Genomic DNA, 72,089 nt, shown 5'->3' with positions numbered 1-72,089 from the left:
ATCAAGAGGATCTTTAGTTCCTCTTCACTTTCTGCCATAAGGGTGGTATCATCTGCATATCTGAGGTTATTGATATTTCTCCCGGCAATCTTGATTCCAGCTTGTGTTTCTTCCAGTCCAGCGTTTCTCATGATGTACTCTGCATAGAAGTTAAATAAGCAGGGTGACAATATACAGCCTTGACGGACTCCTTTTCCTATTTGGAACCAGTCTGTTGTTCCATGTCCAGTTCTAACTGTTGCTTCCTGACCCACATATCTATATGGGTCTATAAATGTATATATGTATGTACATATATATACACAAATACATCTATATCTATACACCATGCTTAGCATGATCCCTGATATACAGTGTATATCAAATAAACATTCTTTCCTATTAATAAAATGGCTCTTATAGCAGTAATATTAATGTGTGAATATTATTCTATTTTAAAAAAGAGGAATATCAATGGGTAAACACTTGAATCACCGAAAAACAATTATAAAAAGTCTTATGGATGGCTAGAATTACCATGACATTAAAAGATGACATTAACTTGTTTGGTGAGTAGTCAAGTTAGATTTTGGACTCAAGATTCTGAGTTCCAAGAATTTATAGGCCAGGAAAATACTGTTAGTGCTCCTACTAATCAGGTGTTATGCAGAATCACTTCATCCTCCAGTTCTTTTCAAGCCATGCGACTGTATTTTTGGGATGGAACCTTTTGCAGAAGCTGAGAATGAATGACCTGCTCTAAGAGTACATCACTTCAAAATGAAGACTTGCCCTTTATCTCATGTAACACCTCCTCTCCCGAGACAAGAAAACAGAAAGCCTAGCCAAGTGTATTCTTCTTTTATCTCTACATTTGTTTTTTCAGGAAAATTTAAGAGATTGGTTCTGAATCATTTACATTTCATTTTCCCTTCTTCTACACACTATCTATCATCCTAGAAGACATCTGAGCTTCTGCAAAAATTCTCTGGTTCTCAGGAACTCCAAGCTTCACTTGTGCTTAATCATTGTGCTGAAAGCGTATCCACAGACTTGTTATTTGGAAAACCCATTGAGTTCTTCCTGTCGTTGTCGCACTGGTAGATGTCTCTCTTTGCATGACTATGGCTTGTCTATTATCACAAGGAAAGTCCACTCTTTTCCTTGGGAAATGCAAAAAGTCTCAGTCAAACAGAAAGGCAGGAAAGTAATTTTGAAGGCAGAGTAGATATCTGAATATATACATTTAGTTTTGTTTTACAGTTGCCTTGCATTTTGCTAATTTTCCAAATGAAATTCTGTGAGTCAATTTCTGAATCAAGCATGCCAAAAGTAGGCATGCAAGAAGTCGTAACTCTAAAAACAGACCTATACAGTCATTTCTGAACATTCAACCTCCCTCCCGCCCTGCCTCCACCTCCTCCTTCCTTTCCATCATCAGTGACCTTAAGAAGAGCTTTTGTGATCTGCATTTATGTGAGAGCTTTGCATAATTTTTAACTACTCTTGGAAATACCTCTAGACTCTTCCTCTATACCACAGGATATACAAATGGCATAAATAAAAATAAACAGCTAGCCAGAAAAGTAAAAAATCTATTTGACACCAATATGGTAAAAATAATACCCTTAAAGTATAAAAATAAGTGCTATCTAATAAACCTAAGTAAAATTCAATGAGATAAACAATAAGATACAAATAGGAAAAGATAGGCAAAGTGTGTAACATGATTCACAGAAGTACAGTTGTCTAATAAACATATAAAACATACAATGAATATAAGAGCATTAATCTCTGTGATAATAAACGACACGCAATTTGAAACATGATGAAATTCCTGACCAGACTGTTTTAGATAATACCCACTGCTGGATGGTGAAATAGCACTTGTATAAACTTAGAATAAACAGTGAATGGCTGCTAGATTTCTGGAGAACCTTTCACAGGTATCTACAATGAGCTTCTAATATTCATTCTTTTAACTCACAAATTTTATCTATTCTAAGGAATGAATCATTCCTTAGAATAGATAAATAAGAATAAAGAACTGGGAACACACCATGTAAACCTAGGGAAATGACTAAAATTACGATACAGCTCTATGATGATAGTATATTCTAGGAAAATTTAAATTTAATTGGTGGAGAATCTTATTTAAAGATGAGACTATTCTGATAGAGTCATGAGTGACAAACATTCAAAATGAGTGAAAATTAAAGGTCAAGAAGTCAAAGTGCCTGATTTCCAACTCTAGACTTGCCTCCTTCATGGGTACCTAAATAGAGCATGTTATATAAAAACAGAACCTTATCCCTGCCTCCTCTTCAACTTACTCTCTCTCTTGTGTTCTCCATCTTCATTAAGTCACCATCAATCTACCCACAGACCTAAGACACAATTCTGTACGCCATCTTCAATATCTTAATGTCTATCATCTCGCAGGTCAACTTGGTCACTGATGGCTATCTCCAAAACAGCTGGCTAATTTGTCACCATTACCATTCTAACACCGGAATTCTGGTTTACATCTAAAAATTTCCTAACCTAAATACTTGAAATAGTCCTCAAACCTCAAACCGTCTCTCTGACTCCAGTTTTATCTCAGTGAAATCTGTTCTATAAATTTGACCAGAATGTTCTCTCTAAAATGGAAATCTTGATTATGGCACTTTCCTGCTTAAGGCTTTTTAAAAGTTTTCTGTCACTTAAAAGATTAAGTTCAGAATGTGTATAACTTGGTAACTAAGGCTTTTGATATTTTGTCACTTATCTACTACTTCAGCCTCATCCCTAAATGCCAATCATTTTTCTCTATTTTCTACAATTTATATGATTAATTTATATTGTTAGATTTATTACTTTAAGAGGAAAGAAGAAATATATATCCTTATGAAATCCTTCCTGCCCTCTTCCCAGGAAGGGTTAAAAAATCTTGCTCCCTTTCCCTCTGGGTCTTTTAAATGGTAGACTGTGATCTTTTAGAGGGTCATAAAATCAATTTATTGGTTCATAGCATGAATTTTAAGTATAAGAGCAACAGAGATAGAACAGAAAATTTCATTCATTGCATGGAGCTAGGGTAAATATTTCTTTTTTCAACTTTTGCTTCAATTATATGTGGGTCACAGGCAATGAAAGTTTGAAAGTCACTGCACTATTCTGAGTTTCTCAGTATTTTATAAGTAATTTTATTATAGCATATAGATCATTGTGTCTGTTGTTTATCTCTTTCACCTACTGACTGTGTGGCCTAAAAAGCAAAAAAGTATCTCCTACTCCTTTTTATATCTCTGAATATGAATCTATCGGAAAATATGCTAAACACAGAAAGCCACTCAGCGCACGTTAGATGAAAAGTGTGTGAGCAGGCTGCATGGGGATCTGTTGGTTTGGGTGTTAGTGAGTCAATACTAGATCCTCACCCACAGGCCTGTGGTTCTGGAAGGGTCTAAAACATAGCATTATTTGTCTCCCCTAAAACCTGACCTCAAAGTGTGGACAGGGGAGACAGCTTTACTACTGCAGGGCTTTAGAATAAATTCTCATTTGTTTCTCAACTCCATCCTCAGATTCTTCCTGCAGAGTTCTACAGGTATAATTCTGCAAAGTTTAAACATTTTGTTTGGAAACGTCCCATAACAGGAAAATAAATAGTAAGCAGGAGACCAGAGAATGAGCTGGCTAGGGCAGAACAGAGACGAGAAACAAGAAATGGCAGCCTGGGGAGAGCAGACCCTGAAGCCAGAGCAAAGGGAAGTGAGGGTCTGCCGATCCCGACCCAGGTTGCACCTTAATGTGGGTCTGAAGCCCCGTCAGTGATGGGACAGAGTGTGAAGTCAGCTGTATCATCACAGCAAGGACAGGGCTGGAGTACAAATGCACTGAGGACCTAAGGCAGGCAGAGGAGGCCCAGCTCATTGGTCGTGCTCTTCCATGCTGCTTAAGCTCCTGCTCTGCAATTTGAACCACTCTGATCTTGAATTTATACCCTGTGCTCAGTGAAATAATCATACTTGGCTGCCCAAAGACTTTATCTTTCAATACAGTGCATTACTTAGTCAGGTTTCATTTCAGCATAACAAGATTCTACCCTTAGATCCTGAAATATCATTCTCTCTACAATGCTACACACCGCCTCCTTGGTTACCTGCCCCTTAAGCAAATTCAAATTGTTAAAAACAAAACTTTCTCATTTACTGTAGTTTCAAAGTTCTGCCTTCAAGAAGTAATTTATGCACTTCCTGGGTAGTACAGTGGCTGAGAATCTGCCTGCTAATGCAGGGGACACAGGTTCGATCTCTGTTTTGGGAAGATTTCACGTGCCACGGAGCAACTATGTCCATGAGCCACAACTACTGAGCCCGCTTGCTGCAATTACTGAAGCCCATGCACTCTAGAGTCTGTGCTGTGCAACAGGAGAGGCCGCTGCTCTGCGAAGCTTGTACACCACAACGAGAGAACAGCCCCTGCTCACTGCAACTAGAAAAAGTCCGTGTGCAGCAATGAAGACCCAGCTCACCAAAAATAAATAATTTATAATTTCACAGTGATATCATCGCAGTTCAAACATGATCTTATTTTCTTGTCTTAATGAAGCCCTTTAACGTGAATTCAGCAACACTAATTATTCCACTTAAAAATAATGAGTGCCCCCCCTTTCCTCCTTGTTTAATTAATACCTTGTATTTGAGATGCTAGCAAAGGTTACAATGCCAAGTTGTTCTTCATGATTTTAAACTGATCTAAATATGTTCCCTAATAACAGGTATATAAGTTTGAACAGCCCTGGTATGTCTGAAAAGCACTGATATTATTTTATCCAAGCTGAAAGAGACTCAAGGAGAAATCTTCCATTTTTTCTCTGCAGCAGACTCCCAATGATACAACAGCTAGGCAAGAAAGAACAAGCAGAAACATTTCATACACTGCATGTGAGAAGCTACATGTATCACAGACTCACACAACTTTAGATCTAGAATGGATCTGATAAACTGCTTCCGTTTCACTATTTCAACATTTTCATTTTATAGGGAAAGAAACCAAGGCCCAAGGAAAGTCTGCAGAATTCCTAAATTTGTTTAAGATATTCTATGAAACAGATGTAAAACCTATGATTATAAGCCAGTTTTCTTCTACTGACTTCAAGCGTCCATCTACAATAACTATTGTTGGCTGGAAATTGTAAAATGTGGAATAGAGGGAATTGTGTTTTTAGTGGGTTCTTACAATCGAGCAGTTTTTTATTTGCTAATTACTTATGTGCTGGTTACTGTGAGATACAATTTAAAGATACATTTTTCCCAGGAGGAGCTAGTAGTAAAGAACCCGTTTGCCAATGCAGGAGACATGAGATGCAGGTTCAGTCCCTGGGTTGGGAAGATCCCCTGGAGGAGAGCATGGCAACCCACTCCAGTATTCTTGCCTGGAGAATCCCATGGACAGAGGAGCCTGGTGGGCTCCATTTGGTCCATAGGGTTGCAAAGAGCTGGACATCACTGAAGTGACAGCATGCACACACAATTTAAACAGGCCACTTGGTTAAATTAACAAGATGATATAATAGGAACTGTCAAACATGAAATATAATTAATTCCATCAGTTGAGTTCAGTTGATCAGTCATGTCTGACTCTTTGTGACCCCATGGACTGTAGCAAGCTGCATTTCCCTGTCCATCACCAACTCCCAGAGCTTGCTCAAACTCATATCATTGAGTCAATGATGCCATCCAAACCATCTCATCATTTTTCATCCCCTTCTCCTGCCTTCAATCTTTCCTACCATTAGGGTCTTTTGTAAGGAGTCAATTTTTCACATCAGGTGGCCAAAGTATTCTGGTTTCAGCATCAGTCCCTCCAATGAATATTCAGGACTGATTTCCTTTAGGATTGACTGGTTTGATCTCCTTGCAGTCCAAGGGACTCTCAAGCATCTTCTCCAACACTTCAGATCAAAAGCATCAATTCTACGGTGCTCAACTTTCTTTAGAGCACAGCAAAAAGGAACTTTATATTCTCCTACAAATTTGATAGATGGTTTCTGAACAACACTTCATTTATCTCAGAGTAGAAACTTTATTCATAGAGGACTTCATATCATCACAAAATTCAAGGCCCTCAAGAAGGTCTCAAGCCCAAGGTTACCAGACAGAGATTCAGCTCCTTGGAGTGAGCTCCAAGATGAAGGAGCAGATTTCTAAGCGGTTTCAGACTTTTATACACATTTCCATTCCCCTTCTTCAAGGTTAGTCAAGAAGTCTAAAAGGAGATGAGAGTTCCCAAGGAGACTCATTTTGCTGTGCTCTTCAAAATGTTGGTCTCGGCCTATCTCCCCAACCTATACCCAATTTCCTTTTTTATTTGAACAGAAGCAGTCTAAGGGTGTGCTATTGCCAAACATGGTACAGATCCCCTGCATGGATTTCATAGCCAACTGCAGTCCACAGATCTAGGATGGAGATGCTGTTATTATTCACATTTCATGGAAAGGAATGGTGAAGTCTGTCCTCTGTCTGGGGTTGTGGCTCAGAACCACATCTGACTCGTGTCCTGAAACGTTGCTCCTCACTACAGCATGTTCCTTCTGAGATTCTAACAGTACCCAAGCCTACACCACCCCATCTGCCACACTCACCCCCAAACACACACGCAGAGAAGGCCTCTGGCCATGAAAGAGCTCAAAGCTAAAGAGACTCTCAAGTATTTGGGTCTCACAAGAATGCACAGAAGCCCCAGATCTAAAGTGAACTCTGCCACTGGCAAGTGAATCCAAAGGCCATTATTGCTAAGAATGGCTTCCCTGGTGGCTTAGATAGTAAAGAATCTGCTTGTAATGCAGGAGACCCGGGTTCAATCCCTGGGTTGGGAAGATCCCCTGAAGAAGGAAATGACAACCCACTCCAGTACTCTTGCCTGGGAAATCCTATGGACAGAGGAGCCCAGCGGGCTACAATCTATGGGGTGGTGAAGAGTCGGACATGACTGAGAGACTAACACTGCTAACTGTTGCTAATAATAATTAGAGCTGAAAACAGTCATAGCAAACATGACAGCAGAGAGGAGCGTGAACAACAGAACGTTCAGTTCATTAAACAGTGCCTACTATGAACTGTTTCAATGGGCAAAAGTCCCCAGATTAAACAAAACATTACTAAGACCACACAGATAATAAGCTGCCGAGCCAGGGTTTAAAACCAGATCTTGTAGATGACAAAGCTTCAGCTCTATCTATAAGACTTTGATTACTCATTAGGAAATGGGCATTTGTTCAAAACACTATTGAAAAAAAAATCTATGAATAAGAAACATTTAATAGAAACATCACATTCTCCTGGCACCCAAGAGAGGCTTGCTACACAGTATGTGAGGACAATAGTGAGACCACGTGATGCCTGCAGCAACATTATTCCCTTTTATGACTCCAAACGAACTGCTTTGTGTGTATGCATTTTAGCTTTGCTACAAGAGTATGTACACAGACACCGGTGATAGGAAGCAAAATTCAGTATTCTCCTTGAAGAAGGAATAACTATTATGTAAAGAAAGACCATCTTATAACATTACTAAAGTAGTACACATATTATAAACCGTCCCCTACACTCTTTTTTCTTTTCATATGGTCATCCGTTGAGTTAGATTTCTATGTTTTATGGCGTTCTCAATTTCCGACCAAATTTAGGTAACTATTTCCAAGGAGATAATTATGAACACAAATACATTCACCTTCCTCAGTGAGCATGAATAGCGTATGGATACCCTTCTGAATTCATCTGGCGACCTTAATCTATTTCTTGTTTGACGTTTATTACGATATTTTGTGAAACTTGCTTCACAAAGTGTCTATATGAAACTCAATAGACTCTATGAAAATCTCCAGGTGCCAGGATTTTTGCGATAAAGCTGTGTGGAATTCCAGGTAACTCGGAAAAGAAAAGGACATGGCCACGTTGTTTGTGCTTTGTTCTATTTTTTAGCACTTTGTTTCTGCAGTTTCTACAAGAAAAAGCATGGGATTGGCAGAGATTCCTCTCTTACTATTATTTAAAGGAAGGTGAATATTACTATTACTAAATTATTGCTATCATGTAAAGGAGGGGAAATGCTTGAGTCAGGCTTCAGTGGCTTAAGGTAAAGGGTAACAATATCTAAATGGGAGCTGTTAAATTACCACTGTTGCTCTGGCTTTTTCAAGAGCTTGCTTAACCGAGAATGAACAAAACAGTAATGTGGCAGTTCATGGTCATTCCTGGAGATTCACAGGAAAAATAACTTTAAGGGCAGGTTAACCTGTAGACGCTCCAAAAATCTCAGATCACAAGCTGATGTGGAGTTTTCTTGTCACTAAGAAAAGACAAACGAGGCATTTCTCTAAGTGATCCATTAAAGTTCTGAATGCTCAGGATAGTAATTTTAGCTGGTTCCTCTCTTCTGGAAATAAAACATAATTTTAACTGCACAGGAACTATTCATCAGCAGCTAATTTAATTTCACATTTAGACCAATTAGAGAAAGGGGGAAAAAAAACCTGAAGTTAAGCACTTGTTTATAAAATGTTCTTAACTAAAATTGCTCAAAGAGCTTTGCAATAACAGCTCTTTTCTCAGAAGGACGTTATGCCTGAAGACAGAGGCTGTGTGTGTACATGGTCAGCTGCGTCCGAGTCTTGGCGACCCCATGGGCTGTAGCCCACTAGGTTCCTTTGTCCATGAGTTTTTCCAGGCAAGAATACTGGAGTGGGTTGCCATTTCCTCCTCTAGGGGATCTGTCCAACCTAGGGATTGAACCCGAGTCTCTTGTGTTTCCTCCATTGGTGAATTTTCACCACTGGGAAGCCTAAAGACAGAAGTTATCTTCTGCTAATGATACTTGCAGAGGAGAACTGGAGGCAGGCTAGGCAGGGCCAGATACGGTCTTAACCATCAGTATACGCCAGGCATTGCTTTGACGGCTTTACATAGACTTCACATTCACCCTACTATTCTATCTTCCTCTCCTCAGCTTTTACACATTTGCACCTTTGTATGTAGCTTTGCTTACTAACTCATTTACTCTAATAAATATTAACTGAGCCTGTATCTGAGACATGTGCTGACTACTAAAGGGAACAGCTAGATATAGAATTCATGGAGATGGTACCTAGACTGGTAACCACAGTAGATAAACACTAAACCATTGCTAAGGAAGTCGGTGAATGAACAAATGAAAGGAGTGGAGGGGGGTCCCCAGCCTCCAGGATCTAATGCTTGATGACCTGAGGCATAGCTGATGCAACAATAATAGAAATAAAATGCACAATAAAGGTAAAGCACTTGTCATCCTGAAACCATCTCCCCCACCCCAGTCTGTGGAGATATTGTCTTCCACGAAACTGGTCCCTGATGGCCAGAGGCTGGGGACTGCTGGAGTAAAAGATGAGAAAGGGAAAGCTCCTTTGGGGAACAATCACATCAGACAAAAACACAGAGGTCATCAAAACTGTTGGGAATGTCACAGGAATGAAAGTATTTTAGTTTGTTTCGAGTACAGAGTATCCCCTAGGGTAAAAGTGCTGACAGCATGCACACACACACACACACACGCACACACACGCACACACACACGCACACGCACACACACACAGAGTCAGAAATTCAAGCCCATCCTTCGTACTCTTGACTGTACAACAGAAATCTTGGGAGACGAAGGAATCAAGGCCTCCTTCCTTCTCCACTGGGATTTTAGAGAATTTGCCTATGTTGGGGCAGCTCAACATTCTTGATGAGTCAGATTGGTTTCAGTTTTCGTATTTAATGCCAGAACGTGACTTTCTACCTTTTAAAATTAGAATTTTATGACGTATCATTGCATAGAATGCTCTTCCAATTGAGAATCAGAATGTTCCTTCTGAGTGAATGATAAATCTGGGATAAGGCAGTAGATGGCAACTTGCAATCCAGAGTTATTTTATGTAAAGCACCTTATGGTAATTTACAAGTTCCATCCAAGTCATCTTCCTAGAGATGAAGAAAAAGAAACTCAAGAGGAAGAATGACTAGCCCAAGGTCATAACTAACAGCTTAACAGGCTCTAGGATCTATGTCTTCTGGACTAAAATACAGTGCAATTTCCATACTAATAGCCATCAAAGACGGAGAAGGCAATGGCACCCCACTCCAGTACTCTTGCCTGGAAAATCCCATGGATGGAGGAGCCTGGTAGGCTGCAGTCCATGGGGTCGCTAAGTCAGACGTGACTGAGCGACTTCACTTTCACCTTTTGCTTTCATGCATAGGAGAAAGAAATGACAACCCACTCCAGTGTTCTTGCCTGGAGAATCCCAGGGACGGCGGAGCCTGGTGGGTGGGGTTGCACAGAGTCGGACACGACTGAAGTGACTTAGCAATAGCAATAGCCACCAAAGAACAGAGACACTTCAACTTTTCTGGAAAATTCTATAGCACTAACAGCCTTTACCATCTCTCTTATGGATTTAATACCTAATAGTCACCCTTACCGGAGAAGGCAATGGCACCCCACTCCAGTACTCTTGCCTGGAAAATCCCATGGACGGAGGAGCCTGGTGGGCTGCAGTCCATGGGGTCGCTAAGGGTTGGACACGACTGAGCTACTTCACTTTCACTTTTCACTTTCATACATTGGAGAAGGAAATGGCAACCCACTCCAGTGTTCTTGCCTGGAGAATCCCAGGGACAGGAGCCAGGTGGGCTGCCGTCTATGGGGTTACATAGAGTCAGACACGACTGAAGTGACTTAGCAGCAGCAGTAGCAGTCACCCTTACAAAGTTTTCTGCGGGTTGGCTTTTGGCTCTGACCTGGTGTCCCCAGGAACACTTAAAGGTCACTCCTCAGAGTGTCTCAAATGCCTCATAAATCAACTTGGTTTAGCCACTGGATCCTTCTGCACTTCCCTAAATCGTTCAAAAAAGGCTGGGTTAGTAGATGTCTGACCACTCCAATTCCATTTAAAACTAAGAGACAAGACTGCTATGCACCAACTTCTCAAATTCACATTCTGAATCAGGCAGAGAATCCCGAATGAAGTTTCAGGTTTTCCACAGTTGATCCACTGCAAAATGTTACGGTTGTACTAAACACTTAGCAGCAAGCCACGCTTCGCTCTTACAGTCTTGTTCTGAGGAGTTATCTGAAATTTCATAATGCATGATAAAGATTAATTATATGATATGATTAGTAATGTCTCAAAAGAGCTAAACCAGGACTGGCATTTCATTATTTCCCTATATTATTAATAAAAAATTATGGAGCAGACTTGGTTTACTAATTCCTTTAACCTTGGACAGATTTTTAATGTGTGTGTTGTGGTTTGACATTTCTTAAATTCCAAATCTGCTTGTACTTTACTCCCTCTCTTGACTGGCTTTGATATCCAGGTTCTTCTCATAGTAAGGAGGATCACATTCCTTATGCCACTGACATGTAATTCTTAATTTATGGAAAGCTGACGGCTGTATAGAGCTAAAAATCTCGATTTTATTTTAATCAATGTCCTAACACGTACTTCTGTGCAAATTCAGTTCAGTTCAGTCGCTCAGTCAGATCTGACTCTTTGCGACCCCATGGATTGTAGCACACCAGGCCTCCCTGTCCATCACCAACTCCCAGAACTTACTCAAACTCATGTCCACTGAGTCAGTGATGCCATCCAACCATCTCATCCTCTGCCATCCCCTTCTCTTCCTGCCTTCAATCTTTCCCAGGATCAGGGTCTTTTCCAATGAGTCAGTTCTTTGCATCAGGTGGTCAAAGTATTGGAGCTTCAGTACCAGTCCTTCCAATGAATATTCAGGACTGATTTCCTTTAGGATTGACTGGTTTGATCTCCTTGCTTCTGTCCAAAGGCATCCACAAAGGGGATAAAGTAGAGCTAAAAGCCCCAACCTCTCCCTTCAGCCTTGTATCAGATTGTTAATTCCAGGGGTGCCATGACATTTAGACAATGACAGTGTCCCAAGTAACTGATAAATCAATATGGGATGGAAAAAGAAAAAGATTAAAACACATTAGTTTCCTGCTCTTACATTTCTTTCTCTCATACAAACCTGCCCACAGTCCACATAAAATGAGCATCTCAGGTAACAAGACACTTTATGTATTCATCATTTTAGACCACATCAAAGCTCTGGGTCTGAGTCAAGACTCCGGAGTTCAAGACAGCCTTAGGCTCTTCAATCAAGGCAACCAATTAAGGCTAGTTGAAAGATGATGTGGTGTTATTGTCATTTTTCTGTCCTGTGTTTGTTTACACTACAGGCAAACTATTTCCTTTTCTTGGTTTCAAAACAACAAGCTGAGCTGTTCTAATGCTGGCCCTTTACATATTCAGTTTCTCTCCTGTGTCTTGCCCCTATCATCAATAATGCCTGATTAAGGTGCAGGAATAGATACAGCATTTATATTTATTCAAGTAAACATGCCATAGGTGTCCAGTCCATTCTAAAAAGCCTTACATCCTAAATAGGATAGAAAATAAACTGAACATGATCTCTGTTCTTGAGGAGCTTCTGGGGGTTTAAAGGAAAGAGTTCAACAATTTTTAGCTTGTAATATGAAAAAGGAAGATAATCCCAACAATAAATACCTTCACTAGAAACCAAAAATCCATTTGAACATGGGTTCTCACTCTCCCTAAATTCTATCCCGTTAACTGTACAAGTTTCTAATGAATGATCCAAATTAGGAAATGTGATGTAAACACACGTGCCTCATCGATCCCAGGTGTTTGGTTCCTAATTGCAAAGCCTGTCACCCAACTGGGTAGAGAGAAAAGAATGTTTGAGGGAAAGCGTAACCAGGGTGTTAGCATCACATAACTTGTAAAAGCTAAGATTAGAGAAGGGAACTAATTGAGGGCATTATTCAGAGGATAAAATCCAATGTGGTGTGCTTCCTTAAAAAGCACACAATAAAAGAGTTGTGAAGCAAAGTCTAATTGTTGATATACATATCACAGGAGAAGTTCATAACTACGAAAGTAGTGCCCAAGCGCCCCACTGAGGAAGTCCACACCTCGCTGTCTATAGTCCTCTGTGTTTCCAAGCCAGGCTATTGTTGGTAAGACACAGTTGGAAAAAAAACAAAAAACAAAAAACAACCTGCTGATCTATAGGCTGTTTGTGAAAGCCCCCTCAAAAGTAGAATAGCACAGAAAATAGGATCCTTGAGACCCACATCACACATTCTCATATTTATTTTAGATGTCATACAATTGTTAGTTCACTGCAGCAGCTGACTTTTTGTGAAAGGTTATACTCAGCAGGGGGTGGGAAAGGGTAACTTGCAGGTTTTGAAAAAAGAAAAATTCTTGGCCCCAAAGCTGCCTGAATCCACCTTCTGATTCCTGGATTCCTGTATCTTCTCCCATGAATCTCTTCCTCTGGCTGGGTTTCCATTTTTTTAAATCTCTCTCTCTCTCTCTCTCTCTGTGAATAGGGAACCTCCACTGCTGCAGAGCTAGGTCACTGATTATAAGCCACAGGTGTACTGTCAACACAATCAAACTCAGTGTGCGAACAGAGGTTCCTACGTCCCTAACTCCATGATGGTGTCAAGTACAAGGTTTTAGGAAAATGGGCTGCATTTTCCATGCAAACACATTGTTTCCGATGGCTGTTTCTTCTTTTGTCATCTCAGCTCTTTGTCATTCCATCCTCTAAGTGATCCCAGCGCTGCCACGAACGATAGAAATTAAATGCAGTGCATGTTCAGCCGCCACACTGCTCTCCTGGTTCTGTATTGTCAAAGCACTTTGATGTCTACACCAAGGGATGAGAACTGGGGATAGGAAGGGGGTGGATGAAATAAGCATATTCATATTAATGTGCACCTGTATTCATAACTAAATCATGCAAATACACTCAGGTTAATAAATGCCCAAAAGTTCTGCTGCATGCAAACCTGTATATACATAAGTATACATTCAGGCTCACTACCTAAGAATTAACTATATGCAACACCATATAATTAGTCGCTAAACAATAGGTCTAAGCTCAGTGTGTAGTGACTGCTATCAACTCTGAAGGATATTCAGCCATCCCTCAGTGGACAGGGAGAGCCTTGAGAAATGGTGAATGCCATACATCTCTGTACTCTCCCAAAGAGACGCGGGACAAGGAAGAGGGGTCACTTAGAAAGCCATCTTCCCTGGCCTGCTGAACAATGTCTAGAATTTAAGAACGTCAAACAGCCAGCAACGGAAACCATTAGCAATTAAAGAGCACTCTTCTTCCTCAAAGCACTTAGCATCCATCAACCAACAACATTTCTCACTTAAAAGGAAAAAACAAATTAGAGTCCATTTTAAGAGATGTCCCAGGCTCCTCCTCAAAAACAGACTTCACAAAATAGATTTTTGGAGTATTTAATAAAAGCCACACAATGTAAGTCGCGCTTTTTGAAGACCTTTGACCTAGAGGCAGCAGCACTATCCTTACTTTGGCATTTTGCCAATTCTGCTCATTCATTCTTTCATTCATACAAGCAAATATGTACAAGCTACTTAGCACTGGGCCTTGTGCTAAACGCTGGGGACATAAGACATTAACAAGTTAAAAGGCCAGGTTCAAGACATGACAGATAAAAGGCATGTCAGATGAAATATCTCTAAGTCATCAAAGACATGGTCCTTCCAACACTGCCGATGTTTTCTCAAGGAACCGAGTGAGATGGCATTTAGGGAGAAGGTGGCCAACCATCTGATGAAGACTTCTGTTGGTAATGGAGTTCACATTTGAGGTAAAATGTTCCATTGACTTCTGAACTCCTCTTTCTAAAAAACTCTGGAGGACATTTTATATTCCATTATCTCTGTCTGATACTGCCGCTTCACACAGCAGTTTCTAAGAGAAAAATCCAACTATAGAACACTACTTAGAAAAACCTAAGCTGAAGAATAACAGCCCATTTGCAAAGCAAACAAAACAGAACTAAACAAGAACAGCAGAAGCAAGGATCACACCGAATCAGAAAGCGCTTGACATCCTTTCAGAGTTCTCATGCTTTTCGGAGAAGGAACGCTCTCCATTGGGATCCAAAGATTCATTCTAAATAGGGCAAAGACCTTCCATCTCAGTTTTCCATGCCAAGAAATTGCGTGAATTGCCTTTGTAACCTTAAGGGAAAGACTTGTCATTCTCAACCTCAATGACGACAAACCAACAGTCAGAAATACATTTAAAACTGGGTCTTGAACCAGATCCTTTGCACCAGGACAGTTTTGCAACCCATAGACTGTAGCCTGCCAGGTTCCTCTGTCCATGGGATTTTCCAGGCAAGAATACTGGAGTGGGTAGCCATTCCCTTTTCCAGGGGATCTTCCCAACCAAGGGATCGAGTCTAGGTCTCCTGAACTGGAGGCAGATTCTTTACCATCTGAGTCACCAAGAAAGTCCATCAACAATGACAACAATAATTAACTTGCATCTGAATGACAATGTTCACTTGTCTGGGCACTTTCCAAATACTATTTTGCCTGCCTTTCTTGTCCACCTTTCAATATGAGCAGAACTAACAGTGTCATCTTTTTGTAGGTTACAATGTCTGCAACACAATGTACAAGTCTGGGGAGGCATCTGGATTCTGAATCAGACTACAGCTTTTCTTCTACTCCAACTTCCAAAGAATCAACAGGTGGAAATAGTAGAGAAAGACCCTCCTCACTTTACAAGTGGTCTAATTCTTTTTAAATTTTTTTATTGGATTATAGTTGATTTACAATCTTGTGTTAGTTTCAGGTCAACAGCTAAGTGATTCAGTCATACGTATATCCATTCTCTTTCAAACTCTTTTACTTTATAGGTTGTTACAGAATATTGGGTGGAGAACAGTGTGGAGGGATGAATTAGGACTTTGGGGTTAGTTTTTTTTTTTCAATCGAAGTATGGCTGACTTACAACATTATATTTGTTTTAGATGTACAACACAGTGGTTAGATATTCTTCAGCAACCCAATCCACCACATCCGAAACAGTGGAAAGAAGTTATTTGCCAACACTGGCCAGAGGCCACATGTAAATCTCAGAGACTCTAATTAGATAATATAGCACTCTCTCAGTCTTCTTGTGAGGCACTGAAGTGCCACAGAACATTTCCTACAAAATGACACACGGAGAACGAAAGACAGACAGACTGAAACTGTCCCTTTTTCTCAGGGTGGAGAGCACAGAAGGACGGGCTTCAAGATCAAAAGGCAGTTTGTCTTCTTTCCCTCTATCCTTATGTCCCAATGGCCTCCAGCCCCCAAAACTATGACTAACCCACTCGAAAGGGAGCGTAATAAAACATGGGCCCTACAGTATAAAAGGCATGTCCACACAGAACAGAACAATAGGGACAAACAATTCAAGACACATAATTTTAGAAACAAAATAGGTTGCACCTCATGACTACTCCTTCAAGGTATATATTTTTATATACCATTTATATATGATACACAACATATTTATGGGATTCCCAGGTGGCTGAGTGGTAAAGACTTCGCCTGCCAATGCAGGAGATGAAGATCCAATCCCTGAGCTGGGAAGATCCCTGGAGGAAGAAATGGCAACCCATTCCAGTATTCTTGCCTAGAAAAATCCCACAGACAGAGGAACCTGGCAGGCAACAGTCCATGGAGCTGCAAAGAGTTGGACACGACTGAGGGACTGAGCATGCACGCACGTAGAACATATTTAAATAAAATATATTTATAATTATATATATATATTATGTACATATATTTTAAACTAGCCACAGGGGGTGCAGCATCATAAGTTGTCATAGATTCCTTTTCTCCGCCTCCAGTCAGGAGCAGATTAAACTCAACCTCAAAAAGCAGGGTCTTTCAGAGTAAAAACGGTCTGGGAACCGCAAAGTTGCCCGAACTGCCACAGCCCATTCACTTATTAGCAAGTTCACAGATGTCCACCATCTGGATGGTAACAACCTCTCCAAAGGAAAGGGAGGCAGGAACAAAGCCTGTCTGATCAACACCTCTGTGGCTCCGAGCAGCAGGGAGGGCCTCCTCACAGGGCTTAGGGCTTTAGAGCCCACATTACACTGTCACACACCGCTCTTCTGTGGACAGCCAACATCAGTTCTTTCCCTCAGTGCAAACTTCTCACCAGTTTGGATTCAGAGGGCCTCAGATTCGCCATAACTGAGCCACGGTCACTAGAGAGGGCTCCTGTGAGCCGGGAGAAGCAGCCAGACCTAGGCTCCGGATTTGCGAAGCCAGCCCAAGATTAAGCCAGCACCGTGGGTATGGAGCCAGGAAAAAAAGCAGATTGGCTCTGCTCAGAAGAGATGAGTGAAAAACAGGACCACACGGTGACAGGGATACAGGATATGCCTCCAGAGGGGATGAGATGAGAGATATCTCCCAGGTATCCTTCAAGAAGGAGAACCCATTACCTAATCATTAATAGCAATACGGTAATGAAAAGTTTAAGAGGTGGAAAAACCGCAAGTCAAATGCAGATTAATCACAGGTCAAAATCTCTCCCTTCTGCCCCCGCCCAGCCACAAATTATGGACACTACACAGGGTGTGATAATGTACAAAATGTAAGCCATGCAAAGGTTTGTAAGTAGCTCTATTCTAAGCAGAGCTGTTCAATGAAGTGATACCTTAAGTTCCACATTATTGCCTGAAACTGAGAGATCGAGAGCCCTGAAGAGCAGTCAGCACCACAGGCTAAATCAGGATTATTTCAGTAAATAATGCTTTACTACAACAAAGTCATACTCTTTGCTTATAATTCTGTACCCCTTCCACCCCTTTGTGTATGCTAGGAAGGGAAAAACCAAAATCTATGGGTAAAGAATGGGAAGGAAGATTTTAGATCAAGAGTAAAATAGAACTTTCCAGAATAGTTAACGATCTAAAGGTGAAGGAGAGGAATAATAAGCCAGGGCCCATGTCATTTGAGATACCAAGGAGAAAGCTGGAAAATATTTAAGAGGGATGTCATGTAAAGGGATTTTTTTTTTCCCCTTGGCCAGGATAAACTAGTTGACTTTAAAGTTCCCACTCAACTCTTACAAATCTTGAAACTGTGTTCACAATAGATCGTTAAATACTTTAAAAGCTATACAAGTATATATGAGATTATTCATTTACTTTTCATACATATATAAAATACCAAAATGCCTACAGTAAGTCTCTGAGTCATGCAATAATGAGTGATTTATATTTTGTCCCATTCATCTTTTTTAAAGCTTTATTCACTGAACACTGTTTCATTGGCAAAAGAGATAAAAATAATAAGTGTTTTTAAAAGCTATTATAGACATCACTGTGTGTAATGTAGCTTACTCTATGAACACCGCTAAGGTCACAAGATCAGTCAAGACTGTGTCCACAGAACAAAGGTAATTAAGTCGAAGGATGCATAGTATCAAAAAATTAACCAAAAACATAGCTGAGACTCAGCCCTCCAACTGGCCTCATCTGCTGTCAGAGCTGAAGCTCTCACTGACATCCATGCGCCAGCCGTTCAGGGAATACCAACATATGTGGGTGTCACAATTTCGAAGAGCCCAGTGATACTGCAAGGTCAGCATACAGGGAGCCATGCTGGGCAGTCTAGCTGGCAGGCTGGTAGGTACCAAGGTGACCCAGGGGCTGGTGAAGGTTCATCTGGATTTCCAAAGTGATTGGGGAAAAAGCTAATCCTAGTATCTTAGAAGCAAGACTTTCTGGGAATTGACTAGCCAATCAGAACAGAGGGGACAGGACGTTTTGGAAGGTCCTGGGCACTAAATATTTAGCAGTGGAAAAATATTCTAATTTTTAGAAATCTGAACACCCATATTGGTACCTGCTGGCTGAACACTAAATAATTTAAAGTGAAGTGAAGTATAAAGTGAAGTCGCTCAGTCATGTCCGACTCTTTGAGACCCCATGGACTGTAACCTATCAGGCTCCTCTGCCCATGGGATTTTCCAGGCAATAGCACTGGAGTGGATTGCCATTTCCTTCTCCAGTGGGTCTTCCCGACCCAGGGATCGAACCCAGGTCTCCCGCATTGTAGACAGACGCTTTACTGTCTGAACCACCAGGGAAGTTATTTAAATAATTTGTTTATTCCACTGGTAGAACCTTATCTTCCTTCTTTTGCCCCATGGCTTTCTTCAAGGGCTACCACATCCTTTGCTCTAGAATTTCCTTTGAATTGCATCTTTGGCTGCCAAATATTCCTGGTGATATATTATTCTGAGTCAAAGAAGACACCGCTTGAATGGTCAAGGGAGTTTTTGTATCTAAAAAAAAAAAGTGCAAAGAATCTTTCAAGGAAGGAAAATGTGCTGTATTCTTTATGAGCTGTGCCATCTAAGAGAAAGGAGAAATGAGGGACTCTGAAGGGTGCCCTTGTGAACCTGATTGCCACTTCTATGTTCTCATCTCAAAATATAGGAGGCCTAGAAATAGAAACAGAAGCAATCAATTACATAATTCCATTAATAAGTCTGAGCAGAACCTGGTCTGAATGCAGACTTTATGATGAGCTCTGAGTCTCCTATTGGACCGTAAACCAGCAAATGAAATCCCAGAGAAGCATCCAAAAAGGAACCTAGGCAAGTCAATTCTCCTTTTTAACACAGGGAGCTAAGCAGACAAAGAAAAGTTTGGTTAGATTCTATTTCTACTTCCCAACGTGGCCACACCAGGGATCACAAGGGAAGACTCAGCTTTTCTCCCACAAATTTTGAAAAAAATTATGAAATTCCATTTTCCTTTTAGGTTGTAATACTCTTAGGTTGCGGGGTCAACATGTACCCAAAACAGAAATTCAATCATAGATTGTTAGACGGTTAGAGGAAATAGGAAGACTGAGGACTAAAATTATGGTGAAGTTTAAATGTCCTCTCCCTCACCCCCATCTGAGGAATCTATGAAAGCTTACTCAGTGTAAATTGGAACCTTCTACCAGTGCCCTTAATACTATTTTTAACGAGATAACCAGCCAATGCTTTAAATGAGGGTGTACAGAGATATGATACGTGAGATCTTGGCACAAATTCAAGAAAGAAATTAACCATTGATCAAGGTCAATGACTTGCCAGCTCCTGGTAGGAGAGATGACCACCAAATGTGGATCCACAGAAATCGGAAGTGATTGGATAAATGGAGTTAACACAACTAATCACCATCATTCACCCATTCTCAGGAATGGCCAGGCTTTTACAAATAGGGTGACCATCCCTGGAAAAAGTTACTCAGAGGCTGGGTCTAATTGTCCCAGGTTTTGAGATGCCACTTGACCTTTCCATCCTGAAAGTGATTTGCTTCAGCCAGGAGAAGGCTTTCAAAATCAAAATGTCATACACAGCCAAGGGCATGTTTCTTCATTCAATCAAGAGTTTAATTACATTGTTCATGGAAAGAAAGCAATGCTGTCACAGAACAGTCACACCACACATCACAAGCTTAGAGGAATTCAAGGCCTGAAACTTCTAGAAGGTGGACAAGTCCATGAAAAATACCCCAAAATGCATTATTTATAGGAAGCTCAGCTTTGATTCATTAAAAAGAAAATTCAGTGCCTTCGAGTTTTACTCCTTGATATTCATCATCTTTACAGGGCAAGTCAGTGAGATGACAGAAGGGGAGATATAATTTCCCCTCCTCCCCAATATGTCCCCAACAAACCAGAGATCAAGTTTTGTTAACCTCATGTTGCCCATAGATTTCACTACAGGAAAAAGCTTCAAGACCACTTGAAAAGTAGATATCCAAGTGCCAACTGAAAACCACATTTCTCAAGCTGTGGATGATCTGTCCTTCAAAGTTACTGCATTTATAATGCCCCAGATAACATTTGTACTAATCTAATCCATTTAAATGCTGGATTAGTGATGGTAACTCAGTGAACGAAAAAGGAACAGGGGTTTGGATACACAGAATATGTTGTTGAAGTTCAATTTAATGAAGTAAGATTTCTTTCCAACATCTCTCAACCTACTTCTCATCATCTCTCACCATCAAGTTATTCAGATTGGATGTTTACAGTTTAATTCTGATTGGTCCCTGGAATGCTAATTTTCAACAAGACAAAGATGAGGCACCATGGAAGAGGCCAATGACTGCCTATGTGTTAAGAAATCTGATATTTGAAGATCGATTTGATACAAATTAGAGACACTGAAGATTTAATGGTACCAGGACCATGAGGAGAAATCAGAAGGAAACTAGCACTGCCTTTGCTTTCCTGCCTGCTGAGAGCTGACGGAATCTTCGGCATAATACAGTTTATTGTGACGTTATCACAGCAGAAAAGTCCAACCTCCCTTTACTTCCATGTACATTCCCAGGGCTTCCCAGGTGGCACCAGCGGTAAAGACATGCTTGCCAATGCAGGAAACATAAGAGAGGCAGGTTCAGCCCCGAGGTCGGGAAGATCCCTTGGAAGAGGGCATGGCAACCCACTCCAGTATTCTTGCCTGGAGAATCCCATAGACAGAGGAGCCTGGGGGACAGCAGTCCAAAGGGTTGCAAAGACTTGGACAGGAATGAAGCAACTTAGCGCGCACGCGCGCACACACACACACACACACGCACACACACACTCCCAGGGAAGAGCATCAGTCATTCATGCTTTCTTCACTATTACATCTTCATTATCATAATTAAGCACTAATTGAGAGAATACAGAAAAAAATATTCGTCTTTTTCCTTATGCAGCTAATGGTCTCACTGCAGAGAGCCGTTGTATACATTAGCAGACTAACACCAAGCTGCCCATGATTAGTAAAAAAAATGAAAAAAATAAACAGGGGAATAGGAAGCAAAATTCTTCAAGGCACTGTGGGCTTGAGTGCATTGGAACTTTAGAGGAGTAAGTGGGAAACTTGTGGGGTGACGTCAATGGAGAGGCTGGAATTAAGGCAGCCTTCGGACAGTTTTTCTGAACTTGACACTGATTAATGAGTACAACATTCAGTACCACTTTGTGCAGATTTGGAAGTCACGTGAAAGAGCCACAGTGGCGCTGGCTGTTTCTCGAACAACAATGCTAATTCATGGGCAATCACGGATCTTAGAGTATGGTAGCAATCTGAGTAGGGTAGATGCCAGAATTAGAACTTCTAGAACCCTGACTAGCACACATGTCACCAGGGGGGATTTTGTGAAAAGGTAGATTCCGAATCAGCACGTCTGGGATGAAGGCTGAGTTTCTGCATTTCTAACAAGCTCCTATGTGATGCCGATGCTGTGGGCCAACAGGCCACACTCTGAGAAGAAGGGTATTAGAGGATAGTTGGGCACTTCCGAGGCCTTGGAGGTCATTATTTTCCTCTGTGCAAGAAGAAGACAGCCACAACTGGTCAAGAGCTAAGGCTGTTGGAAGGTACTCTGTTTGTGGAGATCATTTTCATCTGGATCATGTCTTTCATTCTCTGAATGATAAAGTAAATGTTTGAGGGCTTGTTTCATTGTTGTTTTCAGATTTACCTACTTACCTATATTTCAACATTTTAACAGAGCTCAATATTTTAATGTGTGGCAAAAAGAAACATAACTTTCCTCAAGTTTCACAGTAATTGTGTGGCAGGTAGAAAAAGAAAACTAAAAGACCAAGCAAAATGAATGAACAGTGGTTTATTCCAAAAGAATGGAATTATGAGGAAGTTTCCTCTTTCTGACTCAAATATTCCCACAATAGCTGAATTTTCACAATAAGCATAGATGTCTTTTTAAGCAGAAATTATACTAAAGGTAAGGATATAAATACCCATAAAATTTTGCAAGGGCCAGGCTGTCATCTCTACACGGCTGTCAGCACTGTCATGCAATTAGCTATACTTTGTGTTGCTGTAACCTTACATGAGATAAATTAGGCAACTGTGTATATTATTCACCACTTGTAAGAAACAGAACAAAATCAATCAGTTTTAAATTTTAACTTTTAGGATTAGTTTATTTTCACTCTGCATTTCATAGATGAATCCACTTACCCATATCTAATCATGAGTGAAAATAATGCATTCTTCCTAGCAATTCCAAATGGATGCTTTTCTTCCTAGCCACAGCAAAATAATAAAATGGTTCAGAAACTGAACATTTGTATCCAATTTTGCTTTTGGCTTAGTTAAGCAAAATCATCATTCCCAAATAAAGACTTTCAGTGTTTTTCAAACAAGTTTCCTTGCTGACAAGGCTCTTTTTCATAACATCATATAATGGTCCCCGTTTTGTTTTTTTTAATGATGCACCATCTCTTTAACAGAAAATTGGGTTATTGATTAATTGATTATATGCTGCTCACAAATGCCAACTTAAGCACAAGTAAGGAGACACTATTGAATGTTCATAATTCAAAGGCTGCAAGACCACGCTCCATGGTTGCATTATTACCGTCTCCTATTTTAATGAAGACATAGCACAGCACTTTGTTGGCCTAATTTATACGATATATCAAAACTTTGTGAAATGCCCTTACACTACAATGGGAGAGAAATTGCAACACATGTGAAAATCAGAGCTTAGCCCAGTTGTTAAGGTAGGGCATTAGCATTCAAAAGCTGTACTTGGAATGTTAGTCTTTTATAAAGGTGGCAGTGGATTTCTTTTCAGAGAAAATTAAAGTGCATGAAGCTGTCTAATAACTTGTTAGTGAAAACTGTGACATTTGAAAACAATTAACAGAAAATTGAGTTTTTATTTAGATACTCAATAATCTAGAAGAGTCTAAATAATAAATGGCTCATAGGAAAATACCATCCATTTGGAGAGGAGAAATTAGTATTTTAAAAATAATAACAAAGTGATAATACCATCTACTATTTATCTGGGATTCCCAGGTGACTCAATGGTAAATAATCACGTGCCAGTGTAGGAGATGCAGGAGACACGGGTTCGATCCTAAGGTCTAGAAGAGCCCTTTGAGGAGGAAATGGCAGCCCACTTCAGTATTCTTGCCTAGGAAATCCCAGACAGAGGAGCCTGGTGGGCTGTAGTCTGTGGGGTTGTAAAGAGTCGGACATGACTGTGTGACTGAGTATGCAGGCACTATTTATCTAAGAATCACAGCGTGAATTCAAGAATGCGTGTTTCACAGCCAGGACTTTAATCATAGGTCTGCAATTTACTGCCATGGAGCCATAAGAAAACTAGCTAAGATCATGGCATTTCACTTTTTCCACCTGTAAAGGGGCATACTATTAGGTCCTCTCTCATTATTTTACTGCGAGAGTAAATAAGTTGATATAGGAATACACAACAGTTAGGATTGAATGTGGCTGCAAGGGATGGAAACCCCATTACAATGATTTCAAACCAAATAGATCCTACTGCATAGCACAGGGAACTATATTTAATATCCTATAATAAAGCATAATGGAAAAAGAATCTGAAAAAGAATATACACACATAAATATGATGTATATATGGCTCCCTTTCTCTCTCTCTCTCTCTCTCTCTCTCTCTCTCTCTATATATATATATATATATATATATATAATTGAATCACTTTGCTGTTTAGCAGAATTAAGACAATGGGTTTGATCCCTGGGTCAGGAAGATCCCATGGAGAAGGAAATGGAAACCTACTCCAGTATTCTTGCCTGGGAAATCCCATGGACATAGGAATCTGGTGGCCTACAGACCAGGGAATCACAGGAAGAGGTGGACATGACTGAGTGACTGAACAACAATAAATAAATGAAAAATATTTCAATAAATTAAAAAAAAAACAAGGAGCAGTACTTTTTCTTACATTAACAGGAAATCTTAAAAGGAGCAAGTCCCAAGAAGGCATTGCTGCTCAAGAAAGTCATCGTGAAATCAAATTTCTTCTCCTTTCCTTCTCATTGTCTGTAACAGGTGAAGTAATGCACAATGCCTATGACTCGAGGCCTCAATGCCACTTTCCAGAAAGAAAGGAGAAAGCAGCAAAGAGGAAGATGTTGGTTCTGAGGTCAGGAGAGCAAACTTTCTCTGAAATTCCAAGAAGTCTCTTCATTTTACATCAGTCCCCCAGAACTAAGTTACATATACATTCCTAGCTGCAAGGGAGTCGGAGCAACAGTATTTTAGCTGGCATACCACTGATCAGAATGAAAATTATCCCTTTAATAAATAAGCAAACAAGTGAGTAATAAATATTTCATGCACAACACCTGTCATATCACTTTAAACCACAGAGTCTCATAAAACCGGCAGTCATTATTATTCTACATTTTTGTACTTTATACATGCCTCAGCCTCATTGAGACTATCCATGGTATAATCATCTGAAAGTGCAGACATGTTTTTGGAGTAGCTCACTTATAGCAGAGATTTAAATACCACTCAAAGAAGTTCCACTGGTGTCCTGGAGACAGAAAGGCTAAACCTACAGGGAGATAAGACGTGGGACCTCTGTCCCCAAATCAGCCCTTCAACTCAACCTGAATCATATGTACAGAAAGTTACATTAGAAGAATTATTGTCTGGAATGGTTTTGTGAAACAAAAGATTCAAGCAGTTTGATCAAGTTTAACAGAGAACAGCAGACTATAGAGATACTCTGACACCACACATGACACTCAGAAAGGCTCTGGAGGTCGGAGGGCTTTACACACAGCACAGCAGCCACTGGAGAGAGGAGGCAGGATGCCCGGCAGGAGACGGAAAACACAGCAAGACACGGAGAAGTCCAGCAGGTGCACCAGACTGTCAGATGCACAGTGGTGCACAGCAGGCCGACTCACTGATGACTCTCCTCCCAGTGTACTTCTAAAAATACAGTGCATTAGGCAGAAGGCCTGTTTTACAGAGTGGTGAGCATACAATGAGGTATGATCTAGATTATGTATGCTTACTTAATCCAGACTCACATAATACTAGTATAGACTTGCTGCTGCTGCTGTGTCGTTTCATTCATGTCCGACTCTGTGCGACCCCATAGATGGTAGCCCACCAGGCTCCCCATCCCTGGGATTCTCCAGGCAAGAACACTGGAGTGGGTTGCCATTTCCTTCTCCAATGCATGAAAGTGAAAAGTGAAAGTGAAGCCACTCAGTCGTGTCCAACTCTTCGTGACCCCATGGACTGCAGCCTACCAGGCTCCTCTGTCCATGGGATCTTCCAGGCAAGAGTACTGGAGTGGGTTGCCATTGCCTTCTCCAACAGACTTGCTAGTAACCTTTTACTTAGTGGATGTCATGGAATATGGTGAATAATTTACATGCATTTTCTCAAATACTATCATAAACACTCTCCAAATTAGGTGGTATTCTCTGACTTTACAGTTGAGGAAACTAAAGCACAGGCAGGTGGGGTATCTTTTTCCATTTAGAAAGTTCTAGTACACCAGACTCAAAATCACACCCTGAGCCCAAAGTCTGGCTCAGTAAATAGAGAGCTACCATGGTTAATTTTTAAAGAGAAGGTACAGCAAAATACAGTAGCTTTCAAAGTTCTGTGTGCATTAGTATCACCTGGAATGTGTGATAAGAATGCTATTTTCCAGTCTCCCCTGTCTGTTCAGGACTCTAATTCAGATGGTGCCATGTAGAGCCTAGTGATTTGCATTTCAAAATACGCACAAAACTGTAGGGATAATAAGGGTTATAGAAGCATCACCTATAATCTCAGAATAACCACAGAAGAATGAAACTATCATCTCTGTTTCAGAGGAAGACATGAGTACTGGGATTAAGTACTCTGCTGGGTATTCCACTTTGACACAATAGGATTCTTTTTAAAGCAAATCTTAGAACTGCTTTAGATTTACAGAAAAATTGTGAAGATAGTACAGGAAGTTGCTACATATCCCATATCAAGCTTCCCTTATCAGAAGTAACATATTGAGTTAGCCAAAAAGTTCATTCAGGGTTTTCCGAACGATGTTACAGAAAAACTCAAATGAACTTTTTTGCCAACCCAGTATTATATGGCACATTTACGAAAATGAATGAATCACTACTGATGTATTATTATTAACCAGAGTTGAGACATCATTTAGATTTCTTCAGTTTTTACCTAAACTCCTTTTTCTGTTCCAAGATCCCACAAAGGACAGAATATTACATTTCATCATCAGGTCTCCATACCCTTGTCTTGGCCCCAACAGTTCCTCAGATTGTCCTTATTTTAATGATCCTGATAGTTTGAGGAGGACTGGTCAAGCATGCTGCGGAATGTTCCTCAACTGGGGTCTGTCTAACCGTGTTTATACTGGGTTTGGGAAAGCAAGCTCACGGAAGTGAAGAGTCTTTGTCATCACATCTTCCAGGGAAACACATTCTTACCATGGTTTGTCATTGGTGATGATGACCCTGATCACTGGTTAAGTCCCCCCTTTAAAGTTGCTTTCCCCTTCCCCCTTGCATCCTATGATCTTTGAAACGAAGTCACTGTGCACAGCTTATACTGCAAAGAACAGAGATTGCACAACGTTTCTCTGAGGGTTGGTTATCTATATATAAAGTATTCAGAACTCTTCTGCATAAGAGATTTGTCTCCTCTTGTCCATGTATTTACTTAGTAATTTATTTACAGTCATATAGACCCATGGATTGGAGAAGGAAATGGCAACCCATTCCAGTATTCTTGCCTAGAGAATCCCAGGGATGGGGAAGCCCGGTAGGTTGCCGTCTATGAGGTCGCACAGAGTCGGACACGACTGAAGCGACTTAGCAGCAGTAGCAGCAGACCCATGGATATGTACTTCACATTTTGACTTATAATTCAAAACTACTCAATTTATTGTGTTATTCAGATTGTTCCAGTGTTGGACATTGACCGCCTTTCATTAGCTCTTGTGTCCCTTTGACCTTCTCCATCAACAGACGTTTTTCATTTTCTTTTCTTTTTTTTAAAAAAGAACTTTCTGGCACTATAAAAAGCTCCAGGCTTATCTTACATATTTCCAGCCTAAGTCTTAGAATCAGTCATTTCTCCAAGGAACACTTATTTCTTTTGTTGGAAAACGCTATTAGAAACTCACGTTTGTACACTAGATGTCATTTTTTAAGTACGGGTACTTTTGGACAACAAAACCAGAGGGATGCCCTTGTGTTTTTGTTTCATTTTGTTAGTATTTGGCCCTTGCTTTCAAAAGGTGTCAGATATAACTACTGAGTAAATGGATTAAAAGTCAGAAACTGTGGATTTATTTTTTACAGAACGAGTAAGGACTAAATGATCTTAAACAAGTAATGGACCACCAATCTTCATATAACCTCATTCATAAAACATGGAAGAAGGATTAGCTGTTTTGCCCAAATTTTAGATGTATGAGGAGAGGAATTTAGATAATATAAATTTGGAAAATATAAAATATCAGACAAACATAAAGCAACATCATCATCACTATTCATCAATTATTAACTATCATAACCTTACATAACTGAGTATTTTGGAAGAAAGAACAGAGAAAGAGCTATTAAAGCTGAAAATTCTGTGCTGGGATATATGCCCTTTGGCTGTAAAATGTACAGAAAATCTTTTATGGGCTAACACCCTTCATACATTATTAATAAAGGATTTTGGCATCCTGGACCAAAGTTTTCTATGTATTTTGAAGCTCTCCTGAAAAGAGGAAGATGGAAACATTAATTTCCAGCACAGATTCATTCCAGCAATGCAGGTGCCTAAATTAGCTTCCTCAGCTACTAGATCTCAGAGTTCAAAATGTGGTACATGATGGCATCTCTGGGGCAATCTGTCTTTCTGAGATCTCCCTAAAATGATCAGGAAAAGGTTTGCAGATGAGACCTCTTCATTCTGCATTATCTGTGCTGCCGAGGCTACTTCTCAGGGGACCTTGCCATTCCTCTCTCCCTTTTCTCCTTGGCTCCCGCAGATCTGCTTGGGAAGAGGCTAGAGAACAGGGAAGCCACTGCTGGAGATGGGACGTGGTGGCCGTGGTCAGCGTAGATGACTCTTGGCAGTGAAGTGTTTACCATCTGTCCTCTTGTCGTCCAGAGCTTGGACATGGAGAGAAATGTCCACACAGGAAAATTCTCTCTCCCCAAACATCCTGCCCACCAGACTCAATCCCCCCCTATTCATGAAGCCCTTCTGGCAGCATTTGCCTCACTTCCTCTTCTCTATCTGCGCTTCTCACTCATTTGGTTCTTAATAATACATCATCTTATAGCTCTGGTTGGCTTTTTTTTTTTTTTTTCATATTTCAACTGCCTAGGTTTTATTTCCCCAAGTGTTTTATTAACTCTATGATAACAGCAGAAGCATGTATGATGGTTTTTACATCTAACTTAAGGGTCAACAAATACGATACCTGAAACATGATCTCAATAAACATTTGTTGAGTGAAAAGATAAAAACAGAAGCAGCTTAGTGCTTATTATGTACCAAGGACTGCCATAATGCCTTAATGTAATTCTTCTTGTTTAATTAACCCATTCAGCTGTGGTTTTCTCAGTTTTAGGGATGAGGACCCAGGGAATCACAATGAGGGTCACAAAGTTAAATCACAATAGAGTCAAGATTTAATTCCATGTCTGCATAAATGCTTCGTGACACTCATTCTTAAATTCATGGTTTGAGAGCTCAGTTAACGTCTCTGAAACTCTGTGTCATCATTAGGACAAGGAGTCAGTTGCCTCAAACAACCGCTGAGGTCGTTTCCTGCTTGACTGATGGCACTGCAGCGCACGGAGGACTGACCTTTCCGTCCTGCATGTCCTTCTTGGATCCATCATCTTGTCTTGGCTTCCACTGACTTCTACAAAAACAGCATTTTAATTCTTTGACTCATCCCAGTCCTCAGGAATACTTCTCCTAAGGAAAACACAGAGTCTATCCCTGAGATTATTATGTAGGAAGTAATTATACACCTATTTTATTTTATTCCATTTTCATACCTGTGAATTGATGAATGCCCTAGATGCATTAGTAACAAGGCTTAAAGAGACAGCAAATTCTATAGACTTCACACATTTGCATTTTAGTATTTACAAATGCACTCATCTCACATGCTAGTAAAGTAATGCTCAAAATTCTCCAAGCCAGGCTTCAGCAATACGTTAACCGTGAACTTCCAGATGTTCAAGCTGGTTTTACAAAAGGCAGAGGAACCAGAGATCAAATTGCCAACATCCGCTGGATCATGGAAAAAGCAAGAAAGTTCCAGAAAAACAACTATTTCTGCTTTATTGACTATGCCAAAGCCTTTGACTGTGTGGATCACAATAAACTGTGGAAAATTCTGAAAGAGATGGGAATACCAGACCACCTGACCTGTCTCTTGAGAAACCTGTATGCAGGTCAAGAAGCAACAGTTAGAACCGGACATGGAACAACAGACTGGTTCCAAACAGGAAAAGGAGTATGTCAAGGCTGTATATTGTCACTCTGATTATTTAACTTATATGCACAGTACATCATGAGAAATGCTGGGCTGGAAGAATCACAAATTGGAATCAAGATTGCCAGGAGAAATATCAATCACCTCAGATATGTAGATGACAGCACCCTTATGGCCGAAAGTGAAGAGGAACTAAAAAGCCTCTTGATGAAAGTGAAAGAGGAGAGTGAAAAAGTTGGCTTAAAGCTCAACATTCAGAAAACGAAGATCATGGCATCTGGTCCCATCACTTCATGGCAAATAGATGGGGAAACAGTAGAAACAGTGTCAGACTTTATTTGGAGGGGCTCCAAAATCACTGCAGATGGTGACTGCAGCCATGAAATTAAAAGATGCTTACTGCTTGGAAGGAAAGTTATGACCAACCTAGATAGCATATTCAAAAGCAGAGACATTACTTGCCAACAAAGTCCATCTAGTCAAGGCTATGGTTTTTCCAGTGGTCATGTATGGATGTGAGAGTTGGACTGAGAAGAAAGCTGAGCGTCAAAGAATTGATGCTTTTGAACTGTGGTGTTGGAGAAGACTCTTGAGAGTCCCTTGGTTTGCAAGGAGATCCAACCAGTCCATCCTAAAGGAGATCAGTCCTGGGTGTTCATTGGAAGGACTGATGGTGAAGCTGAAACTCCAGTACTTTGGCCGCCTCATGCAAAGAGTTGACTCATTGCAGAAGACTCTGATGCTGGGAGGGATTGGGGGCAGGAGAAGAAGGGGACGACAGAGGATGAGATGGTTGGATGGCATCACCAACTCGATGGACATGAGTGAACATGAGTGTCCAATAGTGACATGGGTGAACTCCAGGAGTTGGTGATGGACAGGGAGGCCTGGCATGCTGCGATTCATGGGGTCGCAAAGATTCGGGACAATACTGAGCGACTGAACTGAACCGATTTACAGGACTTACTTGAATTTGAACTTTTCCCAAGAGGTCTGGAATGTTGCCAGTAAAATTAGCAACAGTGTCACATAAAGAAAAAAAAATCAAGCAAAAAGGAGGCTAGAGGGAAAAGGAGAATAAAATAAACTTCTCTAGAAAAAGCTGAGTACTCATACGAAATGCAACATATCCTTAAGTACACTTTGACTTGTGCATAAGAGTAACTTCAGAGTCTGCAAACTTGAGAATAACCATTACAAGGAAATCAATTAGTTAATGAGTATTTATTAAATAACCAATATGCCCCCAGCATTATATGAGGCACAATGAAACAGAACAGTATTAGGCATGCTTCTTCAATAAATTATCCTACCACATCCAATATATCTTGATATTGAAAACAAGCTGTTTCTTACAGTTTTGGGGGCCAGGTCGTTAACAAAAAAAAAAAAAAATCAATTTTGAACATCATATTTTATGATACCACAGGTTTAGAGGGTACAGACTTCTATGAACCAGATACAATGGCCAAGGACCAAGTTATTTGCCAACCAGCAAATGGGCACCAACCTCTCTCTTGGAACAACCCTCTCTTAATAGGCCTTGATGCCTCCGCCCAATTATTCTTCCACCTGGGTAACAGTATGTTGTCCAAAGTACCACGACATTCCTGAAAATCCACGAGAATTTTCACCATTTCCATTCCCACCCCACCTAATTTAGGATGACCCACCACTCCAGTTTACCTGCGGCTGTCCTGCTCTTCACACTCAAAGTCCTGTTTCCTGGAAAACCCCTCAGTTCCGGGCAAAGATTACCAACAGGTGGCCCCCTAAATGCTACGGTGAGAGGACCAGGCCATCAAGCTCTCCCTCAGGCCTAACCCCTCTTTATGTCCCACTCCCCCTGCCTATGACCTTGTTCTCCCTCCCCTCCTTTAACTCTTCCTTGAAGACTGATTAAATTATCTCTCTGAAGCTATAGGCTATGAAATGCATTTTTTTTTTTCCCCCTGAGAGGCGGTTTCACCCCTCTTTAAATAGAATTTTACTCTACAGGGGGAAAAAAAAAATTAAAACCACCCAGCAGCCTTATATAACCTCTCACAAAAGCCCTCCTCATTCTCTCCTGGGACCTGAAAAGGACCTACAGCTCACAGGCAAAGCAGAACACTTCTCCCACCAGGAGGAGCACGCGTGACTTTCATTCAGATGGACCGGGTCTGCACAGCGAGTCCCCACCTTCTCCTCTTGGACAGTCTGATGTGCAGCAGGTAGCGCTCCTCCTTCCGCCAGGCCATGCAGAGCAGAAGCTTCAAAACCTTGCACTGAGCTTTCTGTCTGTGAAGCTTTACTCTTTCTCAGAAATCTCAGCTACACTCCTTCTCCCCTGCCACAGAAGCCCAGGCAAAGGAGCATTCAGTCTGTTTCCTTCCCTGAAGACTGTCCGCCATCAAAAGGCAAGAGTCAGCATGCGGTTGCGGTCAGGGTCTGACTTGGAGCACGAGTGAGCTTTTAGCATCAGACCTGAGAGGGAGGCAGAGGAGGGAGGGTGGGGAATGACCCAGGGCCCCAGGGTCCTTTTCAAGTGCCTGCCTTTTGCCTGCCTCTGAGAGATTTTAAAGCTGCAAGGGCATGGAGGGAGGAGAAACTATGGAATGAAAACCCGTAGACCCTTTTAAAATGTGCCTCCTTACTTTGACCATTGATAAGAAGGGGAAAGACAGATGGAAGACCCAAAGAGCATTTTCAAAGGCCTTTAATCTCAAGGAAGATGAAACATGTCAAGGCCTGCAAGAAATACATTAGTCACTAAACTACACACCAGAAGACTCTTAAATGTTGGCATAGTTCGCTATTGCAAGACCAGCTCCTAAAGGTAAAGCTCTCCAAAGAGGCTTCAGGCTAAGACTAAATGAGTGTGGATGGAGTCTCTTCCCACTGACTGCACTTCTACAAAGAAATGGAGCCCAGGGTCACTTCTGTCCATGGGTTTTGTCTCTGGGGACAGTGTTTCTCAGTTCCCTGGGATTCTCATTCAGTAAGTCTGGGTCTGGACTCACTTTCTGATTTCCTAAAAAGATCCCAGGAGATGCAAACACTGCTGGTCCTTGGACCACACTTTGAATGGCAAGGGCCTAGGACACTGGTTCTCAAACATGGCTGCACTTTGGAACAGTCTATGGAGTTTAATAACTACATGTGCTGGGCCTCATCTCAGAGATTCTAAATTAATTTGCACAGGATAGAGCTGGGCATTAATACCCAACCAAGGTGAGAATTCCTCCTCCAGAGAGAAGATTCTCTGGACATTATACCTGGCGCTGAACACTAACCAAGCATGCATTAGCTTCCAGGTGCTCATGCTGAGTAGAGGCTGGAATCAATGGGTCTGCAGGAAAAGGATGTGGCTAACCAAAGAGGAGTTAACGGAGGAGGTTAATTTGGATGAAGGATCCACAGGAGGATGTCATACGGTGTCAAGTTTGATCAACAGTGTACTGCGTCAGGTCTAACATAGCTGAATCTGTTAGCCTGTGAATCTAGCAAAGGCCTGGACCACGGGCCACAAAACCATGACTCACTAAACAAAGCACATGCTTTGTTTCAAAACTGCTGTTAGTCTGACATCTTATTTTATTCCTAAGTCTTTAAAATCGACTGCAACAACAAAAATGAGGAGGGTTGGAGAAGGAAATGGCAACCCAACCCACTCCAGTGTTCTTGCCTGGAGAATCCCAGGGACGGGGGAGCCTGGTGGGCTGCCGTCTACGGGGTTGCACAGAGTCAGACACGACTGAAGTGACTTAGCAGCAGCAGCAGCAGGCTATTCCAATATAAATCTAAACACGGTTAGCATTTAGAGAACACTTAAGTGTCAGGCTTTGGAATGGATATTGTTTATCTAACACTAGGAGTGCATCTATCTCCAGTTTAGAGATAGGAAAGAAAAGTCAATTTTGTCTCCATCTTACAGATGGGGAACTCAAGGTCAAGCCCACTAGCTGAAAGGCGTTCCTCCCCGCAAGCTGTGGCACACCTCTCTTATCATGCCACAGAGTTGTGCAACGAATGCCCTATAACTTGGAAGCAGTGGAGGAGATGTTGTGAGCTCAGTGACTTCTCAATGAGCTGTAACTTAAAGCTAAGAGAACACTCATCCTTTTTTTTTGTTTGTTTGTTTTTTTAAGAAACCAGTAACAGAAAATGTATATAACAGGAACATATTGAGAAAATATCTGCAGAGATTTTTAACTGTTAGGTTTGGCTTCTTTTTTTTAATTCACCTAGCATTATCAGGCTCACATTTCAAACAAAGCCACAGGAAAAAGAAATGTCCCCACGCCAATCTTACTTGAATAGAAAAGGTAAAGCTCTGTTTCTCTTTGCTCAGTGATAGTTTTCAAAGTGGAAGTAGCCTGTTGACATGCTTATTAATAATCACTTGGATTTATCTAGCTCTTTAGACTTGTCACAGTTTTTTCTTCCCTTACAGTGTTTCCACACAACTTCAAAAGGTATTTCTAAACATATAGGATAAGCAGGTTCTTAAATTCACATCTGATAGCTAATAAGAAAATCAGGGCCAGGCTTACCCAGGTAATATGCTTAAACTTTTAAATGACTGTGCTGAGACTAGAAAAAGATCTTTGCTGTGAATTCATTTCAAGTCATTCAACCAATATTTATTAGCTACTATCTTCAAGCAGAGACATTACTTTGCTGACAAAGGTCCATATACTCAAAGCTATGGTTTTTCCAGTAGACATACATGGATGTGAGAGTTGGACCATAAAGAAGGCTGCACACCAAAGAATTGATGCTTTTGAACTGTGGTGTTGGAGAAGACTCTTGAGAGTCCCTTGGACTACAGGGAGATCAAGCCAGTTAATCCTAAAGGAAATTGACCCTCAATATTCATTGGAAGAACTGATGTTGAGGCTGAAGCTCCAATACTTTGGTCACCTGAAGTGAAGAACTGACTTGTTGAAAAAGACCCTGATGCTGGGAAAGATTGAGCGCAGGAGGAGAAGGGGACGACAGACGATGAGATGGTTGGATGGCATCATTGACTCGAAGGACATGAGTTTGAGCAAGCCCTGGGAGATGATTAAGGACAGGGAAGCTTGGCATACTGCAGTCCACAGCATTGCAAAGAGCTGGACATGACTGAGCAACTGAACAACCATCTTCAAGGAAGGATCCAAGGGCATCCTACAGCCTGAGCCAAGCCATTATTGTGCTTAGCTGTCCTGGCCCTGGTTATACTCATATTTGAATTCACTATGCTTTTGCCCACTCTCAAGCAAGTGGTAGATTCCTACCCCCCTCCTCTGCCCCCACTGTCCGACACAGGGTAAAGCAACTGGAAATTGATTCCCTGTGGACTGAAACTCCAAGATGAGAAAAGCAGGACAACTAAGGGAAGAGACTGGGCCCCTCCCAGACCACGTATTCCTCACTCTGGAAGTCAAGAGACCTCCTAGACCACACACGCGGAGAAAGATTCCATGGAGGTCAATGGGGAGTGATGTCAAGGGATGCTCTACCCACAGGTCTTCACAGTATAACTCATCTTGGCTAAGAGGTGCATGTGCACACATGGAAGGATCCTGAGATAAACTAAATATGGAGTGTGAACCAGGCAAATCAAAATGATTGGCCAAAGGAAACCCAGAATAAATGCCCCATAAAAGTAATTCAAACTGCCACGAGGGTGTGACTCAGTGACTGTCTCTGAGCCCACTCATATGTCTATCCACATGTACTATACTTTCTCTTAATACTTTACTTGTTTCAGTACTTCCTGTCTTTATGGGAATTCTCTTCTGCAAAGCCAGGACCTTGACACTGCCCACTGGTCTAGTGGCCAGGATCTGGGCTTTCACTGCCCATGACCTTTCACTGCCCATGACCTCAATCTCTTCGTGGGATGCCAAGTGCCAAGTGCCAAGCCCCACTTCAAGGTGCTGCAAGCCGAGGCCACCGAAGATCAACCACACAGCCTTGGCACTCACTCTTCTCGCCAGCATCTTCCCCCCTGCCTCTCCGCATACTCCTCTCTTTGACCAAATTCACTTATTCTCCAGGTACCAACCACAACTTTCTTAGGGAAGGCTTCTCTGATTTGCTGAGTCACTCTCCTGTAATACTCTCTTTCTTTCAAAGCCTTATCTTTTTCAAAATGATGGATTTATTAACAGATTTAATTACTTAATATTTCCACCCCACTCTGTTCAAAGTTCTATTACCCTCTTAGCACAATACTTGCCACACAGTCAATAAATAAGGAAAGAAAGGGTCAAGGAAGTCTGGGGATGTATTTATAGCAACAGGCTGCCAGGTAAAACTCAATATCCTCATTCTTGCCAAATCTGAGCTTGGTTTAAACAAGACTGACAACTATTTAAATGCCCTTCTTTGGGTTTTTGTTTCGTTTTGGTCAATCTAATGATACAAGGATGAATGAATTGGCTCTGTTGCCCCATCTGGCTAGTATTAATATATTAATGATATAATGAATAAACATGGTAGTTGAGACTTTTCAGAGTCTATCCCACTTCATTTGCATTTCTTTTTTTTTTTAATGAGTGCATCCTTCTGCCTTGTAACCTATTTAGTTATGTCTGTGCCCGTCACCCTCTCTTGTTGATAAACCCTTGGAGGGCAGAGACACATTTAACCTTTCATTTAATTATGGGTTTCTTTGTAACCTATAGTAAATGTTCAGTAAGTATTACCTTGAGCAAAATTTGTGATCTTATTTGATCTTTATAATACCTCAATGATTTTGTTAGGCAGTGAGAGTCCTGCCCGAAAAACAAGAACACAAATTTTGAGAAGCAAAATGCGTGCCTGTGAATGACTGTACAATAAGGTAAACACTATGCTCAATCTATATTTTCTAATACATGACTTGGAAGAGCTTACTTAGAAGAGCACATTAAATTTGGGGCCCTTGATTACCAGAATGATATAAACAAACGTGAGGGAGTTCAGGTAGAAAAATAAACATGATTAAGCTTCTGGAGGGGTATGAAGGAAGATTAAATGAATTAAATATTTATGGTCTGGTTAAGTGAGGATTCAGAGGGGAGGCAAAAATGATTTATGGCTAGAATTATCTAACACACTTCAACACAGACGACACAGAATGCCACCGAGGGACAGTAGATAGGTGGCGGGAGTCATGGGAGGAATATTTAGAACAGGACCATCTAAGAGGAACTATAAAATGAAATTTTAGCAGCAAGAGCTGATATGTTGCTGCAAAGTTTCCCAAGGGAAACAGTGAACAAATCATCCCAGGAGATCTCTCAAACCAGAAGAGAAAATAACTGGAAATTGTCCTGCAGGGAACAGTGCGGCCCAAACATTAGACATGAAAAGGAAAGCTTTGCAGATTTTCTCTCTAATTTATATTCTTCTGGGATCCCATGAGGCTGAGCAGAGATGTGGGAACAATGGATTGAGGACTCGGAGCGCAGGGGGTTCGCTTAGATGTCTCAGCCCTGGCTCACATCTCTAATGAGTCAGCACGGAGGCAGCATCTCCAGAGAAGCCACTGCTAGCACATCCAAGGCTTTATTCCAACCAGGGCTTTTCATTAGTGGGTCCCGTGGGAAGGGGTGAAACAATTAGGAACCTCCCCCCAAAATTAGGAGACGTGCTTATGAGCACTGAGCAGGGCTGGGTTTTGTGTGAAGCCCACAGTCATATACATAACGTGATCCTGGGTCTGTGTATCTTTCCATATTGGAAATATACCCAGGTTCAAATGGTCAGATTAGGATTTTTAACTCCTACTTGGTATCTATCATTACATCTCTGTGATTCAATCATCCTTTAATTCCATCATACTCAGGGGATTTGTAAGGTTCCTCAAATTAAGACTGGCACCCCAGGATCCAGCTTTCCTGTATGTGATATGCTGCATAGACATAATAAATAGGATAAACCAGGATACTGTCAAGGAAACGGTTGCTCTAGGTAATCAACAGTTCTACAGTGACTAAGGATCTCTCTTCCAGCTTAAAATTAGTGTTCATTCTGGAAAGTTGTTTAGGGGAAGTCTGGACTAAGGTAAGCATGATACTGTATTAGACAACAACCTCTTAAAAGTTAAATGACCAACTGCATGTACACCTAAAAGCAAATGTTGCTTAGTAGGAAAAACAGAATAACTATTAATAGCATTGATGCCTCAAAGCAAACCGTTGCTCAGTTGGAAAAACAGCATCATAGAACAAGCTTGCTGAAATCACTAATGGCCAATACATCTGTGGGGAAAGAAATGTTCAACCTAATTAACAAAAAAGGAAATGCAAATTAAAACCTCAAGGAGATGCTAGTTCATATCCAGCAGATGAGGGCAAATAAAACATGTGACAGTACCAGACGTGGAACAAAGACAACTGTCTTATGCTCCTGGTGGGAGTTTCAATGCATGCCACTTGCCATTGTCCCTGAAAGTAAAGATGCCCTTTGTATGACTCAGCAACTTCACTGCTGTGTATGTACTCTAGACATGATGGCGAATTTGTTCCACAGTACATGTATGAAAACATTCATAGCCATATTTTTGGCAATAGCAAAATACTGACTTCCTAGAAGGTTATCAATGGCAGAGTGGATTAAGAGTGATTAATTAACATCATGAAATATTATACAGCAGAGAAAGTGACTGAAATGCAGCAAAATACATTCTCATAGATGAATCTCAAATATTTAATGTTTAGCAAAAATGTAAATACAAGAATATATACATTACATTTATGTTACAATTGGCCAAGTACAGGCAAAGAAACATCATATGTTAAGGATTCAAACATATTTGCCAAACCAAAAAAGAAGGCAAGGGACTAATGAACACAAAATTAAGAAAATTGTGGGTGGGTACATGGGGGTTGTTTCATTATAATTATTGTTATCATGGTCAATGTTATTATGATTAATTATACCCACCACTATATATATAGTATAGCTCATAACCCAACTATATCATACAATGTTGAAACTAGTAATATAAGTAGAATTGGTCTACTCCACACTGTCATTTAAAAAAGGAAAAGTATTTATGTTGCATAAAGAAAAATGGTATCCAAAGTGATACCAGATTTCAGAATGCTATAGCCCATTAGTGAAAATCAATTAAATAATGAAGGACTCAGGTCTTTATCTGGAATTTCTTCTTTTACTTTAGACACAGAAGTAGTTCCCTACTTCTTAACAAATCAAAAGTAGAAAAGAGAAAAACTGCTTTGAAGAAGTCTTACAACAGCGAGAACTTCCAGCTGGTTGTGAACAAATATTAGTAGGTAAAGTGGATTTTACAAGCAGAAATAAAAGCCTTAGGACAACAAAACAACAGACCATGACCATTTGATGGAAAATAAAAAGACTTGCACAATGCGGTATCTTCAGAAATCATGCCTATAATATCAGAAAATAACTGAGACACAGTTACGCCTGAGTTCTCTTAAGGACAGGTTCAATTATTTTCTACATTCTTAAAAGGCAGCTAAGAGAATGGATCAACATTTTTAAAGATTTAGAAAATTAATAAAATTGGGAAATACTGTATTTAACAAGAAACTTAAGCTACTAAGAAGACTAAGGTAGGCAACTTTAAATTAATCACTTAATTCCTTCATTCTCTTACATAAGGCCAATATAAGAACCAGAGTCATACTGGTACTGATAAGCTGTCTTATCTGGTCATGATACACTAACAAGTTGGTATTTTCATCAAACTGTATCAGGGAGATTCAATTAATTCAGTGGCACATTTTTGCCTTAGATACACCCAAGAGAAGTCTTCTGGAAAAAATCAATCTTTAAAGGATGGGCAAAAACAAAAGCGAAATCACCAAACCTCAATGCAGATCCCTGTTGAGTCCCGTGAGATTAATGACAATTGGTATAAAGGTCCTTCCTCTCTTGAAACTGTGAAATAGCTGAGTGAGCAAGAAGTCAGAGAATTTGGATGTCTGATATTTAGCTAAAGTACATCATGAAAATAATAGGTAGGTTACGTCAAGGCTGTATATTGTCACCCTGCTTATTTAACTTCTATGCAGAGTACATCATGAGAAACGCTGGACTGGAAGAAGCACAAATTGGAATCAAGATTGCCAGGAGAAATATCAATCACCTCAGATATGCAGATGACACCACCCTTATGGCAGAAAGTGAAGAGGAACTATAAAGCCTCTTGATGAAAGTGAAAGAGGAGAGTGAAAAAGTTGGCTTAAAGCTCAACATTCAGAAAACAAAGATCATGGCATCTGGTCCCATCACTTCATGGGAAATAGATGGGGAAACAGTGGAAACAGTGTCAGACTTCATTTTGGGGGGCTTCAAAATCACTGCAGATGGTGACTGCAGCCATCAAATTAAAAGACACTTACTCCTTGGAAGAAAAGTTATGACCAACCTAGATAGTATATTCAAAAGCAGAGACATTACTTTGCCGACTAAGGTCCCTCTAGTCAAGGCTATGGTTTTTCCTGTGGTCATGTATGGATGTGAAAGTTGGACTGCGAAGAAGGCTGAACACTGAAGAATTGATGCGTTTGAACTGTGGTGTTGGAGAAGACTCTTGAGAGTCCCTTGGACTGCAAGGAGATCCAACCAATCCGTTCTGAAGGAGATCAACCCTGGGATTTCTTTGGAAGGAATGATGCTAAAGCTGAAACTCCAGTACTTTGGCCACCTCATGCGAAGAGTTGACTCATTGGAAAAGACTCTGATGCTGGGAGGGATTGGGGACAGGAGGAGAAGGGGATGACAGAGGATGAGATGGCTGGATGGCATCACTGACTCGTTGGACGTGAGTCTGAGTGAACTCCGGCAGTTGGTGATGGACAGGGAGGCCTGGCATGCTGCGGTTCATGGGGTCGCAAAGAGTCGGATACGGCTGAGTGACTGAACTGAACTGAACTATAGGCACTGGGTTCACAGAATTTAGCAAATAAGAGAAATTTCCTCACTCAGGTCATATCATAAGAATAAACTTTAAAAATATGATCAATAAATATGAAATGATTTGTGTGTTTTCTAGTTGAACTTTTCCCCCAGGAAATGAAAGCTGTGAATAATATGGTTGTTTCAGACTATTTATAAAAAGAAACATGTACTAGTATAACCACTGGCAAATTAACATCAATAGTGAAAAAGAAAGAATATTCAATCATACACATTATTATGTATTTCTAAACCATACCACTGATAAGGTCAGGCATTTCTAAATAACCAAAAAAAAAAAAAAAAAAACCAACAACTTAAAAGTTGAGTTAAAGAGACCTGGTTTTGTAACCTCGGGCTAAAATTTGTCAAAGAACTTTAAAGCACTAGAGTAATTTTGATCATCAGTCAGCCAACCTGAATTTCCATGTGTTAGCACAGCTCTAAAGCATAGAAACAGAAGGAATCAACCATCTACTGAAGGAGGAAGCGAAGTGTAGAATACTAAATGTTACTGTAATTTATCTTCGTGCTATAATTATAAAAGTGTATAATAATTTGCATTTTATTTTTTACTATTACCCATTTGGTATATGTAACATGTCATTTTATTCTGCACATTTTTTTTTCAATTGGCCTATGGGGAAAATAATCTGGATTGTTCATCTTTTTTTTTTTTTTAATTGTCGAGTTTAACATTTGTGTTACTTGAAGTCTTGTTTGAAAGGAAAATCTTACATGCTTTGGGGTCAATGCCGTATTACTGATTTTATAATACCATTAGGAAGTGCTTTGATCTCTGAAAAGTAGTAACTTCGAAATATATTAAAAGTTTTATTATTCCAATCAAGTAACACCCTCCTGGAAAAAAAAAAAAATAGCATGCTGGGGTTGACAGAATCCACCCTTCTCTAGTGGTCACTTCTTCTCCTTGACACTCCATGAGTTCTGGAATTTCAGTGATACTGGCTGGGAGGTCATGAGTTCATCTCCTATAGTAATAGTACTACTTAGCTGTCTTCAACTTTCCAGAAAAGAAACACTCTTAAAAAATGTTTAAAATTTGTTTTTAACGCAAATCCCCATGACCCTGCAAAGTGCAGTACACAGCATGTTAAACACAGTGCCTATGGATCAGACCTTGCAGTCAAACAGTGAGAAAGGTTCTCCTGGATGGTGTCAAGGGAGGCAGTGTTGACTCTCCAGAGTGTAGAAATCAGAGCTGTGATTCTGTAGACAGGCTGGAGAGGAGTAGGCAGCCTACTGGCAGGCTGCAGAACAACGTGCCAGGCATCACACACCTTGCAATTTATTTCAGAGTGTTTCAATGAGATTTAGTGAGATCCCCAGCTACGATTCATTAAGGCACGTGACAATGTGACAACTCAGGAAACTTCAATCCTCTTCTCAAGAATCATAATAAAAAAAGCAGAGAAAAAGGAAGATTCTACGGTTACATTTTATGAATTGTAACTGTGCATAGCATTTATCATTCCACTTTAGGGATTATAGTTCGTTTCCAGAGCCAAGTGACTTTTTAGCTTTAGTTAATTAACCAAGTAATCCTTGGCAGGCTTACGTCATTATTCTTTTCGCTCAGGCAAAACAAAGTTTTCCCGAAATCTGTCTATATGTTTCATCTGAGAGATTATCATCTGAGGTAGAGTACTCCGTCAAAAAGTGATCATTTGAGCTAGTGGCTGTGTAACAAATACAGCGAGACAAGGAAAGCTCACTCATCAATAGATATCACACTGGTTTCCAGAAGCATCTTGATGTAATTAGCACTATCTCAATTCACCCTAAAGTCATACATTTGGGGAGGTAGCATGGAGAGCTAAAGTGCTCTCTTCCTTGCATGTGTATGATTGGGTTTTAATATAAGAAAAAGCCAGAAACCACTGCATGCTCTCCTAATAGAATTATTTTGGCTGGCAGAAGCCTGAGGGAAAAGCAATTCACAAGAAAAGTTTAAGGTGGCAAGTTTTCCAAAGAATAGTAAGAATATTTGCTTTCAAATGTAGTCTCAGGGCCCAGTCTTCCATGGAAAGAAATACTCTCTTTATAAATACAGCGGTACCTGCAAACATGCCACACCACCTAAAGATAACAAGCGTTTGGGGTGAGAAGTCAAGATATAAATTAGAGCTAGTTTCCAAAAGAGAAAGATAGTATTAGATGACTCTTCTATGGGTAGAAAGATAGTACTGGGTGATTCCTCTGTGTGCGGCAGGAAACATTCTAGGAATAAACCACATGAGCGTGAAGAATTTCAAACTATTGGGTAAATGAAAGAAATCTGAGCCAGAGAGGAAGAAACTTTCCTCTCATAAAAGATGCTTCTGAGGATAACTAGAATGCAGGAGTTCCCTTGGAAGACACCATGTCACCCTTTCCCTCTTCAGAAACAAGTAAAACTATTCCTTTCCACCCCAAAATTCACCTCCTCAAATCTGTCATGCTTCTCACTGGCTGAGAAAATCCTACTACAGCCTGCAGATATCCCATACTCCAGGCGAAACTTAGAGGAGGATTCATTGAGGAATTCAGAGAGGGTTAAAGCTCTTCCTCGTCACTGAAAACAGTAAGGAAATATGCTGAGAGGTTAACTTGCCTGAGAATAAATATAAGTCATACACACTGGGAAGTTATAAATCTCTTCCCAGTGGGGGTGGGGGGGGGGGGGTGGGGGGGATGCCTATCAGCAGCTCAAGCCAGCCCAGCTCTTAAGAGCATTAAAGTAAATGCACTAAGCCTAATATATTCACATATAACACATGTGGTGGCTGTTTCACATGCTTCATAACTCAGAGGGCAACGGCTGCTGTGTGGGAAATGGATGCTGTGACGGGCCCCTGGTGATTTACACCGCAGCACTCACAGAGGAGTGGACAGCCGAACAGCCCAGGCACCCTCAGGTCCTGCCATGCTCCATCCAACGGCAAACCCAGATGGGAGCATGGATCTGTCCGGCTTGGGGTGGGGGAGATGAGAAAGAGGTGAGTAGGGGAGGCAGGGAGCCCCAGCTTAGCATGTCCCGACAACATAAATGCAAACCGATTTTTTTTCAATAGAAAGTACCTCAAATATATGTATAAAGAATTAATTAACATATATACTTGCTATTTCATTCATTAATATCTACCACATAAAATTTTCATTTCATCTGAGATTCTAGGACTCTACTTAGTGCCCTTGCTTGGGGCTCAAGTCAAACATAAGAAGCTAGCATCTTACAAAAGTCAACTAAAAAGCTGGTAGCCTCCGCCTCCAGCATCAAGTTCCCATTCTATGTGGACACTGCTCTGGTATGCCCTTGGTTATGTCCTAACAATTTCACAAAACTCTAGAGCAGCTCCGGACTTTATCCAGGAAGTGGGGAAATACCAAGTGCTATTGTGCTCTTCTCCTTAATCCTTTGTCACCCATCAACAAAGTCTTTCAAAACATCCTGCTGAATGGGAATTTCACTGCCAGTAAATAGACACTTGGCCTTATTAAGGGCACCTCCTACTGGTCCTTTCATAGAGTGAGCTGTGCTTTCTTCCTCATCAATTCCCTGCCACATCCTTGAAGAGGGGACGCTGCTACTAACAGAAACAGTAGAAACAGATTAAGGAGCAATACCTAAAGACTGAGCCATCTCCACTTTTTCTGGGACCTGTGCAAACTACGTCACATCTGCAAATAACAGAAATGGACTTAAAAGCATAGAGGAGCTGACAGATTGAGACCCACAAGCCTGTCCACAGGCACAGCCCTCGTATATATAGATTTTTGTCTGCCTTTTCAGTCATAGACTTCTCCACTGAGGAGTTACTACCTGGCCTTAACTTTTTAGATAAGAAGCATAAATAAGTGGAAAGGGGATATTTAATTAATTTCAATGTTAGTAAATATATATATATCCATCTCCATTTATTTATCCCTACTCTCCACCAAAGACACTTGGGAAATGGCTTTGAAATATTTCAGGGTAACTGACAAAACATCGTTATCCATTTTTGCACACCTTCCTTGTCTAATATAGTATGTTCAGCCGACGCGTTTCAGGCCTGGCTCCGGTAGATTTCTATCCAGCGACCATGCCCCTCTGAACTTCCCCGCTCCCCAGCTGAGAGTGCAAGGCAATCTTCTGGACCCTAAGGACAGTGCTCCTCTAGTGTCTGTGGGCTGCAGGAGGGAATTTTAGAGACACCTTTCATTACCGCTTTACTGCGGGATATTCCCCGCCCACCTTCCGGGGGAGTAATTGCTGAGGACAAAGCTCCGGGAGAGAGGAGCCCGGAGGAGGAGACCAGCCTGAAAAGGGAGGGAGCCAGGGAGGACCGGCTGCAGGGCGCACAAACCGTTGGTACGCTTGCCCTGCGCGCGCGCGCGCGCACACACACACACATACACGCGCATACACACACACACACACACGGAGTCCTCTGGCAGGCTCATGCGGGCTTGCTGTCAGGCCAAAGAAAGGTGAGGAGTCGGTCGGTCGGTCGGCGTGGATGCGCAGATTCCTGCTTCTGTGCAGCCGCGTCCAGACTTGGGGAGCCTGGTGCTTGATTCTGAATCCCTAGCAACCAGAGAGGCGCCTTCTCCACCAGCGATCGCAACCCGGGCCGCACAGCAGCACTTAGCACGAACAAGAAAGCAGCAGCTTCAGGCTATGGAGAGGTTGGGGGCTAGGACACAGTTTCCATTCTGTTGCCGGTTCATTTCCAACGCGCAGCCTGGGGAGCTCCCGCCTAGCGCCTGGCCCCTGCCCGCGGCTCCTTTTCTTTGGGATTTGGGGAAAGGTCATTTCCGAAGGGAGTTGAATGCTCAGCCAGCAGCTCTCCCATCCTTCCCCACCGGGCCCACTCCCTATACCCCAGTGTCCGTTTAATAAGGCCGGCCAAATGAGGGGACCATTACAATGAGTCATTTGGTGTTTTTTTTTTTTTTAATGATTTTCTCCCGGCCGTCGAAACCTCTAGGCTCCTCCAGCTCGGAGACTGCCGCAGCCCTGAGCATCCCTCAGATGCCTCTTCCTGCTCTAACCCAATCAGGCCCCGCACAGTTTTGCCATTTTTAATTAGAACCTGCGCTTGCCAAGGACCAGGGCCAGGGGGGCTGGTTTCTCGGAATATCAATCATTTGGAGTTTGGAAGTGTCCTGGAGATACATGTAGACTTAGCTCGAAAGCCGCATTCACCGTTAAAAAATGAAACACAACACACCTCCTTCCTCCTGGCAACTCTGCAACCCCTTTCGGGAACCACCAACCCCTCCTCCGAAGTACCAAAACACATCAGCTGGCCCTTTCTCGATTTTCAATCAGTAAGTCTAAAAATCGAAACTGGAGGCTCCAGGAATCACATACAGACGCCCCAGCCCCACAAGCTACATTCCGCACACACACCCTCCAAGCGCCCCTCCAAGCCCCCCTCCAGGACCTCCACTTGGTCTTATTGCCCCAGTTCCCCTGCTCCGTAGCTTTCCGAGGGGGAGGATTCAACCCAGTTCCTTTCAACGACATCCCCGTCGCCTGCCTCCTCCCTGCCCCAGACCTCCAGCTCTCTCAACCGACGCAAGTATTTGCCAAAGCAGAGATGCGTGCGAGAAACACCAGATTTGTTTTTGTTTTTTTTTTTAAGCGAAGGGGCGCCCGTTTCCCCAGCCACCAACATCCTCTGCTCCCGGCGGTGTGTGTGTGGTGGCGGGGGCGGGGGGGGGGGGGGTCTTTCCATCTTTTATCATCATTGAGGAAATGAAGGACGGAGCGAGAGACCCGCATCTTGCCCGGTCTCCCCCTGCCCCAATTCTACTAGAGCCAAAGGAGATGGGGAGAAGAAGAGGGGTGAGAGGGGCGGGGGCGACGAGAAGAAAGGAAAGAACCTCTCACCGGTGACTTGGAGATGTGCGCTGAGCAGGGTAGCTCCGAAGAGTACAAAAGCCAGCTTGGGTACCCAGACACATCCAAGACTATTCTCCATATTTCAGCCAACACCTTCGGGGCCGGGGGTCCTGGGCAGCGGCAACACTCACACACATGCACTCACACACGCGTGTACACATGCACACACCACACACAAACACACGCGCGCGCCGAGCCCCTTCGGCTTCCTCCTCCTCCTCGTCGTCGTCCTCCTCCACCTCCCCTGCGCCTCTTCTGCCTCCGAAGCCTTCTTCCTGGTCCACTGGCAGAATCAGCAGCAAAAAGAGGGAGCAAAAAGTTCCATTGGGTCCAAGAGATGTCAAGCCCCAGTAAAACCTCGGGAAACTAACTCAAGGAAACAGAGGGAACCGGCGGCGGAGCGAAGGCAGCTCTCCGCGGGGCTGGAAAAGCATCAATACACAGGATATCCAGAAAGGACCAAGAGGAGACGCGAAGCGATCCTGTGGCTGGGCTGTGCATCAAAAGGTTGGGGCTGGTTCCCTGTCCTCGGCCGGATAAAGTTGAAGAGGAGAATCCGTGCGCGAAAGCTGGGGATGCTGCTCGTTTCTCCTCCAAGCGCGGAGGGGACCCAGGGACGAGAGGCCAGGGCTGCGGGCTGGAGCGCGCTCACTTGTTACTGGGGTGTCCGCTGGAGATGTGTGAGCTAGGAGTTGGAGCCGTACGTACTATCCATTGATCCGGAGAAGTGGAGGGCTGGAAGGGAAAATGTGGAGACCGGAGGGAAACGAACTGGATCAGGCAAAGATTCCACAGGGAGGGGGGTGGGGGCTGAGAGATGCTGGAGGGGAAAAAAAAAGAAAAGAAAAGCGGTCGGAGGAGGCTTCCAGCAGCTGCATTCGCCGGGTCTACATATCAATGAGCAGGGATGCCCTCTGTGGGCAAAGCGTGGGAAGTCACTTTTGTCAATGGGTCTGGCAAATACCATGACTGTCTGGCCGAGGGGCGGGGGGAGTGGCGTTTGCAGCTATCTCTTTTGACATTCAATCTTTGGGAAATCATTTTTGACTGTAAAATCTAGGCAGGTATTTAGGCTGAGTCAGGGGGGCAGAGTGTTTCCTTCCTTCTCTGCCTGCATTATTTAAAAATAGAATGTTTCCTTGGGGAAAAAAATCACTTAATCCAACTCCCTTCTGGGGAGGGTGAAACTGACATACAAGGGACAAATACCAGTCTGCTCTTTCCTGACAAAGCAGCTAGGGTCCTCTTTTTGTAAGATGTCTATTTCACCTGTGTTCTCTCTTCTGGAGACAGGATTCAATGCTTTATTCAACCAATTTTAAAGCATTTACCATGTTCCAGGTACCCTGTTAGCTTCCAGGAAATATAAGAGTGAAGTTTAATAAGACTCAGCTTCTATCCTCCAGGGGTTCATGATCTGTTGGGAGAGTGGTGTTAAGTGGATAATTATAAAGCAGCATGATAAATATGATGATCTGTGTAATGAGGAGAAGGTCTGGGATAACAAGAGAGGGACTTATCCAGTCCCTGAGTCATAAAATGAAGCCAACTAAATGCATACACACAGCATGAAATTTTGGAAGGCTGATCAGTGGAGCCTTTTCAGGCCAACTGCATTAAGCTGACTTTCTTTGCAATTTTCTCTCTACTGCAGGACCTCAAGTTCTTTCGAGAAGAAGGACTTTGCACCCTCACAGATGTAGCAGGAAAGGTGGAAGTGTTAGTTGCTCAGTTGTGTCCAGCTCTTGACGATCCCATGGACTGTAGCTGGCCACACTCCTCAGTCCATGGAGTTCTCTGGGCAACAACACTGGAGTGGGTAGCCATTCCCTTCTCCAGGGGATCTTCCCACCAGGGATGGAACCCAGGTCTCCTGCATTGCAGGCAGATTCTTTACCACCTGAGCCACCAGGGACGCCGGCAGATGTAGCAGACGACTTGAAATAGCACACATGCCAATATCGTTCTGCTGAATAAGTGAAAGGAAAAGGAATGAAAGTCGCTCAGTCCTGTCTGACTCTTTGTGACCCCATGGACTATATAGTCCATGGAACTCTCTAGGCCAGAATACTGGAGTGGGTTGCCTTTCCCTTCTCCAGGGGCTCTTCCCAACCCAGGGATCAAACCCATGTTTCCTGCATTGTAGGCAGATTCTTTACCAGCCGAGCCACAAGGGAAGCCCTAAAAGAAATGAACCTGGCCACAAGATGATAAATAGAAATGCTACTCGGGTAGAAGTTCTGCCTTTTAAGGAGCTATTTAGCTGCAGGTTCTTCTTTCCATTCCACACTGCATTACCCTGTGTATTCATTAGTGTCTGAGAAGGGAAAATGGACTATCTATTCAAAAAAAAAAAAAAAAAAGGAAAACAGGATACAAGAATGAAAAATACAGATTACAATCATCAGGAAAAGTCCCATGATACCAAAACTTGACAACAATGTTTCTAGATCACCAGCCGTGTCCATCCCTTTCTGTCTTGAAAAAGTTAAAAGAAAACATACCTGTGATTTCCAGATCACACTTCCAGAAATAACTTAGATGAATGGGTCCTATAGAATGGAATGGAACTCTTTGTTGACCCCCAAATTTCTCAAAATACTCAAAGCTTTCCTTAGCTGAGGATGAGGTATCTGGAGACAAAAGCTCAGGGTCAAGAACGAGGATTCTTAACTGGGTCCATGGAGGGACCCCTAGTAGGGACCCCTGCTGACAGGTGTCAGGGATTTCATGAGCATCCTGACATTTTATGAAAAATGACTGACTTCTGCGCTCATGCTTTTTTTTTTTTAAGAGGGAATCTTTAGCTTTCATTAGATGTACAAAATGAATACAAGCATGCCCTCTGCTGAAACAATGGAAAGAACCACTGGTCTACAAAGTATGGTACGAAGAAACAGTTGCAGTCTCTTCCTGAAAGAGTGATGAAGTCCTCTGTTCTCTTCATCAGTAAAAGAATGTCCACAAACAATGAGAAGATAGGATGCGGAATGGTCCATGGTGTTCACATTCCTTTAAATTGACACTGTTCAGTCTAACAGAACAAATAGTGATTAAGTTACTCTTTGCTATAGTCCTTGACTCATGTACCCTGAGTCATAGAGATCAGCTGCCCACCAACCAATGAGTTTCTCAAAAGATTATCAAATTCTCATCCTCCTACATACTTAGTTGATTTCACAATTATTCATTGTACTTCTGACAGTTGCTGGTGCTCACTGACCCAGTAGCCCAACCATTTTTCCTGAGAGAGATGACTCCAGCTTGATGTCAGTACCGTCTCTTAGAAACATCATCAATATTTTCTGATTCACAGAAAATTTATACTTGGGAAACCTAGTGCCTTCTCACTGCTCCTCTCAGCCGTGTGAGGCCCATTTATCAGGACAAAAGGAAACAACAAGACTGGAGCAGTAAGAGGAGGGGAACGAGCGTCACAGGGAAGAGTTTAGTGTAATTAATCATCTCACACTGTCTTTATGACATTTGATGCTGAGGGCTGATTTCTTGGGTTTAAACTCTGTGGATCACAATAAACTGTGGAAAATTCTGAAAGAGATGGGAATACCAGACCACCTGGCCTGCCTCTTGAGAAACCTGCATGCAGGTCAGGAAGCAACGGTTAAAACTGGACATGGAACAACAGACTGGTTCCAAATAGGAAACGGAGTACGTCAAGGCTGTATATTGTCACCCTGCTTATTTAACTTCTATGCAGAGTACATCATAAGAAACACTGGGCTGGTAGAAGCACAAGCTGGAATCAAGATTGCTGGGAGAAATATCAATCACCTCAGATATGCAGATGACACCACCCTTATGGCAGAAAGTGAAGAGGAACTAAAGAGCCTCTTGATGAAAATGAAAGAGGAGAGTGAAAAAGTTGGCTTAAAGCTCAACATTCAGAAAACGAAGATCATGGCATCTGGTCCCATTACTTCATGGGAAATAGAAGGGAAAACAGTGGAAACAGTGTCAGACTTTATTTTGGGGGGCTCCAAAATCACTGCAGATGGTGACTGCAGCCATGAAATTAAAAGACGCTTACTCCTTGGAAGGAAAGTTATGACCAACCTAGATGGCATATTGAAAAGCAGAGAAATTACTTTGCCAACAAAGGTCTGTCTAGCCAAGGCTATGGTTTTTCCTGTGGTCATGTATGGATGTGGGAGTTGGACTGTGAAGAAAGCTGAGTGCCGAAGAATTGATGCTTTTGAACTGTGGTGTTGGAGAAGACTCTTGAGAGTCCCTTGAACTGCAAGGAGATCCAACCAGTCCATTCTAAAGGAGATCAGTCCTGGGTGTTCATTGGAAGGACTGATACTAAAGCTGAAACTCCAATACTTTGGCCACCTCATGCGAAGAGTTGACTCATTGGAAAAGACCCTGATGCTGGGAGGGATTGTGGGCAGGAGGAAAAGGGGACAACAGAGGATGAGATGGCTGAATGGCATCACCGACTCAATGGATATGAGTTTGAGAAAACTCTGGGAGTTGGTGATGGACAGGGAGGCCTGGTGTGCTGCAATTCATGGGGTCACAAAGAGTCGGACACGACTGAGCAACTGAACTGAACTGAAAATACAGGTACCCAAACACACTTTGTCGGAGAAGGCAATGGCACCTCACTCTAGTACTCTTGCCTGGAAAATCCCAGGGACAGAGGAGCCTGGAAGGCTGCAGTCCATGGGGTCGCTGAGGGTCGGACACGACGGAGCAACTTCACTTTCACTTTTCACTTTCATGCATTGGAGAAGAAAATGGCAACCCACTCCAGTATTCTTGCCTAGAGAATCCCAGGGATGGGGGAGCCTGGTGGGCTGCTGTCTATGGGGTCGCACAGTCAGACATGACTGAAGCAACTTAGCAGCAGCAGTAGCAAACACACTTTGTGCTCTAAAGGGAAACTAGTCAATACTTCTATTTCTTCAAATGTGTGTGTGTGTGTGTGTATGTCTGAGGAGGGAGACATCCCAACTCTAATTTTCCAAGATTAACCCAAGAGGATACGTCACATTAAAAATATGTAATTCCTTCTAGGATTCCCATTGTGGAACTACACTTCTTGGCCAACCTTAATTCAAAACACTAATAACCTTAGACTATTCCTATTCTTCTCTCAATATCCTGACCTGATGTTAAGTCACTTTCTATAACATGCTTTAGAAATGTACTTGCCAAAGCAATAGTATCTAGTCCAATGGAACATGATAGACTGTGAATGATTCTGTTGGTCAAATCACGTGAACCTGTCAGTGTAACAATTCACTATTTAGTCATTTATTGAAGAACACTAACTATTATATTAAACACTTTGGCTATGTAATATCTATGCAGAATTGTTGTTGTTTAGTTGCCAAGTTGTGTCCAACGCTTTGTGACCCCATGGACCGCTATATAGAATGTACAGCTATAAATAAGATATGGTCATTGTCCTTGGCTAAGTTATAGCTGTGGGGTGAAGGGATATATTTTAACTGATGTTTGTTGGTGGTTTTTCTTTTAGCTCTGAATCCATTCTTTCGTATTTTGGTAAGCAGTCTCACATCTTGCTGTTCCTCTGCATTCTCAGGTACAAACGTGAGGAGGTGGATCCTTAGTCCCTTTAGTCTTACAGAGGAGCCTATCTTTGCAATCAAGATTATAAACTCAGAGCTGAGCCCACCAGCCAATCAGAGCAAAGGAGTCATTTCTGAGACTTCAGAAGAAGCAGCTCTCTGTCTCGCACTGGGTACACTGTGAAGTGGGGACAGTGTCTCACAATGGGGACTACTGCTAGAAGAAATCTCTTTTCCCGCTAGTGTATGAAAATATGTAAGCTTTAGTTATTAGAGAAATGCAAATCTAAACTACCACAAGGGACTACCACCCACCAGTCAGAGTAGCCATCATTAAATTTGTGTACCTAGGACTGATTCATGTTGATGTATGTATAGCAGAAACCAACACCACACTGTAAAGCAATTATCCTCCCATTAAAACAGTAATAAAAAAGAAAATTAAAAAGAAAATAAAAAGTCCACAAATTACAAATGCTAGAGAGGATATGAAGAAATAAAGAATCCTTCTATGCTGTTTGTAGGAGGGTAAATTGGTGCAGCCATTATGGAAAACAGTATGGAGGTTCCTTAAAAAACTAAAAATAGGATTGTCGTATGATCTAGCAACCCCACTTGTGGGCATGTATCTGGAGAAAACTATTACATAATTCAAAAAGATGCATGCACCCTTATGTTCACAGTAGCACTATTTACAATATCCAGGACATAGAAGCAACCTAAATGTCCACTAGCAGAAGAATGGATAAAGAAGATGTGGTATATATATATGTACACACACACACACACACACACACACACACACACACACACAGTGGCATACTACTCAGCCATCAAAAGTGAAATAATGCCAGTTACAGCAACGTGGATGGATGTAGACATTATCACACTAAGTGAAGTAAGTCAGAAAGAGAAAGACAAATATATGATATCATTTATATGTGAAATCTAAACTATGGCACAAGTGAATTTATATATGAAGCATAAAACAGTCCCACAGACATAGAAAACAAACATGGCTACCTAAGGGAAAGGGGGGTTAGGGATAAATAAGAAGTTTATGCAGATACACACTACTATACATAAAATGTACGAACTACAGGGTCCGACTATATAGCACAGGGAACTATATTCACTCCCCTATAACAAATAACAATGGGAAAGAATGTGAAAAATAATAGGTTCACATGGCTTCCCTGATAGTTCAGTTGGTAAAGAATCTACCTGCAATGCAGGAGAGCCCAGTTCAATTCCTGGATGGGAGGATCCCCTGGAGAAGGGAAAGGCTACCCATCCAGTATTCTGGCCTGGAGAATTCCCTGGACTGTGTAGTCCATGGGGTCACAAAGAGTCAGACACGACTGAGCAACTGTCACTTCAATTCACTTCTTTCATGTGTAATTAAATCAGTTTGCTGTACCCTGGAAACTAATACAACATTGTAAATCAACTATACTTGAACAATGTGTGTGTGTGTGTGTGTGTGTGTGTATGGGCTTCCCAGGTGACACTGTGAAAGAATCCACCTGCCAATGCAGGAGATGCAAGAAATGCAGGGACAATCCCTGGATCAGGAAGATCCCCTGGAGTAGGAAATAGCAACCCATTCCAGTATTCTTGCCTGGGAAACTCCATGGACAGAGGAGCCTGGCAGGTACAGTCTACGGGGTTGCAAAGAGTCAGACACAACTGAGTGCCTGAGCACACACACACACGTATATGCCTGTGTGCATGTGTGTGTATACATACACATACATACATGCTTTAACAGAGGTGCTTTAGGAGAAGTCTTGGTGCTCCCACCAGCTTCCTAAAAGGAACCTGTGGTAGTTAGAATAATTTCTCTCCTCTCCTCCAAAGATGCCCACATTCCTAATCCTTATCCCTGTGACTGTTTTCAGATGTGACAAAATTAAGGATCATGAGTTGGGGAGATTATCCTGGATTATTCTAATGAGCATATATATTCATTGGGGTTCTGAGAAAACAGAAGAGTGAAGCATAAAATCAGTTAGGGAAGGAGATGTGATGGGGAAAGCAGGTGGTCGGGGCAGAATAATGCCATTACTGGAGGGGATCACAGGCCAAGGAATGCAGCCTCTGAAGGCTGAAGAAGCCAAAAACCAGATTCTGCCCTAGATCCTGCAGAAGGAAGAAAGCTCTACCAATACCTTGATTTTAACTTTATAAGACCATGCCTGTGTGTATATGTATGTATGCATGCATACATAGATTTGGAAAATTTAGGGACTTTCACAACACAAATGTATCATTTTACAGTACAGAGGTCTGCCTGGACTGCAGGTAGTCTCAGACACTGGGAAAACAAGAAAGGGATTCTCCCCTAGAACCTTCAGGATTATCACAACCCTCGGGATGCCTTCATTGCAGCAGTATAAGATCCATTTGAACTGTGGTGTTGGAGAAGACTCTTGAGAGTCCCTTGGACTGCAAGGAGATCCAACCAGTCCATTCTGAAGGAGATCAGCCCTGGGATTTCTTTGGAAGGAATGATGCTAAAGCTGAAACTCCAGTACTTTGGCCACCTCATGCGAAGAGTTGACTCATTGGAAAAGACTCTGATGCTGGGAGGGATTGGAGGCAGGAGGAGAAGGGGACGACCGAGGATGAGATGGCTGGATGGCATCACTGACTCGTTGGACGTGAGTCTGAGTGAACTCCGGCAGTTGGTGATGGACAGGGAGGCCTAGCGTGCTGCGATTCATGGGGTCGCAAAGAGTCAGACACGATTGAGCGACTGAACTGAAGATCCATTTACAGAACTTTGACCTCCAGAACCACAGAATAAGAAATGTATGTTGTTTTAAGACACTATATAGTGACTTGTTAGAGCAGAAATAGAAGATAATATAGAACATGAGAATGAAGCTCACACTGTTGAATAAGAGGGAAAAGCAGGAAAGAAAGTGAATTCTTAGTGACATTGTAATAAGTCATTTTGTGTGAAGCCAGCCTGGACTTATTAGATTTCTCAGATACAGGAGACAATTAATTCTTTTATTATGTAATTCAGGTTAAGGAGGATGTCTACCTTTTACAACATAAAGAATCCCAACTCAACCAATTAAAAACAATTGATTTTTAAAGTACGTTTTCCCGCCGTGAAATTTATGACTTAATTCAGTTACAGTTTTGCAACTCATTTTTGATTGGGAGGCCATCAGAAATCTAACTCCAGGTATGTGATGATCTGACAATGAAAAGGTTTTATTATTATTATTATTAGGTCAGCAAATTGGTCTCAATATCCGCTGCATAGATAAGATAACTTAGTGATTAAAAGATAGGACAAGGACAAGGAAGAGCTCTTGCTTTCAAGCAATGTTCAACCTAAACAAAGAAGATAAACATACTTTACAGCCTAGAATTTAAAATTTTATGCATGAAATACTAAAAACAAGTTGTTACAGTAATTTAGATGAAGGGGGAAATGAGGTGATCAGAGATGATTTGGAATTAATAGGACTCTGTTGGGACTATTAACTGAACAAAGAGTTTGAGGAGATTATGGGCGAGTAAAGTTCTGGAAACAGAAATTAAATCAACCTGATAGGAGCCAGTAATTTGAGTCAGGGCAGAGTAGAAGAAGAATCCCCAATAAGGAAAGAACCCTAGAGGGCTTATGAGCTAAAAATAACCAAAATTTCTGGTTTCAAATATTTTCTAAAGTGCAAAAATTACTTGCAAAAAAGACATGGCTGAGTCACTTTTTTATAATGTTTAAAGAACAGGCGAGGCATCTATGCCTGAAAATAGTCAAGTTTCCTGGATTTACATGAAAAAATGAAAAGGCTGCGGTTATTTCTAATGACAGGCAAGTGAGACTGAAATCAGTTCCAGGCAGGAGACAACAATTAATGATTAAACGTATGATCTATAAATACTCAGGAAAAGATGTAAGATCACTAGGAGCCAACATGGGTTCACCTGGAATAAATTATTACAGACTGAAGCAGCTGGAAAATGTCACAGACAAATCATATCTGGATTTCAGTGAGGTGCCCCCCCCAACAAATGCTTTTAGTTAATACTTCAGATAGAAATATTAACATTCCTAACAAGTTAACTGGCAACATAGAACTGGAAGGAATAACTAATGTATTTGTGGATTAATTTAAAGTTCAACAAGATCAACAGGATAGAACAATGAAATTCATCTAAAAAATGAGAAGGACTGAATTCAGTAACTCCATTCCCCTCCCAGGGGGAAAAAAAAAATCCAACTCGTAAATAAAGGATTGGAAAGAAGGAATTTGATTTCAAGGGAGCAGGAGAAGAAAGCATGTGAATTGACATTAAGCTTGATGGGAGAAAACGGTATAATGCATTCTCGGAAAAGCCCTGTGTCATGTGATACCACATGGGCCACACCGCTACATCCAAGCGAGGGTGGTAAGCGCCACTCTGCTCTGCACCCAACAGGACATCCAGGGGTTCCCTGTTCACAGTGAGCTTAACCCAAAACTATATGCCCTCATCCTTTTGTTTTTCACATTCCCTCTTCTTTTATCCTATAAATGTGGGTACCTCCCACTGATTTTGGAATTAAAGTTAGTATGAGTCTTAGGAAATATATATATTTATATATTTAATATTATATTAATATATATTGCTGTTTAGTCGCTAAGTTGTGTCTGACTTTTGCGACCCCATGGACTATAGCCAGTCAGCATCCTCTGTCCACGGGATTTCCCAGGCAAGAATACGGGAGTGAGTTGCCATTTTCTTCTCCAGGGGATCTTCCTGACCCAGGGATTGAACCCACGTCTTCTCCACTGGCAGGGAGGTTCTTTACCACTGAGCCACCAGAGACGCCCTAGAATATTGGAGTGAGTTTCCATTTCCTACTCCAAAGGATCTCCCTGACCCAGGGGTCAAACCTAGGCCCTTACATCTCCTGCCCTGGCAGGTGGGTTCTTTACCACTAGCACCACCTGGGAAGCCCAATATATATTAATTCATATTACTAGGCTATATTGTATAATAATATAATATTTAATATATATTTAATAATTTGGGTATTAAAAGTGATTAAAATCCATATAGACATTATAAAGCCTGAATAGAGAAACTAAGAGAATGGCTTTGTATGGTCACATCAGGGGAGTGAGAGGCGATGAGACTGTGCGTGTGACTCTCTGGAGAGAGGCTGGGTTTCATGTGGATTAGAAGAGGAGCACGCGGCCATCGGTTATATGCCTTTCATGTGCCAGGCTTTATGCCAGGAACTTTAAATGTTATCTCATTTAATCCTCATAAGAACCTTGTGAAGTACGGCTCTTCCCATTTGCAGATGAGGAGCCAAAAGCTAGGTGACTTAAACTGCCAGCCCAACATCACACAGTTAATAAGCATAAGAACTCAAATTTGAGGGGGCCCTGCCCATGGATAGCCAGGCTCTGTGTGCTGGGCATGGTGCCTGCCTGCCATGTCCCAGGAAGCAAGGCTGCCATAGGAGCCAGCTCCTGAGAGAGGTGCCACCTCTGGTCTGTAAAGAGGGGCACCTTCCTTGGGCACGGGTTGTATCTTTGGTTATCTCATGTATTCTTGTAAAGTCCTAGTTAAGTAACTCAAGAAGAGAGTGACCTGACCAAGTTCGCGTGATCCTGCACTGTAAGAATTGGTGAGGAAGTTTACCCTTGGCTCTGGGAGTACATGACCACAGGGAGGGTAGCCCTCCAGGCTCCTCCATCCGTGGAATTCTCCACGCAAGAATACCGGAGTGGGTTACCATTTCTTCCTTCAGGGGACCTTCTCGACCCAGGGATTGAACCCATGTCCTTGGGTCTCCTGCACTGCAGGCAGAATCTTTACCACTAGCCCCACCTGGGAAGCTCCCTGGCTCTGGGAGACGTTGGCTCAAAACGCATGGTGTCTGAGCCTCTGAAACTGGGATGCAGGTCCTTCACACCCTTCCACCCCACAGTCTCCAGCCACAACACAGCTGCCCATAGGGACAGCAGAGCTGGCTCCATCGTTGCAAGCATCTTCTACAAGGTTATCTTCAGGAACGTGGATAGTTTTTTCTATCATAACACATGACAATGGAAGAAAAAGACTCACCATTTTCCAAGATGGAAAAGGAACTTTCCTTCTGTCTCAGACAAGAGCAAAAGCAGGTTCTTTTGCAAGTAGAAAACCATCACTTTTGCAGTTGAATACTCTTAAAAATTGGCTCTTTGATACAACTCTGTTTCTCTGTACTTAGGGAATTCTCCTTGTAAGGCTGGTAAAACAGCTGCAGAAATAACCTATTTGTCGCTACAGTGGTGAGCCACAGAGGTTTAATTGAATAACTGTCTGTTTCTCATTCTACCGTGTGATGTATTGTAGAAGGACCAACTGCTGGCCTTGATCCTGAGAAAACTTGTGATGTCTTTTCTTACACATTGTGGGCTTGCTCAAGTCCATAGCACTGAGAGCTCTTAAGGAAAAGGAGACAAGTTCCCTTCTTTGAGGTGTGATGGTAAAGGAGGCAAGGGAAACTTGAAAGCCAGAAAAGAAATGCTGACCCTGTAAATCTAGGGAAAGTAATGGAAAAGACAACAGGGGAGAAATTACACTCCTAAGGGCAGCAAGCTTAAGGGGAATTGAACAATGTATAAAATCAACATCATCAAAACCAATGAAAACATTCAAATCTAATCTTTTGGAAGATGAGGACAGAACATTTTCCCATTGATTTTTTTCTTTAACATATGGAAATACAGGCACTTTAACTTTTACACACAGTATAGTCTTTCATCATGAACTATGGGACCGCATCTCCAACTCTGCTTAATTAGTAGTTTGGAGTAGCTTCATGCTGATTTCACAAAATGTGAAAATGTGATTTTTTAGACATGATTTTAAGTAATTCAAAGTAAAAAGGCCAGTGCAGCATTTGAGGTTTAAAGCAGTTTTGCACCTATCAACTTGTCAGCAGAGGGAAACGGGCTTTAAAATATTTCCCTTGGGATAGCTGACCTTTTCCCTGAAAAGTATGGAAACATTTCTGATGCACATATTTTCTTAGGTTTTTAATTTAAAAAATAATAATAATAGGAGATGAGTTACCTGAAGACAGTATATCTATACAATGAACTAAGGTATAAGACTTAAGGATGATGCCATAGGGGGTAAAAAAAAAAAAAAAAAACTCATGAGATTTTATAATAACTTACATGAAAAAGATTTTTTTAAAAACATCCAAATTTCAAGTACTGTTTGGTCCTACATTTCTAATTAATATGCCTCCCCCCTGCCTTCCACACACATATAGAATTCCAGCAGGGTAGAAAGGGATCAGCTACCCTTTAGTTCAAGTCAAATCAAGGGACTAAAAGATTTCAGTCAGGTTTAAATCTGAGCCTCCAATTCCTCTCTGAAAAATGAAAATATAAATATGCTCCGAGCATCACTGCATTTGCAGCTTTTACCCTATGTAATGTCTCCTCCTGTTTCTTTTAAATATAAGTCAGATCAAGCCACCCAACTCCAACCCTTTCATGGTTCTACATCCCACTCAAACCCAATTCCTTCTCAAAAGGCCCAAGGAACCCGCCCTTCCCTCTCCCTCCACCATCTGATGCTGCCTCCCTGGTGCCCCTTCAGTGAGTCTGGGGCTGCGGGCACTGTCCCCCTGCCGCTCCTGGGACACAGGGGCACTGTCCGACCTCAGGGCTCTTGCGCTGCCTCCTATCTCTGGGACAGTCCTCCTCAGATATCCGGGGGTGTCCTCCCTGAACTCTTAAGGCCTCTTCTCAAACATCACTTTCTCAGGGTAGCCTTCTTTGATCAGCTTTCTTACAGAAGTGCCAGAGGAATATATAGTTAAGGCAGAAAGTCAAGGGATCAGGAGATTTTTTTCAGGGTTCTCCAATTATCTTCTCTATCCCATCATTTTTTCTCACTTGTCCCTCAGATCTTGATTCAATCATTACTTCCTCAAAAAGTCCACCCCTGATTAGATCAAACGCCGGTAAGGCAGAGACTCAAAGGCCATTCTCCGCTTCTTCACTCCACTTTCCACAGTGCTAATATTGTATTTCATGTTGACTAATGTCAATCTTGGGCTTCCCGGGTGGTACTAGTGGTAAAGAACCCGCCTACCAATGCAGGCGACACAAGAGACCAGTTTTGATCCCTGAATCAGGAAGATCCCCTGGAGAAGGGCATGGCAACCCACTCCAGTATTCTTTCCTGAATAATGCCATGAACAGCAGAATCTGGCAGGCTATAGTCCACGCAGTCGCAGAGTTGGACACGACTGAAGTCACTGAGCGCATGCGCGCATGGAACGCCAGTCTTTCTCGCAAGACTGTGAGCAGGATGGAGACCCATGCTTCGGCTTACCAGCATTATTTCAGCACTGGTAGAATGACTGGCACATAACAAGTGCTCAGTGTGTACGTTTCGCAGGAATGAACGTACTGCTATTGTCCACAGTGGCTGTGGAAGAAGAGTGTCTGATGATCTGAGATCCAGGAGCCCAGCTACCTTTTCATTTTGTCTCAGCAGACGGGAAACAGATCAAGAAAAGCCCAAGTCAGAAAGAAGAGCCCTAGCACAGCACCCTGTGCTGCAGCTGGGTCCTGGCATCAAAGCTAGACCACTGGAGCAAGCCTCAGTCCAGTCTTAGTAAATACGGAGCAGTCAAGTGAAAATGTTTGTTGCTCAGTGGTGTCCAACTCTTTGTGACTCCATGGACTGTAGCCCAGCAGGCTCCTCTGTCCACAGAATTCTCCAGGCAAGAAAAGTGGAGTGGGTAGCCATTCTCTTTTCCAGGGGATCTTCCTGACCCAGGGATTGAACCCAGGTCTCCTGCCTTGCAGGCAGATCCTTTTCCATCTGAGCCACCAGGGAGAGGTCACGAAGAGGTCAAGCTCATCCTCAATGATTGGATGGAGGACGGGAAGACAGAGATCAGCCTCTGATATCTGGTCCAGGTGGGTGGATCCACACAAGAAAAATGGAAGTGATTATAGAAAATGGGATGCTTTTTAATGCAACCACCAGAATTGTTTATAAAAGTTTACACATAGTAAGGAAAAATTATTATTTTAAGTAAAAACAAAGACTCTATATCTGACTGCCACTGAATAAAAGTTATGCAAAGAGAACAAAATTAGGATGAAGCAAGGAAAAATGTTATTCACAGAGCTCCCTGAGAAATGAGGCTGTGAGTGGTATTTTTTTTTTCCTTTCCACTGTTCTGAATGATACACAATTAACATGAACTACCATTATAATCAGAAGCATATAAAAAAGGAGTGGGCATCTGTTGCTTTTGTTGCACACCTCCTTCTTTGGACAGCTGAATCCCCATCCCTCTCTGAAGAGCAAAACCTTCCTCATCTTCATCTCAGGATGCTCTCCGGGTATGTTCACAGCCATGCGGATGTGTGAGCAACCTGACTGGGATCCACCGGGGTGGAAGAGATGCACAGAAATTGTGGTGGGACCCTGGGCAGAGGAGACATGTGTTCCCCTTGGACTTGAGCTGCGACGACTTCAGGCCTGGGGCTGTGGCCCCCTATCCTTTAGTGTGAGGGCGAGTCTGGCTAAAGATGGAGGGGGAAGAGAGCCAGTGGGGAGGGAAGCACAGTCCTGGTAACACCTTCAGAGCCCTGATAAAAACTGAGACAGAAAGCAGAACACAGGAACAGCCTGGTCATAGGAACAGACTTTCCAGCTGCCTGAGCCTTCACAAGCTTTTGACTTCCTTAGTTTGGCTTGGATCTTCTTGGGACCAATGAAGTCATGAGTACCATGGCTAAATGTCCTTTCCCCATGTTCCTGGGTGATGTGGGCAGGGATGTGATACACATAGGATGAGGCAAAAAGCAATGGCTATGGCTCTGACTAACATGTGGCTTGAGTTTTCTGGGAAATATGAGAAATTTTGAGTCAATCCATACTCAACCACGTATCTGGATGGTAACGATCACAGTCCTATTTCCTGTATTGACCAATGTGTGAAAGCGTTAGTCACTCAGTCATGTCTGACTCTTTGTGACCCCATGGACTGTAGCCCGCTAGGCTCCTCTGTCCCTGGGATTCTCCAGGCAAGGATACTGGAGTGGGTTGCCATTCCCTTCTGCAGGGGATCTTCCTGACCCAGGGATTGAACCCAGGTCTCCTGCACTGCAGGTGGATTCTTTACCGTCTCAGCCACCAGGGAAGCCCATTGGCCAATGCTCACTGAATCAACAAATAGCAAAGCTGTGTATGTTCTCCAAATAGATGCTATTTCTTTAAAGTCATCTTCCATGTTTACAATAACAAGATTCCCATGTTTTGTTTTGTGGTTTTTTTTTTTTTTGGCTAACGTAAATGAGAAACAACTTTTAGGGATGTCAGTAAAATAGCTAAATTCTACTTACATAATCTGTTATTTTGGACTCACAGCATATTTTGAGTGACATGAAGGATGAATGATACATTCACTTAGAAATAATCTTATCCACCTTCGCATTATAGCAATTGTACTTATACTGTTCATATGCATCCTCATCATCATTGCCTATGTGCATGATTCACGAGAGTCGATTCTCACTCATGTTTACCACCATTTTTCACAGCACATCACAGTTCTCATTCTATTAAGTTGAGATGCAGCCATTTGAATCTACAGATGGGCCCACAAGTAGCCATTACCATAGCATGAGGGCAATTTCATTTTTCCATTCACTCTATAACTGTAGAAATAGTGTCTTCAAAACATAACTGCTTTTGGTATTGCTCTCAGTAAAATGATTATTAAAAGGCTTGCTTACGATTATCTCAAATACTTACAATCTTATGGTCATATTCTCAGGAATAATTACTAACTCTGGTGCTATTTTCAAAACAACTCAAAAAAAAAAAAGAAAACCTAATTATGTTAGTGACCTGTTTAAACATACAAAACTGTCATTGATTAAGATCAGCTTAGACCTAACTATATTTTTTGAAAAGTGCTTCATTATTTACAACAGAGTAATTAAAAAAAAAGAGAGAGAGAGAGCTTCCCTGGTAGGTCAGACAGTAAAGAATCTTCCTACAATGTAGGAAACCAGGGTTTGATCCCTGGGTTGGGATGATTCACTGGAGAAGGGAATGGCTACCCACTCCAGTATTCTTGCCTAGAGAATTCCATGCAGAGGAGCCTGGTGGGCTACATACAGTCCACGGGGTTGCAAAGAGTCAGACACGACTCAGCAACTAACACTTTAAATAGGAAAAAAATGTCCCTTAGTATCTTTGAATATGCGGTAAGAGATAACTATCTCAGAAAAGAGTCATCTTAGCTTGGGTCCCTGTGGTTTTGAGGTTATGCTCACGAACAGCTTTAATGGGATCTGGGCCCTTACAGAGCTTAGAGTCTGGAGGGTGAAGCGAACAGACAGATAGACAAGTGCAATTCAGTGTGATAGGCACTATCTGATGGGCATCATTGGGTGCTAAGAAGGCAAAGGAAGGGGATACTGGAACTGGACTCCAGGTCAGGGCACGCTGCCCTAAGAAAGGAAGCTCAGTTCAGTTCAGTTCAGTCACTCAATCGTGTCCGACTCTTTGAGACCCCATGAATCGCAGCACGCCAGGCCTCCCTGTCCATCACCAACTGCTGGAGTTCACTCAGACTCATGTCCATTGAGTCAGTGATGCCATCCAGCCATCTCATCCTCTGTCGTCCCCTTCTCCTCCTGCCCCCAATCCCTCCCAGCATCAGAGTCTTTTCCAATGAGTCAACTCTTAGCATCAGGTGGCCAAAATACTGGAGTTTCAGCTTTAGCATCATTCCTTCCAAAGAAATCTCAGGGCTGATCTCCTTCAGAATGGACTGGTTGGATCTCCTTGCAGTCCAAGGAACTCTCAAGAGTCTTCTCCAACACCACAGTTCAAAAGCATCAATTCTTCGGTGCTCAGCTTTCTTCACAGTCCAACTCTCACATCCATACATGACCACTGGAACAACCATAGCCTTGACTAGATGGATCTTAGTCGGCAAAGTAATGTCTCTGCTTTTGAATATGCTATCTAGGTTGGTCATAACTTTCCTTCCAAGGAGTAAGTGTCTTTTAATTTCATTGCTGCAGTCACCATCTGCAGTGATTTTGGAGCCCCCCAAAATAAAATCTGACACTGTTTCCACTGTTTCCCCATCTATTTCCAAGGAAATGATGGGACCAGATGCCATGATCTTCGTTTTCTGAATGCTGAGCTTTAAGCCAACTTTTTCACTCTTCTCTTTCACTCTCATAAAGAGGCTTTTTAGTTCCTCTTCACTTTCTGCCATAAGGGTGGTGTCATCTACATATCTGAGGTGATCGACATTTCTCCCGGCAATCTTGATTCCAGCTTGTGCTTCTTCCAGCCCAGCGTTTCTCATGATGTACTCTGCATAGAAGTTAAATAAGCAGGATGACAATATGGGAACCTGTAAATAATGCATAGTGATGAACAAAGAAAATGTGTGTGTGTGTGTGTGTGTGTGTGTGTGTGTGTGTGTGAATGTAAGGGGGTTAATAGTACATTGCAGGTGGCAGGAAAGAGGCAGAATGTTCCAGGCAGAAGGACTAGCATCTGCCAAGGCACAGGTGAAGGAAACGTTGCCTAATTGATGGTGGAAGCTCCATCCTTCTAAAAGGTCAACAGCAGTGTGTTTGTTGATGTTGTTGTCTAAACATTTCACTGTGATGAGAGCTAGTGGGGACATTCTTAAAAAAAAAAAAACAAGAGCCTCCACTTGAAGTCTCTGGCAGTTTCCAGGACAATATGGTATTTATTTCCCTGCCAGATGGAGGAAAACTAGAAATAAGTATTAAAGCCCATAGTCATGATCATTTTAATAGTGCATGGAATTCCAAGATGTGAAACTCACTTCAAAGCGCCATGTTGGCACAGTCTGGCCAGCTTCCCTACACAGAGAGGCTGTTGGCTGAGAGATTCCCCCCAACCCCTGGCTCTGCCAGCAGGCCTGCACTGTCAATAGCTCAGGGCATACCTGCTTAACACAGCTGAGATGCACTTTTATAAATGGCACCCTCATTCAAAGATATAATATGGAATTTACTGTGTGTAAAGGATGCTGTGAAATGGGATGCAGGGCATGAGGCTGAATGCATCACCAAGATCTTGCTGGCAATCCAGTTTACCATGTAGGACGGCAAAGACACTGCCACCATGCACACTGCAGAATCAGACATAGATGCAAAGCACGTGGCGGTGTACTCTACTGAGTTATTTTCTAATCCTTATAGCCATGAGACTTTTAATGTTGTCCCAAGCTATGTAAAATGAAAACTTTAGAAATAGGTGGTGACATAGAAAAATCCACAATGATACTGTGATAATCACCAAATTGTTTTTAGAGTGTGACAGGTCAAGTTGGTTAAAAAACAGCAAATGTAGAATGTATTAGTAGCTGGACTGTTGGGTTGGTCACAAAGTTCATTCCATAATAAGTTATGGATAAATACAAATAAACTTAGTGGCCAATCCCATACATGCAGAGCCTCCGGCTTGGAGCTCTTCATGTTCTCTCAGCCTTAAGAAAGAACTGATGTCAGAGTGGGAGGCAGACCAGACCTTCAAATTTTTGTTAACTGATTTCAACTCTTACGGCTGGAGAGTTGCAATCACACAAAGCCAACCAGATTATCACAGAGTCTCTCTGACTGGTGAATGATTTCCTTAGAGGATAAGCAGTTTGAGGCAGAAGAAGGGGAGCCAGCCTGGCGTCTAGACATCTGGGGCTGAGCCCTCTTCTGACCCTGGGCAGGGTCAGTTATAAGATGAGGGAGCTGACCACAAGAGTAGCTCCAGAATGCGGCTGCACATCAGATCCATCTGGGATGTTTGTTACAAATGCAGATTCATCGGCTCTGCATGAAGTGTATGGAAGCATGACCTGCATGGGGTGATGTCTGGGCACCTACAATTTTCTAAAGTCTCATAAGAAATTTTAGAAAGGGAATCTAGCGCTGGACCACTCAGTGCTGCTTGGAAATCAGTTTCAGTTCTAAATTTTTCTGATACTGTCAATATACATTATCTGGGAGGGCTTTGGATAATATACATTATCCAAAATGGGGGCTTAGTAAGGAGTGGTCTACTGGTTGATCAAAAACAACTGAGTTGGTAAATATATCCTAAATTATTTCTGAGCTGTTACAGCTAGACTCTGTCTAAAATTGACCTTGACTCTCCCAAGTAGATGAATAAATGCTTTAGGGAGACAGGTATGGTTCTCATTCCCTAGATATAGCTTCTAGCTTGCCACAGGCTCTGACGCAGTCTCCAAAGGTAGTTCCCAAATAGTTATGAAAAATGGCTATACAGATGAAAAAAAAAAAAAAAAACAACCCACAGGAGCTTTATTTCAAAGAAAATGCAATGTGAAAAGGACATGAATTTTGCTTTACAGAATCTAATTGGAGTAATGGTCTGTTAGTTACTGATGTGGTAATCTCAAATCATTACTCATCCTCTTTCAACTGATTTTCCCTTTAATACTGCTGAAAGGGTTAAAGACTGTACTAGACATAGAGAAGTTTTGTAAGTTAAAATTACAGTTAAAGTGTTAGTTGCTCAGTCATGTCCAACTCTTTGTGACCCCATAGACTGTAGCCTGCCAGGCTCCTCAGTTCATGGAATTCTTCAAGCAAGAATACTGGAATGGGTAGCCATTCCCTTCTCCAGGGGATCTTCCGGATCCAAGGATCAAACCCAGGTCTTGCATATTGCAGGTACTTACCATCTGGGCCACCAAAATTACAGTACTAATAAAAATTTTACCATTTTAATGTTAATAGGAAATGTTAAGGCAGCAGCATACCTGGGAGTATATAAACAACAGCATGTATGATGGAAAACAATCTATCATCTTTTCAATAGTTACATCCCATAAACTGAGTTTGCGCTCTACAAGAAGTGTTCTTTTTAATATAAAATAGACTGTAACTAAGAGGTTTCTACGCATGATAGAAGCAGAGAGACGGTGTAAGGGGAGAATGGAGGCTCAGATTAAAGAAGGGGGCTGGGGTTAGTAATGGACCAGGGCAAGCTGGAAGATAAAATCAACTCTGCTTGATTCCAAAAGTCCAGAGGTTTTCACTCATATGGTCTAAGGGTAGGCTTCAGATAATTAATCTTGTATCACATTGTTTTTATTCAGAGTCTGAAACTCAAACCCCTTTTTGAGGAACTCTACATTATTCTGAGAGCGGCTATTGTATCAACACATTGTTCACATTCTGAGTACAGAGTGGCCCTCCTATTGCTATTTCAGAGAGCTGGAGGCAGATTGCTGCACGTGCAGGAACAGGAGCACGATCAGCGCCTCGGGAAAGTTCCTTGGGAGCAAGTGGATGGGGTCTCAGCCCCTTGTGGGGCTCTGCGCCTCTTCATTAGTGTTCCTGGCAGGATCACCTGCACTAACCAAGCAGTTCTCACGTAAGTGTGATTGTGTCCCCCAGACGACATTCTGCAACGTCTGAAGACATTTTTGTGCTACTGGCATGCAGGGATGTTGCTAGATGTCCCTCAGCGACGTGACAGCCCCTATCAAAAGAAGAATTATCTGGCTCAAAATGTCAGTAGTGCCCAGTTTGAGAAACTCTACCCTGAACAAATCTTTGAGCCATATTGCCTTTTTGTTCCTGTAATAAAAGTGCTAATGACCTCTGGAGTTGAGTGAAGCCCCAGTGGGGAAAGCCTAAGAGGCCTCCATGGCCTGAAGCTACTCATCTTTCCAGTTACCACCTCCCTTCCTGACATTAGGCAAATCAGTTCCCCTCTCAAGGACTCTGCTCACTGACTGGTGAAATGAGGGTTTGGAATTAGATAGGCAAATTTCAAAAGATGTCCTTCCATGTCACATTATTTTGTGAATACTTTATAGAGGAGGGGCTTCTCTGGTGAGTCAGCTGGTAAAGAATCTGTCTGCAATGCAGGAGCCCAGGGTTTGATCCCTGGGCTGGGAAGATCCACTGGAGGAGGGAACAGCCACCCATTCCAGTATTCTGTCCTGGAGAATTCCATGGACTATATATAGTCCATGGAGTCAGAAAGAGTCAGACATGACCGAGCAGCTTTCACTTTATAGAGGATAATGTTAACAGCCAACTTTCCTGAGTGCCTGTTTCAGGTAGAAACCATTCCAGGTGCTTTTTAGGTCCTAACTCTTACCACCTCCACAACTCACTGACCTAGTGACTATTATCACCCAGTATTTACAGCCTGATAAGAAGACTAGGATACAGAGAACATAAGCAGGTACCAAGTTTGCCTACCTCTCATGGTTGGCAACATCAGGATTTGAATCATGTGGTCTGATTTCAGAGCCTGTATAAGGAGCTGACATGAGCATCTCCTCCCAAAAGAGGGAAAACCCAGGAAGGGACCAGGCTGGAAGAACTACTACCCTCCACCCTTCATCTCCAGCTGCTTTATTTTCTCCTAAGTTTCCATGTGGTTGTGTGCTGAGCATGAATCATTCATTGAACTAGATTTTCCATAAACCACTATGTGCGATTCCTGAGTTTTTCTCCATTTTTGAGATTTTACTATTTGAACCTTCCAAAATGGCTAGTCTAAAATAGAGCTCAACCGAAAACATGAAGAATAATAAAGATAATAATTCTAAGACATGAATGGAAATGACTAGATATTATATTCCTAGAAGTAAAGACACTCTTGGATTGTAATGATTTTCCTGAAAAAGTAAAAAGCATATAATCAATGTAAGAACAGCCCAACATGGAAAATAAAAAAAGTTTAGAAAACGGCTGAACTTGAGGCTGAATATCTGCATCTTAAATGGAGTCCTGGCATTACAGATTCACTACAATGTTCCTTGAAATACCAACCTCCCCTAGTATATTTTAAATTGATTCAATTTTCAAAACTTTAATATAGACTTGTATTTTTAGGATTTTATCTATTACATACAATGGGATACACCTGCAAGAGCTCATTTATCCTCCCAATACCCCAATTTCTCCAAAAGCATTAGTTTCCACATTTTTGAGAGAAAAAGATAATGCTGCGTCCTGTATAAGCAGAGGACTAAATGAAAGCTATTTGATGAGAACGATTCACAGTAATGACGAGGATTACAATGATGACAATGGTAAAAGTGAATTGTCCATGATTTGAGAATTAGAGGCAACTTTTTATTCGGAGAATAGAGATCGTATTTATTATCTCCAGCTACCATCACGGTAACTAAGTATTATAAATAATGTATACACCTTTCCGACTTCTACCACGCAGGATCAAGACCACACCATCATTGAGAAATGATCATAATAAACCATTTAAAAACGAAGTATAACAATTTCGCTGTGGTTTACTGTGGCAGACTTCAAGTTATGTATCCAATAGCTTTTATCCCCATGAAAGCCTCCTCTTCCTAGCTGGTAGGGCCTGCTTCCAATACATGGGCTGATAAAACAAGTCGTCTGCTTTTCTTGCAGCAAAGCACAGGCAGAGCGCCTAGTCAGTGCACCAGGAGAAGTCTGCAAGAGGCTTGGGAAGGAGATTCTTCCTGGTTCCTTCACATGTTGTGGGGTGAAGGTATGGGGCAACAGCCACCTTGCAAAAATGGTGGACTAAGTCATACGGTGAAAACCATTATTTTGTGAGAGGTAGACTAGAGGGAGAGAAAATACCCAGGTGGACCAAATCTCTGTGAGAGGAATAAAAAAGTATAAAAAGAGGGCTCAATACCCAACATTCTCCTAAGAGCTATTATTAAATACTTATGCTGCAGTGTAGCTGCTATTGATGTTGCCCTCTCTGGATATCCAATTAAATTCCATCATGACTTTTTCAACGTTGTATCTCTAGAACCAACTTGAGTCAACATTCTGGTGCAGAGGATGAACTACCCCACAACTTGGCCAGAATAAAACCTATTAGATTTTAACCTTTTAATATTTTATTGTTACCAGAATTAAGTATGGGCTTCTCTGGTGGCTCAGATGACAAAGAATCTGCCTGCAATGCAGGAGACTTGGGTTTGATCCCTGGGTTGGAAAGATCCCCTGGGGAAGGGAATAGCTACACCACTCCAGTATTTTTGCTTAGAGAATTCCATGGACAAAGGAACCTGGCAGGCTACAGTCCATGGGGTCACAAAGAGTTGAATAAAACTGACCGACTGTCACACACACAGAGAATTAAGGTCATTACTTAGGATAGGACCTCCATGTTTTCCTGTTATTTGTACTCCCTTCCAAATTTGTTAATCTTCAGCCAAAATCCATTGTCTGGTTGTCTGAACTTAACCCTGCATCAGCATACCCATGTCATTGCTCATACCTTTCCTGCTGCCTCAAATACTCGTCACACACTCCCAACTAATGAAATCCTTCCCTACACCGTAACCCACTGAATTGCAATTTTACCCTTGAATGTCTTCCCTCAGAGCTTCTAGTCAACCTTTTGTTCATAATTAGAAACCATACTGTCAGATCATAAGCTCCTTAGTACATACAGTAGATGCTCAAAACTAGTTCCTAAAGACAAAATCTTTGCTAGCTATCTTAGCTTCTACCCTGGATGTTTCTTGAAACCAAAAACTTGGTCTTTTTCCTAATTCCAATCCATCCTTCTCTCCCAGCATCTAGCCAACAGCCTTGCTCACAGTAAGAGCTCAGGGCATGTTTGAAGAATGTTGGTCTATTTCTTCATTCCTCACCTAACATTTACCACAGAGCTTTCCATATGGCATCTGTTCAGGAAAAACTTGTTCCAACCAGGTGACTCATTGTCATCCCAACCATGTAACAAGTGCTTCCAAAAAACATACTAAAAGACCTAGCTATTCAGGTGAAGATCCCCTGGAGAAGGAAATGGCAACCCACTCCAGTGCTCTTGCCTGAAAAACCCCACGGACTGTCGCCTGGGGAGCCTGGTAGGTGACAGTCCACGGAGTCGCAAAGAGTCGGACGCGACTGAGCGACTTCACGTGTTCACATTCAGGTGAGACAAAAGCAATATAACTAATGGCATTCTCCAGCCAGATCCTCCGATAGCCGTGGTCACTGTTGGGAACAAATGCTCCCTGTATGTGTCCTGACACTGACCTAGACACACACCAAATTATGGTGTCATTCATTCTATAATGGCTCGTTCTGATGGTCTGTCATATAGAATCTGATGGAAACTCTTTTTCAAATCTGCTGTTTTCCCCAGCTTGTCACAGATTCTTCTGAAGCATCTGTTCCTAACAAAATACTGTGGGTTAGTTCCAGGTACATACACTCTTTGTGGAAATGTAGATGATTCTGTTTGACCCTCTCAACTGCATCCCCAGGTTATGTTCAATATATCTCTCCTATGGTTACCATTTCCTGTTCTAAATTCATTAGTCCCCAGTTCCACCCCTCCTGTTTAATTTAGAGACTCAATGTTTTTAATCCTTCAGGGGCTGTGCAATTTCAACATCAATTCTTTGTGACAGGTGCAACAAAACAGGAAGCCAGTCTCTGAAAAGTCTGGGATGGAAGCCATT

This window comes from Budorcas taxicolor, chromosome 22 (assembly GCF_023091745.1).
Source record: "Budorcas taxicolor isolate Tak-1 chromosome 22, Takin1.1, whole genome shotgun sequence".
In the NCBI taxonomy this organism is placed as follows: Eukaryota; Metazoa; Chordata; class Mammalia; order Artiodactyla; family Bovidae; genus Budorcas; species Budorcas taxicolor.
The sequence above is the reverse complement of the archived record's forward strand: the minus strand, read 5'-3'. Positions refer to the sequence as shown.